The following is a 72,089-nucleotide window of genomic DNA, read 5'->3' as shown; positions in this document are numbered from 1 at the left end:
TGAAAGGCTATGACAACTGAGGACACCTGTGGCCGTTGAAAATGGCTAAAATCACCATGTTCTCACTCCCTCTTACTCCTCTCATTAGGGAGAGCATATTCTTCACTTTCTCATCTCCCAAATACTCTTTTAAAATGAACATTATTTTCCTCACAAGTATTTCTTGAGCAAATTGATCCTCTAGAATTCCTCATACTCAAATGCACCACTAAAAAATGCTCATGTATGGGCTAGGAGTTTGGCCTAGCGGTAAAGTGCTTGCCTAGCATGCAGGAAGACCCGGGTTTGATTCCTTGGTACTACATACATAGAAAAAAGCCAGAGGTGGTGTTGTGGCTCAAGTGGTAGAGCACTAGTCTTGACAAAAGTCCAAGGACAGTGCTCAGGCCCTGCGTTCAAGCCCCAAAACTAATGTCCAAAGAAACAAGTATCCCATTAAAAGATGGGCCAAAGACTTAAAGAGAGTCTTCTCTGAAGAAGAAATAAGAATGGCCTATAGATGGGGGAGGGAAATGGGTACCAAGACATGTGAAAGGGTATCAATGTATGTGAATTAATGCACCTTCTATCTGGCAAATATCATGTAACCCTTTTACTAATTACAATAAAAAAACATCATAAAAAAAAAGAATGGCCTATAGATACATGAAGAAATGCTCTACATCTCTGGCCATAAAAGAAATGCAAATAAAAATAACTCTAAGATTCCACCTCACTCCAGTTAGAATGGCCAGGATCAAGAAATCTAATAACAGCAGATGCTGGAGGGAATATGGCCAGGAGGGATCACTACTACACTGTTGGTGGGAGTGCAAACTCATTCAACCACTATGGAAAGCAGTATGGCAGTTCCTCAAAAGACTAAACACAGAGCTCCCCTATGACCCAGCAATTCCACTACTTGGCATCTACCCAGTCATCCAGAAACAAGGACATACTAAATCCACTAGCACAACGATGTTCATTGCAGCACTATTTACCATAGCAAAGATATGGAACCAGCCCCTCAGTTGATGATTGGATCAACAAGATGTGGTATTTATACACAATGGAATTCTATGCAGCCATCACAAAGAACGACATCACCCCATTTGTAAGGAAATGGAAAGACTTGGAAAAAAATCATATTAAGTGAAGTAAGCCAGACTCAAAGGAACACAGGCTCAGTGTTTTCCCACATTTGTCATAATTAGTAAAAACCTTGGACTCTCCTAGCAGAGGTCTACTATAGGGCAAAACTAGATATATAAGGCCATACAGTACAAGGCTAAATGGAAGGACCTCCAGGATATGGAAACAAGAGCTATATAATATGTGATTGTGTTCTTAATGTACTATGTTATTATCTCTTTTGTTGTCCTTTGGTTATCTCATATTGTTACAGTATCTTACCTTGTTATCCTGATATATTGTATATATGTTTATTTGTTTGAAATACGATAGGGAAGGGAAGAAAACAAGATGAGGGGAGGGGGTGAAGGGAGGGAAATGGGGACAAAAACATGAGAAAGGGTAGCAATGTCTGGGAAGTAATGCGTCTTCTATCTGGCAAATATAATGTAATCCTTTTATTAATTGCAATAAAATATATTAAAAATAAAAATAAATACAGCATATGAAAAAATTAATTTTATTGTCAGGGTAATGTACAGAGGGGTTACAGTTACATACATAAAGTTGTGAGTACATTTCTTGTTGGACATTGTTACCCCCTCCCAAGTTTTTCTCTTACTTTCTTTCCTTCCATCCCACTCCCCAAGTTGTAGAGTTCATACCCAGCATATTGCCTGGTATGTCTCACTGCTGCATTGGTTCAATCTTTGTCCTTTGTCTCACCATGTTGCTGTTTCACATAAATGTATACACGATACACCAGATAATCAGATTCAGTGAGAACACAGAATAGACCATAGGGAAAAAAAGAAATAACTTCACATAATACACTAAAAACAACAACCACGAAGAAACTCCTCTGGTTCCCATAGCCTGGAGTTAATTTCATTTAGCATCATCCTATATGGTCATATGCACATAGCTATCGAGCAGTTGTATTACTTTCTTTAACCTTTGTTTTCCTCAACCTTTGTCTATGATCTTCAGTCTGTAATATTTTGTTTTTTATTTGATCTGCTCCTCTGGAGATGCATTTTCCATTGTATTTTTCACAATCATGACTTTGCTTTGGTTCTTCTTTTTGTTCTGTATTCCTATCTCCTTATTGAGATCATTTTTTAATATTTCCCAGGGACTTCTTTATTTTATTTAGCAGTTTATATGTGTTAACTTTGGTTTTCTTTAGTTATGTACTTGTGTTTTTAAACTCATTAGCTTTTGATTTGCAGTTAACATTAACATTTGCACATTATCTGAATTATCCTATTAGATTTAAATTATCTTGAGACCATTTAATTATTTTGATTACAATGATTAGTTTATAAACTTTAATTTCATTATTTTTTGTTCTCATTCCTTTGATCTCAGTATTTAGACTTTCCTTAATTTTGCTGTTATTCTGATTCATCGTGTAATTTTTGGCTTGTTGAAAGGTTTTATTCACTTTCTTTCCCGTGTTAATGTCTACATTAAAGCTACTCATTTTAAAACAATTTGTGATTACTTGCATGACACCATGAAGTTACACACACACACACACACACACACACACACACACACACACACACACACTGAGTGTTGGTCCTGCTGACATTTCCACAGAGGGCATAGACAATGGGATAGTTCTGACAGTATTTGTCTCCTGCACTGTAACTTTAATGGGGATTAAAGGAGTCACTGCTACTGTTCAGTCAGTCTCATTTATTCACTAGAAGCTGGGTGTGTTGATCTTTTCCCTACCCACTCATCTGAGCTCCTCTGTGGATCAATGCATTTAGTCCTTCCCTCCATGTTGGGCTGGGTAGCATGGGGCTCAAAAGTGCTCCCTTGCTGTGTCTCCTGATCTGAGAAGAGGACAAAGATGCCATTGCTGGTTCTGCTTCTGCCCGGCTGGGCTAACTGAGTTCTGTGTAGTGGATTTGCTTAGCAGGTGTCTTGACTGGGTGGTTTTTTCCAGAGAGAAGGAAAGATGAAAAGAGAAGAGGGGATAAAAGGAATCACGAGCATTAGAATCAAGAGAGGAAGAAGCGCCTCCATCTCACTGAACGTGGCTTTTCCTTCTTCCTTTCAGAGATTTATGATGCAGTCTTTTTTTTTTAACTGTATTTCCTGTCTACAGATTTAGCTGATGTCCTTGCCTAATTTGATTCTTTGCCTGTCCCGCTCTTTGAGAAGCTGAGTACTTATAGTTGGCCTGACTAGACACAGGAAAGGTAGCTGTCAGAAATTTGCCATATTTCCTCCCTGGGAAAGATTTTTAGAGAATTGTGTTGACTAGAAAAAATGCCAAGGACCTTACATTTGCACATTGCATGATTCTATTTATATAATGATAAAATTATAGAAGTGGAGAGCAGAGTCATAATTTCCAGGGTTTATGAACAGATGAGGAAATGAATGCAGCTGTAAATGAGCAGTGTTAGATGGTCTTGTGCTATGGAGATATTCTTGATCTTGACTGTATAAATCCCCAAATTGTAACTGGGAAACTATACTATACTTTTGAAAATAGGTATATTTTAGGAAACTTGAAAAGGGTAAATGAGATCTCTCTATTATTACTTTAAAAGGCATAGAATCTACATGGTTATTATGAATAAAAAGTTTAATTAAAGGCACTGTTAATTCCACAATGAAAAAATTAAAGTGGCTATAAAAGGAAAAGTAGGATGCAGAACTTACAAAGCAGCACAGGAAGAATGAAACAAATGAAAAGGGAAAAATAAATACAAAAAGAAAAAGAGTGGTGCTATATAAGAAGAAAATGTCAGTATCATAAGTGGAACAATTCTCAGAATAATTTTGTGAAAAATAGACCTTTAGAATATGTAAAATATCCATTGAAAACAGAGAAAGATAACTTTTGTGGCAAACTAGATTATTTGGGTTAATATTCCCAATGATGATAAATAAAAAATCTTCTATATTGTGAAGTTAAATAGCACTAACAGTTGAACTTTATTCATGAAGGCATTTTTCAAGTCTTGATTTTAAAGAAATGTGGAATTTAATCTAGATTTGCATTTAAAAAGTAAAAACCCTGAATCCATTCAGAAGGAATAGAAATAAAATGTCGGTTGATTTTATGCTTAGAAAATGGACAATCAATACCCTAATCTTCCACCTTAGACAAACAAAGAAAAAAGGAAAATTAAACCCAAAGTAAATAATATACATAGTTAGAGCAAAATGTAAGCAATTGAAAAATAAGAAACTATGCAAATTAAAAAAGTTGACAGAGAAAATAAATGGAACCCAAAGCTGGTTCTCTTAATAAAAAAACTAATGAGGGCCGGGAGTTTGGCCTAGTGGTTAAAGTGCTTGCCAAGCATGCATGAAGACCGGGGTTCGATTCCTTGGTACCACATACATAGAAAAAAAAGCTGGAAGTGGTGCTGAGGCTCAAGTGGAAGAGCTCTAGCCTTGAGAAAGTCCAAGGACAGTGCTCAGGCCCTGAGCTCAAGCCTAGGATTGGCAAAAAAAAAAAAAAGCAAAAAACAAAACAAAACAAAAAAACTAATGAAAAGACAGTTGCATCAGGATCTTGACAGATAGGAAGCACAGACTAGTCTTGAACTCATAATCCCCTTGAGTACTGGGATTCCAGGCATGTGTCACCACTCACAGCAAGATCAGTAAATGTGATAAGCCTGTAACAAGGCTAAGAAAAAAACATGCTAATTATTAGTATCATAAATGACTGAGGGGATATTGTTACAGAGCTCATATATACAAAAATAACAAATGATCTCATTTCCAACTCTGTGCCCCAACTTGAATAATCTAAGTGAAATGGGTCAATTCGTTGAAAGCCACAGTTTGCCAAAACTTCCACACACACAAAAAATAGGTAGAACAAATAGGCTTGTATCTACTCAAGTAATTGACTCAGTACTTCCTTTCAAGTAATAAGTCTCCAAAGCAGAAAATCACAGGCTCCAGTGGGTTCACTGGTGAGTTCTATGAAACATGTAAAGAGCAATTTATACCACGTCTCTATCAATTCTTTTGGGAGATAGAAGGTCATTATCTTAATGCACAAAGAAGTCAGAGACATTATAGGAAAAGAAAAAGCAAAGATCAATTTCTCATATGATATTTTAATACAAAAAGCTCCATTAAACACTGATAAATTAAATCTGATACAGTACATAGAAATTATACACCAGGACCAAGTGTTACATATTTGAGCTATACAAGCATATTTAAATATTTATAAATCACTTCTTGCAAACTATCATTCAATAGGCAAAACAAGATAAATCACATGATAGATATAGTAAATGCATTTGAAATTATCCAGTTACTATTCAGTTTTTACAAAAAACAGTAAAGTAGGAACACAGTGGAACTTCAACTTGATAGAAGATACCTACAAAAACCTTACAAATAACATTGCACTTAATGCTAAGAAAATATAAGCTTTCCCATTAATATTGTGCCCAGCAGTGACCTTTTATCATTCTGGTATTCTTAGTTAATGCAGTAAGGCAATAAATAGAAATAAAATGCATGATCACCTTTATAATAAAAATTACGTTATAAAAGAAATAAAAAGCATGCAGATTTGGAAGGAAGAAATGAAACACAACTAACAATCTATACAGAAAAATATTTAAAAATGCGATAAAAACTTTCCTGTAAAGACTTAGAAATTTTAGCAAGGTTCACAAATATAAAGTAATATTTATAAATATATATAAATGTTCATTTTTTCTCATAGACAAGGAATAAGAAGAATTTGAAATAAAAACATGTTCCATGTATATAAGCATCTACTGAAGTGACATAGCTGTAAACATAACAAAACATTTACAAAATGTTTTGAAAACTTCAAAATTTGAACAATGGGAACCAAATAATTACATACTAAGAACAAATTCATTTTCTTGGAAAGGAAGATTCAACATTATCTCTGTCAATTATTCCCAACTTGATGTATAGATTCAACTTAATGGAAGTTAAAGCAACAAGTCATTTTGTGGAGACTGACAATGTTTCTAAGGTTTATATGCAATAGCAGACTACCTAGAATAGCTAACACAGTATAGAATAAGAATAAAATCTGAAAATTACTATCAGGCATCAAGATTCATTACGAAGATACAGTAATCAAGACAGAATGGTATTTATACAGCATTATACAAATAGATTAATGGAATGAGATAGAAAACCCTGTCGTTTATCCATATAAATAGCCACCATCTTGACCAAAGAGCAAAAGCAATACAATGGAGAAAAGATACTCTTCAACAAGTGGTATTGAACACTTGGATATGTACACGATTTAACACCTGACAACAAATATACCACACAACAAAACATTACTCAGCCAAAAAGGATAGGGGGGGAAATCTTAAATGCATAGTACTCAATGTAAGAAGCCAATCTGTTGCTCTAAAAATTGCCAGCACACTTGACTCATCATTAAAAACTACGATATATTTTTAAGAAAGAACCCAGAGAATAACTGAGTTCTGGCTATCAAATTGGCACAATGCAGACATGAAACAAAGATTGGATTCTTCTGATCTCTCCATTGCACTAACAAAGGAATGCCTTTTATGCTAAAGTCATGAAACACTAAGGAAATACCATAACACAAAATGCATGCTAATTTAATTCATATTCCTTGATTTCACCATTCAATGCTATCCTTAAATACAATCTCACACTTTCCTTGTCATGATCACCACGGCGTGATAAAAAGAAAGGGAGCAGGCCGGGAGTTTGGCCTAGTTGGCCGGGAGTTTGGCCTAATGGTTAAAGTGCTTGCCTAGCATGCATGAAGACCCGGGTTCGATTCCTCGGTACCACATACATAGAAAAAAAGCCGGAAGTGGGGCTGAGGCTCAAGTGGTAGAGCTCTAGCCTTGAGAAAGTCCAAGGACATTGCTCAGGCCCTGAGCTCAAGCCCAGGACTGGCAAAAAAAAAAAAAAAGGGAGCACATATTGAAATCAAATCCCTCTGGTTTGGGCAAGTCATTGCTTTCTCAAGATTCAGTTGCCACACGTCTTCCTCAACTAAGTGTGTCTAATAGCAAGAAAAAAATTGTAGATTGCCAACGAATGTTTTGTATTTTGATCCTTTTTAACTCATGGTGTGTCTGCCTCCCTGGGGTAGAATTCCTTCGCTCTTGACACCAACATCCTGTGCCTTGTAAAGCTGACCGTGGGCAATAGATGTTGTTTTAGAGATGAAAAGTGTGGAATAGTAATTCTGCTGGTCTTGCTGACATCAAGAAAGGAATATAATGTGTGTGTGTGTGTGTGTGTGTGTGTGTGTGTGTGTGTGTGTGTCTTGCTTCTAATGAGGAATTGCTGAAACGATGGAGGTCACAGTCCTGGTAAGAAGAAGATTCTCCCACTGCCAAAAAGTTTCCCCACAGCCTCCTTCATGTCTCTGTTCCTCAAGCTGTAGATGAAGGGATTCATCATGGGAATGATCACCATGTAGAGAACGGCAGCCCTGCTTTCCCTCTCCTCCGAGTGGGCTGACGGGGGAGCTAAGTACACACCCATCAGGGACCCATAGAAGAGCAGGACCACCGTGAGATGAGAGCCACAGGTAGAGAAAGCCTTCCATCGCCCTCTAGACGACGAGATGCTCAACACGGCCCGGGAAATGCGGGCGTAGGAAACAACGATCAGCGTGAGAGGCACAGCCAGGAACAGCATGCCCATGGCGATAATCACCAGCTCGTTGACGCGGGTGTCGGAGCAGGCCAGCTTCAGGAGAACGCTGGGGTCACAGTAGAAGTGGGGGATTGCCACCTGGGCACAGAAAGCCACCCTGGTGAGCAGCAGCGTGTGCACCAGGGCGGGACAATTGGTTAGTACCCAGCACAGGCCCAGCATGAGTGCACAGAGGTGAGGACTCATGGTTGTGCTGTAATGGAGAGGCTGGCAGATGGCCACATAACGGTCATAGGCCATCACAGCCAGAAGGCAGTTATCCAGACCCCCAAACATCAGAAGAAAATAGAGCTGTGTGAGACATCCAGGGTACGAGATGGTCTGACTCTGCCTGTGAATGTTGGCAAGCATCTTGGGAACCGAGGCTGAAATGAAACAGGCATCCGTAAAGGATAGATTAGCCAGGAAGAAGTACATAGGAGTGTGGAGATGGGGATCGGAGCTGATGGCCAGGATGATGAGCAAGTTCCCCAGCATGGTGACCAAGTACATGCCCAGAAAGACTCCAAAGAGAAGAGACTGCTCCTCCCGCTGCTCTGAAAGTCCTAGCAGGAAGAAGTCTGAAACAGCAGTGTGATTTCCTGCATTTGGTTTTCCCATCCTTCCTAGCTCTTGTTATCTGCACAGAGAAAACCTTGCCATGTCTCAATATTTAATGATTAGGTCAGTTTACAGATAGTTATCTCTAGGCCCTGAACTATATATATATCTGTATATATATAGTATTCTTATAGACACGTCATATATAAATACATATTTATATATCATAAATATATTCTCTATATTTATATGTAAATACTATATACATAACTTGTCAAGGAGAATATCTAAGTATCATCAGAGATGTAAACAATGCTTATGTAAGACTGGGAATTTCGCTCAGAGCTGGAGCATTTGTGTAGTATGAGGATCTGTGTCCAAACACCTGCACCAAACAATAACAACAACAAAACCACTTGTGAAATATTTAGGGAACTGTTAAGATACTACTCATTCTGATTGTTTTTAATGTGCTTTCAAACTCCCTAACTGGGCTCAGAGATAAGAGACCAGTTTGACTAGCAGTTGCAGAAGGCAAAACCCGAGCATGGTTCTGCTGGCAAGATTAGAAAAGTTATCTATCGTGTGCCTTAGAAAGGAGATGCGTGGTCTTCCTCACTATCCTTCTTTCTCAGACACTCATGAACGCACACACATACACAGGTATGCACACACACAGACAGCCTCTTGTGTAGGGGTTGAAAATGCTTCTTAGTTTTCACACTGTGGATCAGTTTTAAGTATCTTCAAATTCTCCAGTTCTCACCTCTAACATGGACAATTTTCAGCAAGGAAATTCAGACCTTTCTGATGCCAAGTTGATCAAGTTTGGGGTTTACGGACCGCAGTGTTTATGAGGAACATCTGAAGTGCAGCACAATTTCATCTTCTCCAGACCAGAGGAGGATAGCATAGCTCTTAGCATTATAAACATTCCTGGTACAGCATCTGTCAAAGTGCTCATTAGAACCAACCTCAGTGTCATTGTGCAACCTGCCAGTTCTGGCTGCATCCCACGGGAGCTGGGGACATCTTTTATCCAGAGGCTGGGTGTTCTGCTGATGATCTCGAGAGTGTTATTTAGATTGTCTTGCTGGAGTACAAGGTAGTACAGCCTGACTAGAAAATCTCCTAGGAACTCCCCTTCCTGAACCCTGGGTAATTTCTTTCCAACACTAGGCTTAATTTAAGACTAGATAGAAGGAGAAATCAAAGGCCCATTTTGATAGGGACAGTTCTGTTTTCTCACAGCAGGCCTCTCACAAGTTCAGATGTAATATTTTCATATGATCAAAAATACTATAGCCAGCTTAAGGGGTTGGAACAATTATCATCCCATTTTGCAGATGGGAAACACAATCAGTAAAGAAAATGACATAACCAAGGCTGCAGAGGAAAAGTAAAATTTCTGTCTGTAGATTTTAGAGATCTTTTTCTTGAATACTACATTTCATCTCAGTATCCATTTTTGGATCACTAGAGCTTAAACAATTAATTTTATAGATACAAAGTCACACTATCTTTTTAAAAAACCTTGCATTTTTATCATTAATAAGATAAAATATTCATTTCATTTTATTTGTTTTGCAATGTTGGTTATTGAACTTGAGGGGCCATTTACATGTTAGGGATTTGTTCTGTCACTGAGCTACAAGCCCAGTAAGTTTTATCTTTTTTTTTCCCGATTACTGTAATTTGAACTCAGGGCCTTCCGTTCTCACTTGGCTTTGTCACTCATGGCTGGCACTCAACCTCTTGTGCTCCATTCGATTCTGCCATTTTATTGATTAATTGGAGATAGGGTCTCATATTTTTCTATTCAGTGAATGGGCTGATTTTGATATATGGTCTTCAGACTTCAGCCTCCTGACTAGCTAGGGATATAAGTGTAATACAATGGTCCCCAACTTTATCATATTTTAAACTATAATCATCATCTAACTGTCTTTCTGTTGAATGTTTATGTCTTTTACTATGGATATTAAAGACAATAAAGAAAATAAAACATTTTATTCTAGCTACCTTTTCTATTCTAGCCATCCCATTATATATAGAATTTTTAAAATTCTTGACCAAGTCGATAGGTATTTGTAATCCCACACATACAAGCTTTTCACAATCAAAAAGTATGTTTCTGAACTGGAGCTGTGGCTCAAGTGGTAGAGCCTTGAGCAAGAAAGCTCAGAGATAGCACCCAGGGCCAAAGTTCAAGCTCCCGGACCAGCATTAAGAAAAAAAATGGAATTATGAAAAAGTCTGTTAAGTCATGATAAGTCCACTTACTTTTTTCCTCTAAATTTTAAACATCACATTCAGGTCTTTAGAACTATTTTGTTTAAGTTACTTCATAGAGTAATACTTGATTTCTATCACTGAAAGAATGAACTGAAAAAAATGAAAGGAAAAACATAAAGATTACAAGGCAAAGCAAATGGGGTGACATCGATCAAGATTTATTGTACTTTCAAACTGACATATTAAACTAAAAAATTGAAACCCTTTTACAAAATTACTTAAAGATAATAATTTTACAAACCTATCATTTATGTTATGAAATAGAGTAAAGCACCTACCTGTATGCTTAATTTTTTTACAAACAGCTAGCTGTACCAACACTATTTTATGGTGTTTTTTAGATTGCATCGGTATACATTAATTATATAAAGATATTTCATTGTGATATTTCCATATATGCATGAAATGCATGTCAATCAAATTCACCTTCTCGGATACTTCTGAACTAACCCATGGAGCTTTCACCAAAGTTACGGAAAGCACATTTACAACACTACATAAGTTTGAAATTGTAGGTAACATGATGTAAGAGACAGCTTAAATTATTTTAGTAAGAGAGAAATCAGTGTTTTTTATTTATTCGCATTAATTCTGGCTTCAATAAATTCCTTTTCTGAAGCATAATAATAGGGATAAAATTCTAATAAAAATTGAGATACAGTATATATTCCTGAGCTATCAGGTTTTCTTTCCTTCTCCATGTAGAAAATAGACACATCAGATACCACATACTACATTTCATGTTTTATGCAACTATGATAAACTTTGTGCTCTGTAAAAACTGATACCAAAGTTTTAGGGGAAAATACATCATATGTTTATCATTGGCTTATTGTTTCAACTGAGTTTTGAGAAATTTTGATGTGGCTTATAATTTTATAATTATTTTTCTGGAGAGTGAGAGAGAGAGAGACAGAGAGTCTCTGATGTCTAGAGGTATAATTTCTGTCTACCTTTTTGGGTAGCCTACCCTTGACCAAAATCTTCCTGATCCTGCCTCCAAGGTAGCTTGATTCTTTTTATTTCTTCTTCTTGACTTATTGCTCTGGCCAATATTCTAGTGCTATATAGAGAGAGTTTTTTTGATCCTGCTTTTAGAGAAAATAGACTCTGTTTTTCACTGTTTAATATAATGCGGGCTGTATGTTTGTCTTATGTAGACTTCGTTATATTGAAGTACAATTCCTTTACTCCTAGCTTATCTATAGTTTTTATTGTAAAAGGGGATGTTGAATTCTGCTACAGGATTTTTCTACACCAATTGAGGTGATTATGTGATTCTTGTTTCTGATTCTATGTACTCTATTGTTTATTGAGTTACAAATGGTGAACCAACTGCACAAACATTGAATGACACCAAATTGATCATGATACATGTTTTTGGTTGATGAATTTGACTAGCAAGTATTTTTTTGAAGTTTTCACATCTGTGCTAATCAAATAAATTGATCTATAGTTCTTATACTTGCATCCTTGTTTTTTTAAGCTTTCTATATTTTTTCCTTGTTTTCCATACTTATTATTTTAACCATAAAATGCAGTGGAAAGGTTCTTTTCTGGCCAGGTATGTTAAGTTTTCTAAAAACCCATTATACCTCAATAGTCTTCTCTTTTTCTAGGTTTTGGAAATTTTCTGTTGATATTCATTGAATATATATCCTATGGCTCTAGTTATCCCTTCTTCATAAAATGCAAATTTGTTCTTCTTAGTTGAATCCTAAAGTTTCTGCAAATTTCTTTTATATTTTTTCTATTTCCTTCTCTTTTTTATTATGTCTATTCTATCTTCAAGCCCTGAAATTCTGTTTTCCTTATCCTCTACTCTGCTAGTGAACCTTTCTGCTTTATTGTTTTTAATATAATTTTATTGTTACCATTAAGATGTTGTCCAGAAAGATTACTGTTTCATAAGTCAGATAATAAGTACATTTCTTTTGGGACAATATCATCCCTTCATTTGCTTTCTCTAGTATTCTTCACCCAGTCTTGCCCACAATTTGTATAGTTCATTTTCCATACAGAGTCTGCTGAGTATCATGACTACATTTGTTCACCCTTCCTCCCTCCATTTAAGCAACCCCCTTCTTTACCTCAAAACCCCCTTATCTCCATTTTCTGTGCTTCATTTTGATAAATACTATTTTAAATTTTCAGAGGTATTATGCCTATGAATTCCTCCCATAAAAGTATTTTCTGTTACTCTCACTGTTTCCACTTTATTTTTTATCTGTCAGCCTTGTGTTTGTTTTTCAGGTATCCTTATTTAGAACCTCTTTCATATCTTAAATGTACTTCTTTACTTTTGAAATTTGTCTGTGTCTCCTTTGATATATTTTAGCTATTGTTCTTTTTCAGTTAATTTGGGCATATAATATATATATATATTACTTTACTTGGAATTAATATAGTTCGTAATCTGTGTTTTCAGTGAATTTCTGTTCTTTGCTTCTATTCTCTTTTTGTTTATGTAGTTGCTTGTAGACATCCATGTTCATTTTATCGAACATTCTTATCACCATTCTTATCATCAGCTCAGTATATGAGGTTTCTTTTCCTTTGTTGTCATTTTGGTTTATTTGTGAAACTGTTGATTTCTTAAGGTGTTGTATTTCTCTTCTTTGTCATTTTTTGCCAATCCTGGGTCTTGGGCCTGGGTACTGTCCTTGCACATTTTTGCTCAAGGCTAGTGCTCTGCCACTTGAGCCACAGCACTACTTCTGTTTTTTTCTGAGTATATGGTGTTGGCGAATCTAACCCAGGGCTTTGTGAATGCTAAGCAAGCACTCTACCACTAGGCTATGCTCCCTGCCCCATTTTTTTAGTATTTTTATACTGATATTTTGCTCATTTGAAGACCCATTGGGATTTTGGCTTTTAGTTGTCTGAATTCTTTCTGTTGGGATCTTCTCTATATTCTCACTGGTCTGGGCATTAGCTGGGTGACTACAGTGCTTCTCACTATTGGTGTGGGGGTATATGCCTTTTCCATTTCAAAACAAGAAAGCATTTACATATGGTAAGATACTATTGATAGCTTTATCTGCATAATCGTTCATGGGTCTATGTACTGGGTGTTGGATTTTTGTGTCATACATGCTACCAAGATGAGAACTAAAGCTATTAGGTGAAGAAAGGTGAGAGAAGAGATATCTAGGAAGGAAGATGGTTAGAGGGGAAACTTGTAAGGAACTGAAGCTGACCTGTGAGATCTGTAAAAGGTTTGAGAGGTTGGAATACCACCTCAACAGCACTCAGAATGCTGAGAACTGGTGATGGCTGAAATGCCTTCTCCTTCCTTAGTGCTGGAAGGGCTGAGAGCTGGACCTTGAAAGCTATATAAAGTGGAACACGTGTTTGATTTTTGCCTAGGCTGTAGTCTTCTCTCTAAAAATTATAAGGGCGCTAGTAGTTTTTTTAGGTACACAAACTCTGTTCCAAGATAATTGTCACAGCAATTCAGCCCGATAGTTTTGTTTTCTGTGGTAATCTTCCCTGTGTGAACTCAAATAAATATACTTGTTTGTGGGAACTCAGGGTTCAAGAGCCAATGAATCTTGGGCCCCTTGGTTCCCACTGCTTCTCTCTTTCGTCATGTTTTGCCTATTTCTGTAGCTCCATTATAGTCATGCTGTCAGGTTGTGGTTAGCAATAGAAATGGGATGAGGCGGGTACAGGTACATAATATACTCATGTGTAAGTTCAGTTGTGGTAGAGAGGGGTGGTGATGTTAGAAATTGCAAATATGTAAAAGTGTTAAAAAAAAAAAAAGAAAATACAGGGTAAAGAAAGGTAGAACAGGAGGAATTTGCCAGTGACACAAAACAGGGAGAAAAAAAAGAAAAGAACAAAGCAAACAAATGAAGCAAGAAGCAATGTTCATCAGCATTTACTTTTTCTCTGGGAGTGTGAGCAGTTGCTACTGTCATTGTAAAACATTCACCCACCACAGAGACAGAAGCCAACTGCTTCATTTACTACCTCTCGTGGAGCCACATGTTCTCTTGTTCTTCCTTTTATTTTGAGCTAGAGCAATGCCTTCAGATGACTGCAGCTCCAAGGCCGCTTGGATGACCCTTGTCTGCTACTATAGACAGCTATCAATTGAGAATGAGCCTTAGGAGTCTTATGCCTAGGCTAGTCTCAAACTTTGATCATCCAGCCTCTCAAGTACCTAGGATTATAGGCGTGATCTACCAGTGCCCATCCCTGCTCTCTTTCTTGCTGGCATTACAAGGTTGTGTTTTAAATCTTATAAAAATACCCCTAGTCTATAAAATTCATGAAAGTCTGAGAGAATCTCTCTCTGTCTCTGTCTCTCTGTCTGTCTATCTCTCTCTCCCTTACACACACACACACACACACACACACACACACACACACACACACACACACACACACACTGAGTCCAATCTCAAGCTTGCTAGGCTAGCACTGGATGAACTATGCCCTTAGGCATTTTCCCTCTCAGCTTTTGGTTTATTTTATTTACCAGATAGAGTCTTGGGTGAACTTTGCTCATGCTGGCCTCAGACTTTGATCCTCCTTCCTTCATTTTCCAAGTAGCTGGTTCTACAGGAATATGTCATCATGCTGTGCTTATTTTTCAGATGCTCTTGCTTACTTTTTCTCTAGCATGTCTCTGAAATGCAATATTCTCATTTTTGCATGCAAAATTGATTTTTTCTAAAGTAAATACCAAGAAAAGGAAAATTAGGTGCCTACAGATGAGGCAAAATCCTGTTTGCAGTTATTAGCTAACACCAGGCCAACATTCAGCTATCTGGCCATTGCTCCCTAGAACATCCAGGCTTCCAATCTCCAAAATTTGTCACTACTATTTGCTCTTGTTGCTTCTTTGTCTTGTAGGCTTTAATGTCTTTGTATTAAAAATTATTTACTCACCACTCTCACTAAATGACAGGTCAACTCAACAAAAAATAAGCAAAGACACCACCAACTTAAATGACACTATATCCCAGCTGGGTTACTAGATATACACAGAATCTTCCACCAGACGGCAAAACATTTTTCTCAGCAGCACATGGAACAGACTCCAAAATAAATCATACAATAGTTCATACAGAAAACTTAAGCATATACAAGAGGACTGATGTAATCCCATGCATTCTATCTGGTTACAGTGGAATTAGACTAGTTCTGAATAATGTAATAAAGGGGAAAAACATTCAAACACTTGGAAGCTGAACAACACACTTCTAAATAACTTCTGGGTTACAGAGCAAATCAAAGAAGAAATTCAAAACTTTCTTGAATGTAAGTACAATCAAGCTACACATGACAAAGGAACTTATGGGACACAGCAAAGGCAGTTCTAAGGGGCAAATTTATCGCACTAGGAGCCCATATTAAAAAGACAGAAGAAGAGCATGTAAATAACCTAAAGAAGAAATTGAAGTACCTACAGGAGCAAGAAAAAGTTAATTCTAAAACAATTAGAAGGACAGAAAAATTGTAAAAAAAAAATAACAAAAATAAAATCGAAAATATCAGAGATTGAAATAAGATCTACTGTACATAAAATTAATAAATCAAAAAGTTGGTTCTTTGAAAGAGTCAACAAAATTGACAGACCCCTGGCAAGATTAATCAAAAAAAGGAGAGGGAAGACGCAAATAAACAACATTACAGCTCCTACGGGAACAATCATGACCGATATCCAAGAAATTCAGTCCATTATGAATAAGTACTACCAGGGCCTATATTCAAAGAAACAGGAAAATCTAGTAGAAATGGATGATTTCTTAAATAAATATAGGCTACCCACATTGAACCAAGAAGAGGTAAGCAAATTGATCAAACCAATTTCATACAATGAAATAGCAGAAGCAATCAGGGAAATGCTAACCAAAAAGAGCTCAGCTCCAGAGGGTTTCACTGTGGAATTCTACAAGACTTTTAAAGATGAAGTAATACCTATACTCTTAAAACTCTTCCTAGAAATTGAAGCAGAAGGATCAATACCAAACTCATTTTATGAAGCTAATATTACACTCATCCCCAAACCAGGGAAAGACCCAACAAAAAAGAACTATAGACCTATCTCTAATGAACACAGATGCAAAACTCCTCAATAAAACACTAGCCAACAGAATCCAGAAAAAAATTTTAAAAATTATACATTACGATCAAGTAGGCTTCATCCCACAGATGCAAGGCTGGTTTAACATTAGCAAATCAATCAATGTAATACATTATATCAAAAGAGCTAAGGATAAGAATCATATGATAATTTCTCTGGATGAGGAGAAGGCATTTGACAAAATACAACATCCATTCATGTTGAAAGCACTAGAAAAAATAGGAACAAGACTTGCATTCCTTAAAATGGGCCGGGAGTTTGGCCTAGTGGTAGAGTGCTTACCAAGCATGCACAAAAGCCTGGGTTCGATTCCTCAGTACTTAGAAAAAGCCAGAAGTGGCGCTAAAGCTCAAATGGTAGAGCTCTAACCTTGAGAAAAATCCAAAGACAGTGCTCAGGCCCTGAGCTTAAGCCCAGGACTGGCAAATAAAATTAGAGCCATATATGACAAACCTACAACTAATATACTAAATGGAGAAAGACTGGAACCATTTATCTTAAAATCAGGAACTAGACACGGATGCCCACTATCTTCACTTTTCTGCAATATAGTGCTGGAACCCTTAGCCAGAGCAATAATGCAAGAGAAGGACATCAAAGAGATCCACATAGGGAATGAAGAAATTAAACTATCCCTATTCACAGATGACATGATCTTCTACCTGAGTGACCCAATAAGCTCCACTTCCAAAGTCCTAGAATTAATAAACCACTTTAGCAAAGTGGCAAGATACAAAATTAACTTGAAAAAGTCAGTAGCCTTCTGTACACCAACAATACACAAACAGAAGGCCAAATCAAGAAAATGATCCCATTTGCAATAGCCCCCAAAAGAATAAAATACTTAGGAATTAACCAAAGATGTAAAGGAATTATTTAATAAAAACTATAAAAGCCTAAGAAAAGAAATTAAAGAGGACACTACGAAATGGAAAGACATCCCATGCTCATGCATAGGAAGAACCAATATAGTGAAAATGGCCATACTGCCAAAATTGATATACAAATTCATTGCAATCCCCATCAAAATCCCAAAGACATTCTTTACTGAAATAGAAGATATAATCCAAAGGTTCATATGGAACAAGAAAAGACCAAGAATAGCCAAAACAATTCTAGGCAAAAAGAGCAATGCAGGGGGTTTTACAATACCAGACTTCAAGCTGTACTATAGAGCCATAAAAACAAAAACTGCATGGTATTGGAGCAGAACTAGACCAGAAGATCAATGGAACAGAATAGAAGATGCAGAAATAGAACCACATACCTATAGTCAACTTGTATTTGACAAAGGAGCAAAAGATATACAGTGGAACAAACACAGCCTATTCAATTATTGGTGCTGGCAAAAGTGGGCAGCCACATGCAGAAAACTAAAAATTGACCCTAGCCTTTTGCCATGCACTAGCATTAACTCAAAATTGATCAAAGGCTTCAATATCAGACTGGAAACCTTGAAACTGCTACACAATGGAGTTGGAGAGACACTGGAACTCATAGGCACAGGCAAAAACTTCCTGGACAGAGTCCCAGGGTCACAACAGATTGGAGAGAGACTTGATAAATGGGACTACCTAAAAATAAAAAGTTTCTTCACAGATAAAAGCATAGCTACTAAAGAAGAAAGACAGCCAACCAACTGGGAAAAGATATTTACCAATAATACATCAGACAAATGTTTAATATCCAGTAACTACAGGGAACTCAAAAAACTAACTTGCTCCGCCATCCCATAAACCCAACAAACCAATCACTAAATGGGCAAGGGAACTAAAGAGAGACTTATCAAAAGAAGAGGTTAAACTGGCAGAAAAACATATGAGAAAATTCTGATCATCCATGGTCATAAAGGAAATGGAAATAAAAACAACCCTAAGATACCATCTTGCCCCAATAAGAATGGCCAAGATTTTGAACTCAGACAATGACAGATGCTGGTGGGGATGTGGAGAAAAAGGAACCCTACTTCACTGCTGGTGGGATTGTAAACTAGTTCAGCCACTCTGGAAAGCAGTGTGGAGGCTTCTTAAAGAACTGAAAATACACCTTCCCTACGATCCCGTCATACCACTCCTGGGCATCTATCCCGAGCATCATAACCCAGGATATGATATGGACACCTGCTCACCTATGTTTACCTCTGCACTATTCACAATAGCCAGGCGATGGAAACAATCCAGATGCCCTGCTGCAGATGAAAGGCATATATATATATACAATGGAATTCTACATAGCCAACACACAAGATAAAATAATGGCATTTGCAAGGAAGTGTTGGGAGCAGGAGTGTGGAGTCAGACTTGCCGGGGCCAACCGGCAGCAAACCAGGGTTCGCAGATTGGGGTTCCTGAAATAGGGGGCAAGGACTAGGAAGAAATAGAAGAGAGACAGACACACCGGGTCCGGGATGTCCGCAGTCCAGGTAAAGACTGCTGCGTTTATTTTTCACTCCAGCTTCTTCCCTCCTTGAGCCCCAGGGAACTTCCAGGTGTTACATTCATATGGTAAATCTCAGGTCATTTAAACAGAATAAGGCCAGAAAACAATAAGACAATAAAGCCATTGTCTGATGCAAATCAAGGTACAGTTTGATTCCACTCTGGCTCTCAACACAGTCTGACCCATGAATTTGCATAACTCAGTAAGATAACCACACAAAGATATGAGCTGTCATGTATGGCGCCATGCCTAGGAACTTTTGAGTTACATTGTCTGTAATTGTGAACTCCCTGACCTTACCGATTTATTGCTTTATTGTTTTATGGCCTTTTCCTCCTTGACTGATCTGAGATTTTCTGCTTTGTAAGAATGTAACCCCTGGCAGTTCCCTGGTTTCAAGAAAGTATATTAAGACTGGATTTTAAGAAATAAATGGGGCTACAGTCTTAAGCTCACAGCCTTCTTGGGCTGCTGACTTGGGCTGTAGTTCTCCTGGACCCCATCTGTTTATCTCTTGTCTATTTCTTTTCCAAGTCCCTGCCTCCTAAGTCAGGAATCCCTGTTCGCTGCTGGCTGGCTCGGGCAGGGAAGTGGATGAATCTAGAGCAAATCATGTTGAGTGAGATGTCAAGAACAAAGGAACATAGAAACAAAAGCCATATAATGAGTGATTGTTGTCCTTAATGTACTATGTTATCTCTCATCTCTTTTGCTGTCCCTTGGTTATCTCATATTGTTACAGTATCTCACTTTGTTATGTGATATATTGGATATATGCGTATTTGGTTATTTGAAATTGGATAGGGAAGGGGGGAAAACAAGATGAGGGGTGGGAGTAGGGGGAGGGAAATGGGGACCAAGACATGAGAAAGGGTATCAATGTATGTGAAGTAATGCACCTTCTATCTGGCGAATATAATGTAGCCCTTCTATTAATTACAATAAAAATATATGAAAAAAAGAACAAAGGAACATAAGGCGCATGGTATTCTTAATATATGGCTATTAGATCCAAAAGTACAAGAGCGAGGACTCAATATTTGCATACCCAATGCTATGGGCATGATATTAGAAATATAAACACAACTGCATAGACATAAAAATTTATGACTATAGATATAATGTTTTATTACATAGATTAATATGTATCTATGATACACAACCCTCAGCCTAATTTTAATTATGTTCTAAAATCTAAATGCCAGTGATTGTCTATAGAGATTCCCTTCTTGATTACTTGTTTGTTAAGTACGTCATTTGGAATATGATGTAAAAATCAATGCTAATAAATTCTTTAATAAAAAAATATTTACTGGGGCTGGGAGCATAGCCTAGTGGTAGAGTGCTTGCTCAGCATGCACGAAGCCCTGGGTTCAATTCCTTGGTACCACATACTCAGAAAAAGCCGGAAATGGTGCTGTGGCTCAAGTAGCAGGGTGCTACCCTTGAGCAAAAAGTGTCCAAGAACAGTGCCCAGGCCCTGAGCTCAAGCCCCAGGACTCACAAAAAAAAAAAAAAAAGAAATTCACTTTTGGTAGAATTTGATAGAAAGAGAGTAAAATTTTACATGTCTGAGTTTACTACAACATCTTGAAGTTGAAACTTAAAAATGCTTTAAGGAAGATATGCCCAGTACTGTTAAATGGTCTGTACAGGGGATCATTAGAATTTTTGAAATTTCTTTCTTTTTTTTTTTTTTTGCCAGTACTGGGGCTTGAAGTCAGGGCCTGCATGCTGTCCTTAGACTTTCTCAAGGTTAGAGCTCTACTACTTGAGCCACAGCACCATTTCCAGCTTTTTCTATGTTTGTGATACCGTGGAACCGAACCCAGATTTTCATGTATGCTGGGCAAGCACACTAGCACTAGACCAAACTCCCAGCCCCTGAAATTTCTCTAGCGGAAGAACTTAAGAATGTATTGTAAGGAGACAGATGATTTATTTGCATGTAAGGTGAATATTTTCCACCACAAAATGTAGTTACATATCAGTATAAATACCAGATCACTTCAATGCTACCACCTAGCATAGAGGGAGAGATAAAAGATCTAAATCATGAATGAAGCAGTGATTTGCTAATTTGGTTTGTTATAATAGTGGCATAGGTAAAAATTGGTCAATTAAGTGTGTTTGCACTAACAAGGCTCTAGGGAACTCGTTCCCCTGACTCCTTATGTCTGTAGATAATCCAAAGGGGGTTTAGTCTGATGACCTTCGACATTTCCAAAGACCTCCATTAGGTGAAATCAGAAATCTAATTCCTCTGAGTCAGCTTGAATATTAAGTACAGAAAGCCTCTGTATGGTCCTTGCTGTTCTGACTGATGAATGCAGCTCTGACTGCTCCAGGCTCCTGTTCTGACATCATCTTACATTATCCTTTTCAGTCCTGTGTTTATTAGGGCACCTCACCCAGAATCCTAATCTCTCCTTTCTTTTGTTTTCCTTACACTATATATTTTTTATTTTTGTAGTAATTTGATTTCATTTCCAGCTGCTTGCCATTTGTATTTACCCTTCTTGATTCTGAGACTTAATTTTAGTTAAGCTCATCAGAAAAATTGTCACCTCTTCCCCCGCCTCCCCAAATCCCCTAACTAATTTGTGTTGCCTAGTCTAAAGAGAAAAACTAATTCACACAGTTGCCAGCGGATTGATCCTAATTCTGGAGATTTCTTTGCGTTATGTTCAAGCAAGCTCTTATCAGTTGACTGACACAGCAGAAAATCAGGTAGGGAGGTAAGTAAAGAGTTTTTAATCCCCTTGCATGGAAAAGGGAAAGGATATACAAATTTCCAGAAGCAAGTTGTTGGTATCTCGAAGTTTGCTAGAGTTTTCTGAGGCCACCGATAGCATGAAGGATGAGAAACTTCACTGAGGAATGGAAAAGCCAGCTTACAGAGCAAGATATACAGAACACAGAGCACAGGCACAGAACACAGAGGACGAATAAAGGACAAACAAGGTAAAACTTGTGCTTACATTAGAGAGCTTTCCATTCTCTTATGAATGGAGAGATTTGGAGAATTTTCCAATTTTAACTGGTTTGGTGCCACAGAGCCACAATCTCAATAGCACTAGCCTAATGAAGGCATTATGTACTAACATAACTAATGAGAGATATTAGTCTTCCCTAAAATAGCTTACAGCCCCTTTGAGAGCTTTAACAGGAAGGAATGGACTTCTTTGCTGAAAAGTCTGGAAGTCAGAAAAGCATGCAATTCTCTGCTAATCTTCCTCTTCTTATCTTGATCAGATGCAAAATTCTGCTTTTAAGGAAGACTTAGAAAAAATCATATTAAGTGAAGTAAGCCAGATTCAAAGGAACTTAGGCTCAATGGTTTCCCTCATTTGTCATAATCAGTAGAAACCTTGGGCTCTACTAGCAGAGATCTGCAATAGAGCAAAACCTTGATACATAAGGCCATATAGTATGAAGCTAATTGAAAGGACCTCCAGAATATTGAAACAAAAGCCATATAATGAGTGACTGTTGTCCTTAATGTACTATGTTGTCTCTCATCTCCTTTGCTGTCCCTTGGGTATCTCATATTGTTACAGTATCTCACTTTGTTATCTGATATATTGGATTTATTTGTATTTGGTTATTTCAAATTGGATAGGGAAGGGGGGAAAACCAAGATGGGAGGGGGGTGGGGGGGAGGGTAATGGGGACCAAGACATGTGAAAGGGTATCAATGTATGTGAATTAATGCACCTTCTATCTGGCAAATATCATGTAACCCTTTTATTAATTACAATAAAAATATATAAAAAAAAGAAAGTAAAAAAAGAAAGCCTTTGATGGGCATTATTACTATAATATGGCAAGTTACAGGACTGTAATCTTTGTGAAGCCTCACATGTACCATCATAAAGTGGAGCGGCTCTTTGATGTCTCTCAGAAAAGTGATCTATTTCTGTGATGTATGTTATTTTATTCACTTAATCTATGTTGCAAAGATAAACCAAAGTATAATAGTTCTTGATATTCCTTTTTCTGAAGTTTGAGGAGTAGATTTTACTGTGGAACAATATTTCAGCTTGCCTATTTATCTGGAGGTGTTTTTCTTTAGGTACAAATTCTGGCAAGTTAAAAAATGCAAAGGTAATTGGTTTAATGGAGAGGACACACTGGTTTATGACCTTGACACCCTATTTTTCATACCACATCTTTTTCTAAGGTAGAGTAAAATCTTCTTTACCATTTTACCATTTTACTATTTGAATCTTGACTAATACATTTGTGAATCAAAGAGAAGTGCTGGAATAAGTAAATCTGAACCAGTGCTTCTTAATCCTAATCATGAATGAAATTAGCAGAGGAGGACTTATTTTTTTGTTTTCCCCAACAAATTCCAAGACTGTTATTCTAGAAACTTTAAGTTCAGCTGGTGAGGAATGAAATTTTGTATTTTTATAAAGATGAATAATTTTGATTAACTAACTGTTTACAGACTAATGCCCAGGAATGTCTCAGTCAGGTAATTTTGTAGGTTCCATCAAGTTATTGAACTTTATTGTTGTTCTACACAAAGGTAAGCATAGAAGTGAGAAGAACAGGTGACATTAAAGATGTTAAACTAGGAATCACAGGGAATTGACTATCATGGCGATTATTTAAAAGTTACTTTGAAATATTGATGAGAAATGTAGCCTCTTCAGGCCATTAATAAGGGTTTGAACACTATATCAAATATTTGCAAGCTATGGGTCCCTAAGAAAATTACTCAACTTGATCTCAGAGTTATTATAGGCAATAAGAATAATCTCCACTTAGTTGTGTGTTTAGGACTAAAGGAGAGGCTGTGCTTAAATGTAAAGTGTCTAAGGTATAGCCAATGGCTAATGAATGTTAGCTTAAGGATGAGTAATTCAAGTGAGTTATTATGAGAGTTTTTTCTTGAAAGAAGTAATGTGTATATGAGCTTTGGAACAATCTCCTCTCAAATGAATGACTTGGCTCAGCTCAGACTATACATAAATACACTGTATTGCAAAAATGGAATTGAAAAGGACCTGAGAGAACTACCCTATGGCTTGGTGATACCACAGGTGAATGTTCCTAGAACCTTAATGGAAGAGTATCCCCTGTACAAAAGATTCGATCGAGGGGAATAGAGAGAAAAACGTAAGGTTCCTGAAAGGGAGGAAAAGGAAGCAGGGTTAAACTGCAGGGAAACACAGGATTAGGACGCTAGCTGCTTTGAGGGAGATCTGGGAGTTGGAAATTCAGGAGGCAGTGCCTGTGGCTGGACAGTCGTCAATCCAGCTTCCCATCTTCTACACCTCCAGCTGCTCCAGAGTCATGGAGAACCGATCCAGCATCTCTGAATTTGCCCTCCGAGGAATCTCTGAGATGCCAGAGCAACAGCAATTCATCTTTGGGATTTTTCTCAGCATGTATCTTGTCACCGTGAGCGGGAACGTGCTCATCATCCTGGCTATCGGCTCTGACCCTCACCTCCAAACGCCCATGTACTTCTTCTTGGCTAACCTATCCTTTGCAGACCTGGGTTTGATTTCATCCACAGTTACCAAGATGCTCGTGAATATACAGACTCAGCATCACACCATCTCCTCCACCGGCTGCCTGGCACAAATGTATTTCTTCCTGATGTTCGGGGATCTGGACAGCTTCTTCCTGGCTGTCATGGCGTACGATCGCTATGTGGCCATTTGCAGTCCTCTCCACTACTCTACCGTCATGAGCCCCCGGGTCTGTGTCCTGTTGCTTGCGTTGTGCTGGCTCCTCACCCACACAGTTGCCCTGACTCACACTCTCCTCATGGCTCGGCTGTCCTTCTGTGTGGTGGGGGAAGTGGCTCACTTTTTCTGTGACATAGCTCCTGTCCTGAAGCTATCATGCTCTGACACTCAGATCAACGAGCTGGTGCTTTTGGTCGTGGGAGGCACAGTGCTCGTCGTCCCCTTCGCATGCATCGTCCTCTCCTACATCCTCATTGTGTCTGCCATCCAGAGGGCCCGCACCCCTGGTGGGGCGTCTAAGGCCTTCTCCACCTGCAGCTCCCACCTCTTTGTTGTCTGTGTGTTTTATGGCACGCTCTTCGGTGCCTACCTGTGCCCTCCATCGGTTGCCTCTGCTGAAAAGGACATCATCACAGCAGTCGTGTACACGGTGGTGATCCCCATGCTGAACCCATTTATCTATAGCCTGAGGAACAAGGACATGAAGAGGTCTCTAAAGAGGCTCTTCAGTCACAGCAGAATGTTTTCCTCTTAGATATAGCAACAGCAATATTGAATGGAAAGGCACTGTTCTGGAATCAATCAAATGGGACCTCTCTCTCTCTCTCTCTCTCTCTCTCTCTCTCTCTCTCTCTCTCTCTCTCTCTCTCTCTCTCTCTCTCTCTCTCTCTCTCTCCTCTCTCTCTCTCTCTCTCTCTCTCTCTCTCTCTCTCTCTCTCTCTCTCTCTCTCTCTCTCTCTCTCTCTCTCTCTCTCTCTCTCTCTCCTTGGGGCTTGAACTCAGGGCTGAGGTACTGTCCTTGAACTTCTTTTTTGCTCAAGGCTAACACTACGCAGTTGAGCCAGAGCTCTGCTTCTTCTTTCTGCGTGTTTTATTGGAGATAAGTGTTTCACAGAATTTCCTGCCTAGCTTGATTTTAGGCTGTGAACCTTAGATCTCAGGCTCCTGAGTAGGTAAGATTAGAGGCAGAGCCACTGGTGCCTGGCTTGTTTCTGTCTCTTGGTTTCTTGTTCTCCGTCTCTGTCTTTCGTCGTTTTTTTTATGTTGTTGTTTGGAGCCAGGGTCTCACTATTTATCCCAGGTTGACTTAAAACTTGCAACATTCCCACTTCAGCATCCTGAGCGATGTGATTATAGACATGTACCACCACACCCACCTCAATAGTTTCTATTTAGCATGTAGTTTTCCACGATTCAATCTGTAGTGTACATGTTTTGTTCCATTATGTTGACATTTTTTCCTCTGTTGACTATGAGCCACTAATGTCCCTGAGTCACTGGACTTTAGTTTGATTGATTGCTGTTTTGTTTTGTTTTTGGAGAACAGGCCTTGCTTTTCCAACTCAGTGGGCATTGAACTCATTTTTCCCTAGCTTCCAAATGTTGGGATTTACCACCATGTTCGGCTGACCGGTAATGGTCCTCTGCCTTTTGAACTGGAAGTGAAATTCCCTCCTCATGACCATCTTTTTCAGGAAATGGTCTAAGTAAGTCCTCTGATGACACAGTTGAGGCTAGGTGTGTGCTGACCACAGGCAGCCTCAGTCTGTATCCTCAGCCTGTATCTCCTCTGGCATCCCAGACGGTGGCTCAGGTGCCTCAGTCAGACCCACCTGCGGTGGGGAAAGCCAGCTCTTTTTTTTTAAATTTTTTTATTGTAATTAGTAAAAGGGTTACATGATATTTGCCAGATAGAAGGTGCATTCATTCACATACATTGATACCCTTTCACATGTCTTGGTACCCATTTCCCTCCCCCCCCCACACCCCCTACCCGTCTTGGTATTCCCCCCTTCCCTATCAAATTTCAAATATCCAAATACAAATAAATTCAATATATCAGATAACAAAGTGCGATACTATACCAATATGAGATAACCAAGGGACAGCAAAGGAGATGAGAGACAACATAGTACATTAAGGACAACAATCATTCATTATATGGCTTTTGTTTCAATATCCTGGAGGTCCTTTCAATTAGCTTCACATTATATGGCCTTATGTATCAAGATTTTGCTCTATTGCAAATCTCTGCTAGTAGAGCCCAAGGTTTCTATTGATTATGACGAATGAGGGAAACCATTGAGCCTAAGTTCCTTTGAGTCTGGGAAAGTCAGCTCTTGTGGCTTCTTTTCCATTGCTTTCCTCAGAGACGCTCCAACCACACATTGTGCAGTACCCATCAGAACTCTTTCAACAGTCATTTCTCACACTGTAAAAGTTCATGTGGCTGAGTACCCACTTCGGCTTTCCCTCTTTAACCTGGAGGAGTCAGCTCCAAAGGCTTATCAAGGGTCACTGTTGCCTATCATTGTTCAACATTCTAACACCCGACCAGAATAGTTATACCATAGTCAAAGCTCCATTCATAGTCCTCTCTCCATATGTTCCATTATGCTTGCCTCTGGTCTCCAATAAGATCACATAACTCAAATAAGGACAGTGGAATGTGTTATATTTATTCACTCATTTCTTAACATACTGGTCTTTACACTCAAGGACTTGAACTTGCTAGGCAAATATCCTACCACTTTAGACATACCTCCTGCCCTATTCCTATAATTATTTTTCAGCTAGAGTCTTGTAATTTCTGCTCATGCTTTCCTCAGATCAGTCAGGCAGAAGCCTGACTGATGCAAGCATTCATTCAGATTGCTTATACACCTTTGTACCTTGGTGGTCTAATGTGACTTTAACTGGGATCAGAAGTAGGTGATGAACATCTTCCTCTTTAGTATATTTGATTTCCTCTTCCTTAGAATCCTTCGTGAAGAAGTAAGTAATCTTCAACTTGTTTCTTCACCTCCTTAAAACTGTTAAATTTACAGCTGTCCAGCTGTCCATCCTGTCCATAAGTGTCTGCAGGGCCAGAAAAAAAGATGGTCCTTAGATCTTCCTCCTGTTTCCCATCAGGTATCAAAACCAGTCTAGTGTACTTTCAAAGTAATCTTCTCTCCATACTCACCATTCAGACCCACACCAGCTGGTACTCAGATGTACAACAGGCTTCCAGCTGAATTCCCTGACTCCTGTCTCTCCATTATCTCCCAATCACCTCATGCATTGAGAATCGTTACCCAAGAAATCATTCTGAAACACAAGCCTAATCTTTCCCACGTTCTCCCTACTCTAACCCACTCCCATCTATTGTAGGGCTAAGTCTAAACTTCTAACATCTTGTTCCTTACACAACATAGTCCTTGACTCCTCACCTAGATTCATTTTCTTGATGTTGCCAGTTTCTTGATGGTGCCAGTTGCTTATGCCTATAATTCCAGCAATTGGAGAAGTAGAGATTGGGAGCATCACAGTCCAAGGCCAGAATAGACCTTGTTTTAATCAGTAGCTGAACTTAGTGGCATGTGCCTATTACCCTAGCTATGAGGGAAGCATAAATAGGAGGAAGGAAGTTCAGGCATAAACATGAGACTTTATCCTTAAAATAACCAAAGCAAAAAGGGCTGGGACATCAAACTATGGTAACATCCTATGGACATCTCATGGTGTTTGTCTACAAAGGAGGAGGTGCTGAGTTCAATCTCCAGTACTATCAAAGACAGAGAGAGAAAAGGGTCAGGGGAAGTATAAACAAAGCCTCACTAAAGTATTTCCAAGATATTTATCTTATTTCTATTTAGTGAGATTAATGGTGTTACTCTTTTTTACTCCTGTCCTGAGGCTTGATCTCAAGGACTGAATATTGTCCCCCAGCTTCTTTTGCTCAAGGCTAGCTCTCTGCCACTTAAAACACAGCAATACTTCTGGCTTTTTCTGAGTAGTTTATTGGACATGAGAGTTTCGCAGAAGTCCTGCTCAAGCTGACTTCAAACCACAGTCCTCAGATCTCAGCCTCCTGAGTAGTTAGGATTATAGGCTTAAGCCACCAGTGCTCCACTGCAATGGGAAAAAACCAATTTTAATTTTTTTCCTGATCATACCATGCTATTTTAATGCTCTCTGTCCCTCCTGTCTAGATGGTCTTTTGTCCTTTTGTGCATTAATCGCAAGCATTCTCCCAAATGTGAAGCATTGCTCTACAAATCAATTTCCAGCTTACGGGAAAGCTCTATCTTCATCTGGAACATTAGCTATGTCTCATTTAGGGCCACAGTCAAATAATATATCATTTCTACCATGTCATCATCTCTTTAACTCTAGAGTAGAAATAATAATGGGGTCTACTTTATGTGGTTATTATTAGCATTAAAAGCAGTGTCTTCTAAGGCACTGCTTGACACACAGTAGCCATGCACAACTAGCACAATTGCTATTATATCACGGCTCTTTGTGCATGTGTACATGTCTTTAGTCCATCTCTCTCAACACTCCTACATGAACACTTCTTTACTAAGAAGAGGTTATGTCTTTTTTTATTCCATGTGTCATCAGGAGAGACAAACTGTCTGGCATAAAGCATATAATGTATTAGATAGCTCTTTCTTTTACTCTTTTAATGGTGGCAAATCTGCCATGACCAGGGAGACAACAGTAACAAGTAATGGGAGATCAGGCCATGGTGGTTTAGGGACACCAGGAGATCTGAAGTGATCAACCTTCAGATGCCTGAGGTCCCATGAACAAATGTTTTTACTGAGTTTAGTACAGGGGAGGAATGCAGAAATTAAGTTATAAACACCAACTTGTAACATAATTTTGTATACAAGTGATAAATTACTTCCTTATTGTAGGAAGTAGAGAAAACAACTTACAATTTGCATAGGATTTTGTCTATCCCCAAATTCCCAGACAGCACATATTTTGGGTGGAAATCTGAATCTCTGTTAAGACAGGACCCTTTGATCATTCCAGAGCAACACCCAGCATGCTGAGAAAATGATGCTCCAATTTTCTTTATACCTTTTCAAACCTCACAGCCTGGTTTCCAGATTCCCACATTTTATAATTAATGATAAATTAATTGAGATATATACATACATACATGCATATATATGAAGTTGCTTCTGATTTCATTTATAGCTTCTCTCTAACTCATATATGAATGTATTAATGCAGAAAAATATGAATGTACAACTACATATAAATATGTATACCTAAAATAAAATGCAAGTACTTGAACTCCTGCCTCTATGTTATGAATTTTCCCCTCAGAGAAAGGCTGCTTGGTTGCCACATTCTGACACAAATAATTATTTTTAAGAAAGATATAAACTAGTCACATGAAATTTGTCAATTGAAATTCCCAGAGGTAGGTGGAAAGATTCAAAGGTAACAGTCTAAAATGAACTGTTGAATAAAAGTTATTGTCACCCATCTAGGCGATCAAAGTTCTGAAAAATCAAGAAATTTCTAGTCCTTATGTGGAGCAGATGAACTCAGAGCAGTGGACAGTTCCTTAGTGACATAAAGTGCACTATATAATTTCTTCTAGTGACTCAACATCATTATCACTAACAACAAAAATGTGAGAAGAGCTATGAGTTGGAGGTGAGAACAAGAAAAGCTGTAGTTTATAAATGTCTATTTTTTTTGCCAGTCCTGGACTTGGGCTCAGGGTCTGAGCACTGTCCTTGGACTTTCTCAAGGCTAGCACTCTACCACTTGAGCCTCAGCACCACTTCTGACTTTTTTCTATGTATGTGGTACTGAGGAATCAAACCTGGGTCTTCATGCATGCTAGGCAAGCACTCTACCACTAGGCCAAACTCCTGGCCCCTAAATGTCTATTTTTACAGACTTCCTGTTTCAGGGCTAATCTGTATCCCATCCTTTACACAATGAATAAGAACAAATAAATTTCTGAGAAATTAGAAGGGAAATCAAAGCTCTGTTAATTATGCAATTTCAAAATCTAACAGACTCCTTGATCAAGCTATACTGAATCCATAAACTCCTCTGTACAACTATTTAAAGGTAATAATAAAAAGAAGTTAAAACAGTCTAATGGGCAACAAAAATGACCAATGATAGAGACACATCGTCACAATTTACACAAAAGTTTACCTTGAAAAATGGACAATAAGCAAAACAGAATCCAAGACATAAAATGCCAGCAGAGCCCTTTGCCTTTAGATATGGGTTCATATGCTCATTATCAAAAGAAGAGAAGGTCACTGGGATGTGATCTTCACCCGGTGGATGAGCTTTTCCAGGGCCCTTTTCATGTCTCTGTTCCTCAGACTATAAATGAAGGGATTGAGTAATGGGGAGACTACAGTGTACATCACAGAAGCAAGTACGTCCTTGACGTTGGCAGTACCAGATGAGGGGATAAAATAAACTCCAATAATCGTGCCATAATATAAAGACACTACGGAGAGATGGGAGCCACAGGTGGACAAGGTTTTCCAGATTCCTCTGGTGGATGGACCTTTCAGGATGGTGGCACCAATGCACCCATAAGAGATCAAGATGCACAGGAGTGGGAGAGTAATGACAGCCAATCCAACTGTGAAAATGACCAGTTTGTTGAGGGAGGTATCTGAACATGAGAGCTTGAGTAAGGCAGCAAGGTCGCAGAAGAAATGGGGGATGGTATTGTCAGCACAAAAGGAGAGCCTGGCCAAGAGGATGGTGTGAGACAAGGCACTGGCACAGGACAGGCCCCAGGACACAGCCACTAGGACTGTACACAGCTCCTCTTTCATGATGGTGGTATAGCGCAGGGGGTGACAGATGGCCACATACCGGTCATATGCCATTGAAGTGAGGAGAAAATTGTCCATATCAGTGAAAAATATGAAAAAATATGTCTGTGCTATACATCCTGAATAGGAGATGGATCGATTCTGAGTTTGCATGCTGCTGAGCATCTTTGGGATAGTGACAGAGGAGAAGGAGATGTCGGTGAAGGCCAGGTGGCTGAGGAAGAAGTACATGGGGGTGTGGAGGCGGGAGTCCAGCCTGATGAGCAGAATGATGAGCAGGTTCCCCAGCACGGTGGTCAGGTACATGGCCAGGAAGAGAGCGAAGAAGACGCCTTGCTGCTCTGGCTGGATGGGGAGTCCCAGGAGTAGAAACTCCGGTCCAGTGCTGTGGTTCTCCCCTGGCATTCTCCTCCTCTTCCTGTTAAACATTGAGAGACTTTGGAGCAGCCAAAAATAAACCAATGTAGATTTACAATGACCTTATAAAATTAAATCTCTTTCTACCAGTGAGTACTGATCACGTCTGTCTGTATTACCCTATTTCTACAAAAAAAATCATTTGAAGTGAGTTGTATATAAAATGAAAGCATTAACCAATAGAGATGAGATTTGGATGTGAAAGAGAATGTAGCGTTGTTGTATTTTTATTTTTGCCATCTAGAGAAAGGATAACAGACAAAGTTACAACATACAACCAGGAGAGAGAAAGTCTTCATGGTCTTAGTTTGCCTTAGCAGTGGTTGCTGTGGGGAGGAAAGCTTCCAGTTTCTATTCTGCTTCAGTACTTTAAACAATAAAATTACCCATCTTTTCCTCTGCTTAGCTTGCATTTCCAATGTGTCTCTGTTCATTCAAGAATTCTGATGCTTCTCGGGTTTTCCCTCAGAAAAGAACCTTGCATCTGAAGGCGGTATGGTTTACTGAGAATCACAATGCAGTTTTTTTAAACATTTGAATTCTGAAAACATTAGTTTATATTTGTGAGTTCTGGATCAACCCTCTCCTCATCCCCCTGCCTGTTTGGGCCCATGTTTTTGTTTTGTTATTGTTGTTTGCCAGTCCTGGGGCTTGAACCCAGGGCCTGAACACTGTCCTTGGACATTCTCAAGGCTAGAGCTCTACCACTTGAGCCACAGCACCACTTTCATCTTTTTTCTATGTATGTGGTACCGAAGAATCGAACCCAAGCCTTAGTGTATGCTAGGCAGGCACCATACCACTAGGCCAAAATTCCGGCCCTTTCTTTCTTCCTTTCTTTTTATAATGGCTTACATTTCTTTTTATTTATTCCTTGAAACTGCCAGTATTGTAGGTTTTTCATGGATGAAATATGGAACTGAGCAGATTCCTTTTTTCTACAAAATTATGGTATAAACTTGCTCAATTTTCTATCTTATTACTAATAAACCTTACAGGTGCACAGTTTGTAAAGTAAACCCCTTAAGCACTAAGCCCATGCTTTCTAAAGTTGAGAAAAAACTATGATTCTGAGTTATAAGAATATTCTTAATACTAACATAATAAAATTTATGGAGAGCAAATAACTACAATTGGAAACAATATTCATTTCCAACTCTCCAATTCTTCCCAACTGCTCTCTGTGGTCAATAGACAGACACTGGCTCTAATTCACAGGCCACAGATCTACTTTCTTATCAGATTAGAACTGGAGCACTATCAAAAGTCCAATCATAGCTCACGTATTACAGAATGATTACTCTGATGCTCCAGTGTTTTGAACTCCTTCTCTTTTTGTCCATCTTTGTATTTCTCCCAGAATCTAATGAGGAGTTGATTTATGCAGGATGCAGTAAGAAAGGGACCAAACTACCTACTTTGAAGTATCCTTCAAATGAACCTACAGGTTCATTTAAACAATAAAATTACCCATCTTTTCCTCTGCTTAGCTTGCATTTCCAATGTGGGAACTTCTGGAGAGAAATGTAAGAGAGGGCTGGTTTACACTACATACAGTAAACAAGCACACATTCTGATAGCTAAAAACATGGATGATGAGATAGGATGACCCACTTGGATTGGAGAAATGTCCATTACTTTTGTAGGAATTTGGTTGTATTCATCCCCTAAGTCTTTGGGTTAAAGGCCGTTATTGATGAGTGGTGGTTGCTGTATTTTTGTCTTTATGAACTGACAATTAGAAAGACTTCAGCAAAATCCCAGAGAAGGTGGGCATCCAGACACATAGGCACCCCCTACACATACCCACAGACTTTCTAGTGAAGGGCACTCAATTTTGCTTGGAAGTTTATAGGCCTATGATACAGTTCCCAGGAATATGCTCTCGTGGCTCAAGTTAACCCTAGAATAACCAGTGACCAAATTTAGCACACTTCTGTTTTCTTTGATCTTTTATTCACAGCAAAGAGAAAGGTCATGAACTTACTTGAAGCTTGTTCTTCTCAATCCACCAAACTTTACAAGCGGAGATATGACTACTCCAAAGCCTACACTTAGGTGAGGCCCCAGTGGAACAGGACACAAAGCTACTGATTGGGGGCATTCATTAAACATGCATTCATTTCTCAGCTTTACCATTATTCCCTATAGGACACACGCCCCTGGGCAGTGGTACCTAATCTTGTACGTTCAGTAGAATTACCTAGGGATCTTGTTAAAGATGCAGGTCCCAGCTCCACCTCCCGAGATCTGAGGTCAAGTGACTTTCAAGCCATTATTCCTAAGAGATCTCTGCCATTAGGGAGATTAATAGGATCCATACCTGTGGATATGAATCCAGAGGGAGAGGGAGAAAAAAAAAACCTTCCATATTCAGATTCGCTTTGGCTAGATCATCATTTGGAATGTGCACGGAGATTGTTCTCCAAAATGAAATGGAATTTTGGTTTGCTCTTTATAGGTATAAATTCTCTTTATGAATGAAAATAATACAGACATGGAAATAACAGAAAAGGTCAAAATAATTCCCTATTCATTTCTTACCTTTTAATCCTTTTAAGACTCTACAAAGACTCTAAAATCACTCACTCTGTTAATTGTCTAATGGAGGTTACTTTAAAACCATCTGTTTTAATGGGTTCTCTTTTGTGATTCCTCAGTACAGGTAGTTTGCTTGTTTGAAAGGACAAAAATGGATATGAAATACATGAACAATAGAAGTGTGTGGAAGGAGAAAAGGGAAATATCCCGATTGTTTCTACTCAGCTAAAGGCTAAGTCAAAATTATGAAATGAAATTAGGTGAGCAACACAGAAAGGTGTAACCACAAGTGTCAAACATCACATATGTCAAATACCAAACTTCAAATTATTTCAAAAATGTCTTTATTTCTGCCCTCATGCTTCAAACAGAGTAGTTTAGAGTATCATCAGAGTATTTCATGTTATACCACACACCAATTAGCCTTAGGGTTGTATATAAAATTAGTTTCACATTGCTTAAGCAAAGGTTAAGTGCATGCAATGGATGCAAAGATTGAGGTGAAAATTTTATTCATCTAATGACAATATTATGGATGGTATTGATGTATGATTTACTTATATATTGATATACTGATCAGCTTTGTTAAGAAACATGACCATTAGAAATATGGTTGATGTACTTTATATGCATGTTTGGAGAAATAACAATAAAATATGTTGAAATTGTTTCGAGGTGTGGGACGGATGAGAGGGTCACAGAAGGGATGAATTTGATCAGGGGATTTTTTGTGCAAGTATGGAAATTTCCCAATAAAACCAGCCCTTGTACAACCAATATATGCTATAATAATTTAATTATGTATAAAAATAATTTAATGATAAATAGAAGCATGGTAAGTTTACTGCCCCTCTAAGAAATAAAATCATGTAGCATAAAATTTCTGAATATCTCACCAAGAACTCAAGTGACTTTGCGACCACATAGCTTTTCTGAAATCATCTAATATATTGCAACTGACACAAGTATGATGCCACAAGAAATAATTATTACTTCAAAACATAAAGATACACTACAACTATTATAGAGCACATGAAAATGTTCTAATGCTCCAGGGAAAACAAGAGTGTAGATTGATGGTGTAGCAAAGTCACAAGTACACTGAAAATTCCTCAAAGATTAATGGGAACAATAAGTGCAGTTAAACATGGGATGTGGGTTTTTTCTCACAGATTTAGCTTTATTTGCACTAAACATAGAATGCAATTTGATAACACAGAGCATGATATATAAAATATAACATAAGGTACTTATTTTCTGCACAGAAAAAATATTTGGTTGCTCTGGAGAGAATTGTAGATCATATTCCAGATTTTTATTTTAGAATTTTCCATTTTATTGTTAGAAAAATGTGTGATTATGTGAATGTTTCAGGGGATTAGAAGGCTTGGTGGAGGAACAGAAAATGTCAGAAGACCCAGTTGCATTATATCTGTGAATGATGATAGCAGAACAAAACTCATTCAGAACTGTTGACTCATGGAAATGGGGGCTGGAGAATGGAAGTGTTGGATGGGAGGTCACTTCAATTAAAGTACAATTCATGCGTGTGTGAAATGCCACGGTGAAGCCCCTTCAACAATGAACATAAACCTTAACAGAATGATGATGATAAATGACATGGAGATGAACCATGTCCTACTACTAGTGGGAAGAGTGAGGGTAAATAGATATGATGAAGGGTGAATATGATTAAAATGTTGTGTGAGTGTGAGAGAGAAAATGAATCCATGAAGCTTGTTATAACTGGTTTAAGAATTAGAGAGGTGATAGGCTCCTTGGCACAGGTCGAAACTTTCTTATAAAGGTCTAGAAACACAACAAATTAAACAAAGTTTGGACAAATGGGAGTGCATTAAACTGCAGAGCTTCTGTAAGGCAAAGGACATGGCTACCAAGTTAAATAGAAACAGAATGGGAGAAGATTTTCAGTAGCCATACAACAGACAAGGATCTCATATCTAATATATACCTACAGCTTCCAAAACAAATCCTCAAAGAAACAACCATCCCATTAAACGGTGGGCTAACCCTCAGTTGATGAGTGGATCAACAAGATGTGGTGTTTCTACACAATGGAATTCTATGCTGCTGTCAGAAAGAACAACATTGCCCCATTTGTAAGGAAATGGAAAGACTTAGAAAAAAATCACTTTAAGTGAAGTAAGCCAGACTCAAAGGAACAAAGGCTCAATGGTTTGCCTCATTTGTCATAACCAGCAGAAACCTTGGGCTCTCCTAGCAGAGATTTACCATAGAGCAAAACCTACATACCCAAGGCCATATAATATGATGCTAATTGAAAGGACCTCCAGTATGTAGAAACAAAAGACATATAACAAGTGATTGTTGTCCTTAATGTACTATATTATCTCTCATCTCTTTTGCTGTCCCTTGGTTATCTCATATTGTTACAGTATCTCACTTTGTTATCTGATATATTGGATATATGCATATTTGGTTACTTAAAATCGGATAGGGAAGGGGGAAAACAAGATGAGGGGCGGGGGTGGGGGAAGGAAATGGGGACCATGACATGAGAAAGGGTATCAATGTATGTGAAGTAATGCACCTTCTATCTGGTGAATATAATGTAACCCTTCTATTAATTTCAATAAAAATATACGGAAAAAAGTGGGCTAAAGACTTGAAGAGAGATTTCTCTGAAAAGGAAATAAAAATGGCCTACAGACACATGAAGAAATGCTCTACATCTCTGGCCATAAAATAAATACAAATCAAAATACCTGAGATTCCACCTCACTCCAGTCAAAATGGCCATTATCAAGAAATCTAATAGCAACAGATGCTGGCCGGGATGTGGCCAGGAGGGATCACTACTACACTGATGGTGGGAGTGTAAACTCATTCAATCACTCTGAAAAACAGAATGGCAGTTCTTCAAAAGACTAAACATAGAGCTCCCCTATGACCCAGCAATCCCACATCTGGGCATTTACCCAAATGTCCAGAAACAAGGACAAACTAAAGCTACTAGCACCACTTTTTACCATAGCTATGATATGGAACCAACCCAGATACTTCTCAGTAGATGAACGGATGAAGAAGATGTGGTATTTATACACAATGGAATTCTATGCTGCTGTCAGAAAGAATGACATTGCCCCATTTGTAAGGAAATGGAAAGACTTGGAAAAAATCATATTAAGTAAAGTAAGCCAGATCCAAAGAAACATAGGCTCCATGGTTTCCCTCATTTGTAATAATTAGTACACATCTAGGATTCTCCTAGCAAAGGATCACCATAACTCAAAAGCTATGCACATATGTTCATATAGGATGAGGCTAAGCAAAATGAATTCTAGGACAGGGAAACAAGAGGCTTATCTTTCTGATTATTGCTCTTAATGCACTGTGTGAAGTTATTTCTCTTCTCTTTTTTCCCCTTTGGTTTATCTCATGTTGTTACTCTATCTGACCTTGGTACCTGCTATATGTCTGTTTATCTGTTTATTTGAAACAGGGAAGGGAAGGGGAAAATGTGTTTGGGAGTGGGTGGGAGGAGGGAGTGTGAGAAAAAGATGGGAAGGGGTATCAATGTTCAAGAAGTAATGTATCCACTACCTGATGAATGTAACTAACCCTCTATCCATTACCCCAATAGTAAATACAATAAAAATAATAAAAATATTCACATAAAAAAGAATTCGATGTTGAGTGAGACAAGTCGAGACCTAAGGAACAAAAGGCGCATGGTATCCTTAATATGTGGCTATTAAATCCAAAGAGTACAAGAGCGAGGACTCAATATCTGCATACCCAATGCTATGGACATGGTAATGGAAATACAAACATAACTATATAGACATAAAAACCTATGACTCTATAGACATAATGTTTTATTTCATAAATTAATATGTTTATATGACATACAAACCCTTAGCCTAATTTTGATTAAGTTCTAAATACTAAGTCCCAGTGATTGTAAATAGAGATTCCCTTCTTGAACACTTGTTTGTTATACTTGTCATTTAAAATATGATGTAAAAATCAATGTTAATAAATTCTTTAATAAAAAAAAAGAATTAGAGAGATGAGGGAGAGTGATGGACTGGGTGCGTATGGTCAAGGTACATTGTATACATTCATGGAGATAGAAAGAAGAAAAAAACATTTCATCTATTGTTAACCTTTAATAAGGATGTTTACATTTAAGTGGAACACAGCAAAACAAATCATTGATTCATTTCTTACTAAAATAAATCCAACTGACTATTCATTCTTCCTTGGTAGAATTTATGTAAGGTATTATAAATGTGCTCCCTACCACTTCCAAGATTAAACACCATAAAGGAAAGATGAGAGGATTGAACTTTCTAATTACTCTGATTTGATCAGTGTGTGGCATGCATCTGTATTGAAATGTTATACTATTCATTTGTTAATAAAATCAAGATAATCAAAGTCTACTTATAAGGGACATAGCAATTAATTAATGCAATACTCCTCAATAAGAAATATTTGTCAAGTACATCCAACATGCCAACATGTCTTCGGGCTTGGAGACAGAAAAGGTGTTGACAGGCTTTCAAATGGAAAATATAATAGTAGTATCATTAATAATAATGTGTGTCTTAAATAAAGGTCAGATTTTACAGTGAGGAAAGCATTTCCTAAGAGCGTCTTTCACATCCTTATTCCTCAGACTGTATATAAAGGGATTCAGCATGGGTGTCACCACTGTGTACATGATAGCTACAATGATGTCTTTGTCAATGGAATTGCTTAATGATGGGAAAAGGTATTGTCCAAAGATGGCCCCATAATACAGAGACACTACACAAAGATGGGAGCCACAGGTGGATAAGGCCTTGCAGACCCCCTTGGTTGAAGGAATCCTCAGGATAGTGGTCCCTATATAGCCATAAGATATCAGGATACATAGAAATGGCAGCGTAATAACTACCACCCCCACAGTGAACATGACCACATAATTGAGGAAGATATCCGAGCAGGACAGCTTGAGCAGGGCAGCAAGGTCACAGAAGAAATGGGGAATGGCGTTAGCAGTGCAGAAGGACAGCTGTGTCAGGAGAAGGGTGTGAGACAGGGAACTGGCACAGGACAGAAGCCATGACCCAGCCACTAGGAACACACATAGCTCTTCTCTCATGATGGTGGTGTAATGGAGAGGGTGACATATGGCAACGTATCTGTCAAAAGCCATGGATGTAATCAGGAAGCTATCCAAGTCAGTGAAAAATATGAAAAAATACATCTGGCAAATGCACTCTGCAAAGGGGATGGCCTTACGACTGGTCTGCATGGCCACCAACATTTTTGGGATAGTGACCGATGAAAAGGAGACGTCGGTGAGGGCCAGGTGGCTGAGGAAGAAGTACATGGGGGTGTGGAGGCGGGAGTCCAGCCTGATGAGCAGAAGGATGAGCAGGTTCCCCAGCACGGTGGTCAGGTACATGGCCAGGAAGAGAGTGAAGAAGACACCTTGCTGCTCTGGCCTGATAGGGAGCCCCAGGAGGATGAACTCAGACACGCTGCTCTGATTCTTCTTCCTCATATTGCTTTGCTCGGTAATGGAGATGAGAACTGGATGAATGTGAGGGATGGAACTCTGAAATGTGCATTTTTGACCATCATATTTTATAGCCTATGTCCTTCCTCAAAGTAGTTGGGAATGTCACCCATCTCTTATCGTTCTTTATATGTTAGTATAGAAGGGGGCTAGCAAAAATATTGATGAAAAATGGGGCCAGGAGTTTGGCCTAGTGCTAGAGTGCTTGCTTAACATGCACAAAGACATGGGTTCAATTCCTTGGTACCACTTATATAGAAAAAGCCAGAAGTGGGGCTGTGGCTCAAGTGGTAGGGGTCTAGCTTTGAGAAAGCCCAAGGGCAGTGCTCAAACCCTGAGTTCAAGCCCCAGGACTGGAAAAAAAAACAAAAATGGTAATGAGTCCACTACTGTTTGTGGGTGTTCTTGGGTATGACAGAACTCTTGTAGCTGTGACATGGAGGACTAGACTGTAAGAAAGGTGTTTGTCCAAGTTATCACCCCATGATGGTTCTGTAGTGAACATTACAGACTGGTGATCCTGGCACAACAAGCACTAGATTACTTGACCAGAATGCCCACTGTCAAATTTCACATGAGAGTGCCTATTTCAAAGGATGAAATAAATATTGTTATAGTAGCGGTGATATACAGCGGGATTACAGTTACATGAGTCAGGTAATAAGTATATTTCCTTTTGTATAGTGTCTTCTCCCAGTCCCTCCCCCCAGTCTCCATCCACAAGTTGTGTAGTTCACTTTCTTTAGGGTTCTGTGAGCACTGCTGCTGTGCTTTCCACCCCTTTCCCTAGAGTTCTGTACCCTCCCCCGCAGCAGATTCAATAGGTGAATCTGATGCTCAAAAAGATCAATGAAGTCAAAGAATGGTTTGCTGTTTTCTGGACATTGATTGGAGAGAAGACTCTTACAAACTTTCCTGCCTGGGCTGGCTTTGAACTGTGTTCCTCAAACCTCATCCTGTTGAGTAGCTAGGATTACAGGCATGAGCCACCAGTGCCCTGCTAGATATGTCTTAACCTTAGCAAATCTTCAAAAGATGAGAATCTTTAAGCAGAATATAATTAAATTCCAGATGGATATTGCAAAGATGAAATAAGATAATATATGCAAAACCATTTGTGCTTTGGCTCACATAATTTCCAGAAATGTTGCTACCCCTAAAATTCAAAATATATCCCAGAGAGAGATCATAGAATGTATAGTCTTCACATCCAAAAGAAAATAATTCCTAACAATATCTTTGCTACATTCAAGGAGTGATACCCTGGACCAAGGGGAAGAATCACTTGTAAAAATTATCTGCAAAAAAAATCAAGATGACAAACCGCCGGGGCCAGCCGGCAGCAAACCAGGGTTCGCAGATTGGGATTCCTGAAATAGGGGGCAAGGACTAGGAAGAAATAGAAGAGAGACAGACACACCGGGTCCGGGATGTCTGCAGTCCAGCAAAAGACTGCCGAGACTGCCCCGTTTATTTTCCACTCCAGCCTCTTCCCTCCTTGAGACCCCGGGAACTTCCAGGTGTTACATTCATATGGTAAATCTCAGGTCATTTAAACAGAATAAGGCCAGAAAACAATAAGACAATAAAGCCATTGTCTGATGCAAATCAAGGTACAGTTTGATTCCACTCTGGCTCCCAACAACAAACCAGCAGCAGCAACACACAACATATGCAGGAAGGTGATTGTCCTGCTTCTGGGACTGCCATCCAAGAGGTGAGAAACAAGGAAAGAAACCAAAGAAGAAATTCAGGAGGGGTGGGTTGTGCTCACAGAAGTAACCCCCAATTGTATTTGCAGATGAACTAGGTAATTTTTCACATGGACAAATGTCAATTCATCATATTTAGCCTACCAGAGCTAAAACCTAAGGCAAGGAGGTCACTGGCTGAGTATCACATGAAAGGTGAAATGGCATTGTCTATTCGTATCCTTGCCTCCTCCTACATCATACCATCTGATAAACCTACTTCCTCTATCTTTCTTTTCAGCATTAAGTACACTCTTGTTATTACTTCATACAGCAGGCCTTGTTTGAATTGCCCCTACACAGGAAGAAATTAGCTATTAAATAAGTCATAGGAATGAACATTTGTCTTTAGAAAGCATGCACACTTGTTCAAGATCTGGACCTTTAAGTTCTACTGTGGTAAGGCATCAGACTAGAATATTAATTGGACTGAATGGAGAGGCATTTGTAAATATGTATATATATATATATATATATCCTTATTATTGTGAACTAGACCACTTAGATACTCTCGGAGAAAAAAGTCTTTGAATATTTCTACTTCTATCTCTTATCCATGTGTGTATCTCTCTCTGCCCTTTTATTCATCCTGTTTCTCATTTCATTTCTCTCGTTCATCTTCTTTTTCCTAGCTTTCAATCCTCACTGTCTCTGTCCCCATGTCTCCATTCTTCTATCACTCCATGTATGTAAGTTCTTCTGTCTTTTCTCTCTTTCTTATTTTGTTTTTCATGCATCCTCTCACCCATCCCCAAATTTGTCTTCTAATCTAAATCCATATGTAAGTCCAGCAGTTGCAGAAAGCAACTTTACCCTTTACATCTGCCATGAATAACCTTACCTGCTGTTACGATGAGGAGTTGAGTAGGTGTGTGGATCCTGAGGTTCTCTTTATATAACCTAAAAATCAAGCCTCAAGATCTTAGCCCTTCCTCCAGCACCAAGAAGGAAAAGCTACAGGTTCAAAACCTCACTGCTGTATACAGTCCCAAATCTATGATTCTGGGTTTATCATTAGCAGAGGAAAAAACCCCTCAAGAGTATAAATTGTCATTTTCAGCTGAAGATTTCAGTCATACTTCAAGTAATTGTCCAATTTCCCTCCTTGATTCCTGTAAGAGTTGTGTTGCTATGGGAGGAATATCTGTCCTGGGAACCTTGGAGGATGAATCTACAGAGAAAGGATCTCCAGACACCATTAACCGCCACCCCCCTCCCTGCCATTCCCAGCTTTAATTGCAATTGGCATCAACTAAACCCTGAGAGGTGGAAAAACTACTATAGCAGACAAGGTTCAAATAGAAAGCTACAGGATTAGCTGACTTCTGGGAATTTAAGTAAAGCCATATCCTTTCTAAGGAGGATCTTTTTTAAATTTAAAAAAAGATTAAGAAGCTGTAAAATGGGGTTTCAATTCAACAAAGCAATTTATGATCACAATGCACCTTGAGCGATGTCACTTATCCCTTTCATGATTTTCCCTCATCTCTCTCAACCTCACCCATCTTCTCAATTCATCTGACTCCACTTTCATGTATATACATTGAATATACACATTGTATTTGCCCACTCTTTCTCTCTCCATTCATCCCCTTCCCCTTGACCTTCTCCCCACCTGACAATATGTTTTTCAGCTTCCTTGTATTCATTTTGTTAAACTGTGAGCTAATTGTTGAAAGGAGTTACACCATTGCAAACTTTCCCTGCATATGCTATATTTTCGACAGCATGTTTATGTGTATATGCGTATGACCTTGAATATATTTTTGTGTATGTTTAACCTTCAAATTTAACTTCCACATACAAAAGTAAACCCATACCCTGTGTGTCTCTAAGCCTGACTTAATTAACATAATTTTTCCAGGTTCATCTATTTCTCTGCAAAGAACATTATATTAGTCTTTAAAATGGATGAGTAAAATTTCACTGTGAATATGTATGTGAATATACATAAATACCTACACATATGTACATATATCTATAAATTATATATAATTTTCTTGATCCATTTGTCTGTTATAGGGAGTGTTCATTTTTATTGTTGCCATATTCACTTTCTTCCCCTTCTGTAATCATTCTCAATAAGCTTCATTGCCCCATTTTCACACACATGCATGAAATATGGATTTTTAAAATTTAAACATTCAATTGCTCATTTTCTCATTCTACTATATAAATTATACAGAATAGTCTGCACATTATTTTGTGTAGTATCTGTTATACAGGATATTTTGCTTTGTAAATCTATTTAGTCTCTATTTCCCCTCAAATTTGTCTTGCCTTAAATGAATTACCTCTTCAGAATCTATGGTTTACCCTTTACACTAATCGGCCAGTGTCTTTTCCACAAAAACCTTCTATTTCACTCATGGAGCAAAGCTTCATTGTTGGTTAATCCAACTAATTATCTTTGATACTTCCCTGTTTCCTGCTTATTCCTCACTGTACAATAATGTAGATTCCATTTCCAGCACTTGTGACATCAAAATCTTCCTTTTATTAAGCTCGACAGGTGTTTTCAGCTCCTCATCTTCTCTTCCCTTAGCTCTCATGATGCAGCATTTTAATATTTTGCATCTACATCTATTGCTGTCTCCTTTGGGACACTCTCAGCTATTTCTTCAAATGTCAGTAATCCCTATATCATAACATCAGTGATTGTTCTTTGTCCTCCTCTCACTTTTCTTCCCCTTCCCCCTCCTCTTCTTCTCTTTCTTGCTATAATCTTGTCTCTTCTCCTTTCTTTCTTTTTTCCCACAACTTACTGATTCATACCATTTCCTTTTAGGCATACTTCCCCCTTCTTTGTTGTAAAACATAAGTTGGATACTCCCAAGAAGGAGGGTAAGGCCAATGGGAAATGGGTAGAATGCAGTCAACAATTGATTGTAGAGGCCAGGAGCATAGCCTAGTGGTATAGTGCTTGCCTAACATGCACAAAGCCCTGGGTTTGATTCCTCGGTGTGGCTCAGGTGGCAGAACATTAGCCTGTAGCAAGAAGTGTCCAAGGACACCCAGGCCCCAAGTTCAATCCCCTGGACTGGACAAAACAAATTCATTGTACATATGACAAAATTAAGGGAAAAAAGGGGAACAGATAGGTTGAAAGGGGAGTGAGTATACTGAACAGGGGCGATACACATCATGATGCATTGTATTCATAAATCACTTTGGTAAATGTTTAAAAAATCAGTATGTACCCTACAAAGTTAAGAAAAGTGAAGGAATTGGTGGGTTGGGAAGGAAGGATGAGAGTGTTGAAAGGGGTGACGATGATCAAGAGGCACTTTAGTTAAAAACTGCTTTGCTGAATGGCAACTCCTCTGTACAGCTCCTTAAGGATAATAAAAAGTATCTATCTATGAATTATTATTTGGTATCATAATCAACCCCACCAAAAGCCTTGCGCATATTCACATTTCTGTGGCTGGGTATGAAAAAGCTCTGTTCCTTGGCAGTTGTTTATATTCCCAAAAGACTAATAGCAAGTTTCCTTCCAAGTGTAAATTGAATGTAGGAAAGACTGGATCCATATGCTACAGAGCAGGCATTGGTAGAGGAACTCAGCTCAGAGAACCAGATAGCTGTATTTGGAAGCCAATTTGAATGTTTTCTTTTGAGCCACTCCCAAGCTCACAAACTAGGTAGACCTCATCTACCTCCAAAGGTCGTTATTGTTAAACTCATAGAAACGCAAACTCCTTATAATGAACAAATTTGTAAACTGTAAGAAACCCTCATTTATATACTCAAGAGAGGGAATTATCTTTAGCATTGTGCAAAGGTACATGCCCACTGAGAATATTAAGAGAAAAACATTAATTATTCTGTACTTGTTTCTTACCAGAAACTTGTGGCACTGGTCCCCTGAGTTTCCAATCTTACTGGTAAAAAGGGTACTCTATTGTCATTGCCTTGGAGCTGGTGAAAAGAAAGCATGCCTCTTACCCACTAGAGCTGAGCTCAGGTCCTAGCTCCATGCCCCTCCTCTAAGTCATTTGGAGAGAAAAATGAATGATTGGTTCATATCATGAAGCTCACAGTATTTGAAATTATCCTTTACTGAGTTAGGTAAGGGGAGTGTTTATAAAATCCATTTAGAATTGTGTGTGTATATGTATGTATATTTGTGTGAATGGTGCACAGATGAGTATACTTGTGCCAGGTATACCTTGTATAATTTTTGTACCTTCTCAAATAGCTTAGACACACATAATAACTGTAATTCTTTTGGACTTGTACCTTCCTTTCTAGGAAAATGTTATCTGAATATTCTGTTAAAACACTGTTGCTAAATATCTGTTCTTTATCCTGGCTGTGAGCTGATTATTACAGGTTTAAAATAATAACAATAACAGTCTGCATTTTGGCTGATGATTATAAACATACATACAAGTTTCTAGAAAGTTCTTATTTTTATTATTTCATTTTATTGACTGTATTACTTCCTATGAATGTATATGATAATCATCTTAACATTTCCCTTAGAGAAAGTAACTTATCAATCAAAAAAAATCAGGAAACATTGTCCATAACTGGCATTATTATGGATTCCAGAAAATTCCAGTTTATGGTCATCTGTCTTCATAAATCCAGTAGCTGGTTTTATAGTCTCTCTGTTTACCTCCAATTATCTATTTGAAAATCTGGGCAATCCTCCTATGGAAAGACTTTCAATCAAAGTGCTATAGGTCTCTTTTCCATTACTGCGTGCCCTGCATGTCCATCAGAAGCATGGGACTGGAATCAGAAAAATTCAAGACTAAATGATGTCTCCATGGTGTACAATTTTAGACAAATTACTCAATGGTCTAACTGCCCCAATTTCCAATTAGCTTAATGATAATCAGGCTTTTTGTGTGTAGTTAGGCTAATATGGTATAAATTATATGTCACAGAAACTTGTCTATATTATTATTAATATATAATTAATAAACAATTGCTATCCGAAATTTGTTCATCTGTGTAATTGATATTTCCATCCAGGAATCACAGATGTTGAATCAGCCTTAAAATTTTTAATTTCCTTCCTGAATTTTTTCACAAGTATGGTTTATAAGTATTTAGGAAATGTTTAATGAGGGCTTTTAATATAGAAGTTACATAGTCTTTGAAGCCAGATGAACTTGTGAACAAATGCACAGGTCACTATTGACTAGTGCTAGAACATTGCCAGTAAATGATGCAGCTCAGAGGTCAGGATTAAATCCATAGCTCTTCTCTCCAAAGTGAGGACGCAAATGCCTATACTGGAAGTTTATAGTAAAGGTGTCCTGTGTCCCCAAAACTCTGATCTAACAAATATGGATCTGTTACCATTCTTGTTTCTGCTCTCTAAAACAATCCAAAACTTCCTCCTCCTCCTCCTCCTCTCCTTCCTTCTTCTTCTTCTTCTTCTTCTTCTTCTTCTTCTTCTTCTTCTTCTTCTTCTTCTTCTTCTTCTTCTTCCTAAATTTACTTACTATCATAAATGTTTAAAATAACCATTAATACATGATTTCATAATTAATAAATATATTTGTACCAATTAGTAACATATATTGTTTAGTGTTTTAATAGATGATATATTGTAAGCATAATTCTTCATCTGTTTTAACTCAAGGTTAATTTTTAAAGAACTATCCATGTAGACACACACAATAGAAGTTCATTTATTTTTATCAATGGATAGAAATTTATGATAAACTAATATCTGTTCTCGCATTTCTTGAAAACTAGGCAATTCATTGTTTCATCTTTATATTTGCAAATAGCACTGAAAATACGAACACAGTCTACTTCAAAGTGAAGAGAAATGAGCACTCTCCCAGAGAATGCCGGGGGAAAATCACTACCTCAGAGAGAATATAAACCTTCAAATTCCTGAACCACGTTCAAAGTGGATGAATAAATTTTAATATTTAGTAGCAATTTATAAGATACTCTCTCCCCATGCTTTGTTACAAATTCACAGTTAAAACTGTTATCAAGAGTATGCATGGTAAAAAAAAAAGAGTATGCATGGTTTATTTTCAATTTCCCTTATTTTATATCAAACTACTTGAGATACTTTTTTACCCATTTGAGTTTTATTTTTTGTCAATTTTTGGATTATCTTCTCTATTTTGATTGAGCATTTTCACTTTGTTGACTTACAGAAATTTGTACATTTCTGAATACTAATCTTGTGCTGTTAGGGATGTTATGCATTCTCCCATTTGTAGCTTATCTCTTAATTTTACGACTTTCTTTTTTAATTTAAATTTTATTAGCAGGGCAATGTATGGGGGTTACAGTTGCATTCATAAGGTAGTGAGTACATTACTTCTTGAACATTGTTGTGGTTGTTGCAGTCACATAACTAAGAAATTTTATCTTGACATTGTCCAGTTTGCTAGAACTTTTATTTTTGCTGTCAGTATTTGGGGACTTTATTAAGAAATGTATTGTCTTACTACCTTTAGATCATGAATAGAAGCTGTGATAAGTTCCAATGATTCTGAAAATTTGTTTTTCGTAATTAACTTCAATTCACTTGGAATTTTTTTCACTTTATATATTCTTTTTTTGATATTTTTTATTTTAATTAATAAAAGGGTTACATGATATTTGCCAGATAGAAGGTGCATTAATTCACATACACTGATACCCTTTCACATGTCTTGGTCCCCATTACCCTACCCCCTAGCCCCCCATCTTGTTTTCCCCCCTTCCTTATTCAATTTCAAATAACCAAATACAAATATATCCAATATATCAGATAACAAAGTGAGATACTGTAACAATATGAGATACCCAAGGGACAGCAAAAGAGATGAGAGATAACATAGTACCTTAAGGACAACAATCATTCATTATATGGCTTTTGTTTCAATTAGCTTCATACTATATGGCCTTATGTATCAAAATTTTGGTTTCCCTCATTTGTCATAATCAGTAGAAACCTTGGGCTCTACTAGCAGAGATTGCAATAGAGCAAAACCTCACCTGGAATTTTTATACATGGTGTGAGTTAGGGATTTAGTGTGTGTGTGTGTGTGTGTGTGTGTGTGTGTGTGTGTGTGCCACAGGACTCGGGAGCTGCACAGCTCTACTTCTGGCATTTTTGAATGATTAATTGGAAATAACAGTCTCATAGACTCTCCTTCCCAGGCTGGCTTTAAACTGTGATCCTTAGATCTCAGTCTTCTGAATTGCTAGGATTGTAGGTGTGAGCCACCAGCACCTTGCCAGATATGTTTGTTTGTTTGATTTAGTATATGAATAGACAGTTGCTCAGAAGTGTTAATTATGCCACTTCTGTCCACTGCCTGGTCTTCATTATAAACCTATATATTTCTAGGGTCTATCTTTTCCTTCATCTGTAACTGGGTGTCATATGCATTACTTATCATAGTCACTATAGCTTTATAATATGCTTTGATACATTATAGCATTAAAGATTCTTCAAAAATGCATAAATGTATTTTCATGTTTGTTTGGATTCAGAAATTAATCTTTTAGGCTATGCTATAGACACCAAAAAGTTCAAATTACTTTTGGCTTTTAAATTGTAGTCCTTTGAAACATGGTGACAGTGACCATATAAAAAATGAATACAAACCTTGGGCTCTACTAGCAGAGATCTGCAATAGGGCAAAACCTTGATACATAAGGCCATATAGTATGAAGCTAATTGAAAGGACCTCCAGGATATTGAAACAAAAGCCATATAATGAATGACTGTTGTCCTTAATGTACTATGTTATCTCTCATCTCTTTTGCTGTCCCTTGGGTATCTCATATTGTTACAGTATCTCACTTTGTTATCTGATATATTGAATTTATTTGTATTTGGTTATTTGAAATTTGATAGGGAAGGGGGGAAAACCAAGACGGGGGGGAGGGTAATGGGTACCAAGTGATGTGAAAGGGTATCAATGTATGTGAATTAATGCACCTTCTATCTGGCAAATATCATGTAACCCTTTTATTAATTACAATAAAAAATATTTAAAAAATGAATACAGTGGGGAGCTGTGGCTCAAACCTATAATCTTAGCTACTCAGAAAGCTGAGATCTGAGGATCACAGTTCAAAGCCAGCCCAGTCACAAAAGGACCTGAGACTCTTATCTCCAGTTAACCTCTAGAAAACGGGAAGCGGGGCTTGGCTCAAGGGTAGAGAAGTAGCCTTGAGCTGAAGAGCTTAGGGACAGCAGTCAGGCCAAGCTCAAGCCCCATGACCCACAAAAAAAAATGAATACCACTTTTGTTAAGCCTGGTTCTAGACTGTCCTTAACTGAAGCTTATTGCTGAAACTGGCAGAATGAGTTTAACTGAATGTGACATCTCCTATTTGGTCTAAAATTGATGTTGCATTTTCACTAATTATCATGGATAAATTTTTACCTCCAGGTAATGAACAAATTAGAAACAATCATGGAATGTATAGACAGGTAAGGTACATAGAATTTAAAAATCTGCGGCCGGGAGTTTGGCCTAGTGGTAGAGTGCTTGCCTAGCATGCACAAAGGCCTGGGTTCGATTCCTTGGTACCACATACATAGAAAAAAGCCGGAATGGTGCTGAGGCTCAAGTGGTAGAGCTCTAGCCTTGAGAAAGTCCAAGGACAATGCTCAGGCCCTGAGCTCAAGCCCAGGACTGGCAAAAAAAAAATAAAAAATCCATCCCCCACAAAAGTTATGAGACACAGTGATATTTCTGATGCCAAATAAGTTATTTGCTTCTGGGGCACAAAATTAGGAGCCAAAATGCTTGAAATATCCTGTCTTTTTCCCTTCCTACTTCTGTGACTGTAAGACCATCTACTGCAACGATCTTGTCTGAAGAGCAGGAATAACAGTGTCTATTTAGTTCACGTAAGAGTATTGAATTATTACGCATAAGCTATTAGAATATTTAGTAAATTTTAACTATTAGTGTTATTATTTACAAAGACTGGTATCGGACTGAGAAAGAAAGTAATAGTATATCCTAAACCTACATTATTTTTCTACCATATTTGCAGCAGACTATGTGGAAAGTGTAAGAAAATATGAAGGAAGACATTCCATAAGTCAAAAAGGCATCTCTGTCTGACATAATCAACTTTTGTGGGGAGGCTAGAACCTGGATTTGAACTCGGGCTCTTGTGCTTGGCGGGCTTGTTCATCTGGTGCTCTGTTACTTTAGTTACTTCTCTTGCTTGGCTTTTTGTGGAGTTATTTTGGAAATAGAGTCTTGTGAAGTATTTTTGGCCTGGGCTGACCTCCAACCATGATCCTCTGGATCTCATCCTCCTTATAGTTAAGATTACAGGTGTGAGTCCCTGGCTCATCATTTCTTACTCTAAGTATGAGGCCTGAGAATCACAGTAGTGTATCCGAGTTTCTACTCTTGGGACTCCCCATCTGGCCAGAACAGCAGGGTGTTTTCTTTGCCCTGTTCCTGGCCATGTACCTGACCACCGTGCTGGGGAACCTGCTCATCATTCTGCTCATCAGGCTGGACTCCCGCCTCCACACCCCCATGTACTTCTTCCTCAGCCACCTGGCCTTCACCGATGTCTCTTTCTCATCAGTGACTGTCCCAAAGATGTTGATAAATATGAAGAGCCAGCACCAATCCATCACCTATGAGGGGTGCATTTCGCAGACATATTTTTTTATATTCTTTGCTGACTTGGACAGTTTCCTTATCACTTCAATGGCTTATGACAGATATGTGGCCATCTGCTCTCCTCTCCATTACTCCAGCATCATGAGTCAGAGCCTTTGTGGTATGCTGGTAGCTGTGTCCTGGGTCATTGCTAGTGCATGTGCTCTTCTGCATACCCTCCTCTTAGCTCGTCTTTTCTTCTGTGCAGAATACACTGTGCCCCACTTCTTCTGTGACCTAGGTGCCATGCTCAAATTGTCCTGCTCAGATACATCCCTGAACCAGTTGGCAATCTTTACAGCAGGACTGACCGCCATTATGCTTCCATTTCTGTGCATCCTGGTTTCTTATAGTCGCATTGGGTTCACTATCCTCCAGGTTCCCTCTACCAAAGGCATCTGCAAAGCATTGTCCACTTGTGGCTCTCACCTATCAGTGGTGACTCTTTATTATGGGGCAATTATTGGTCTTTACTTTCTTCCCCCACCCAACAACACTAGTGGCAATAACATCATTGCTTCGGTGATGTATTCAGTGGTCACCCCCATGCTGAACCCCTTTATCTACAGCCTGAGGAATAAAGACATGAAAGGAGCCCTAAGAAAATTTGTCAGTAAGAAAACTCATTCTTCCAACTAATACTCGTCTTTTTCTTTTAAGTACACTCACATAATCTTACTTCCTCAAAAATGTAAATATAAACAATTGGAAATACACCCCATTTGTCTTCCTCCCACAACTGTCACGCAAAAGGCCTTGCTGGCATTGTGTTTGCACCTGTTGAGCAAACAGCAAAATAAAGTGTCTTTATGACTTTATGACTTTATTTGGTCAGTTATTGAGACTGGATATTAACTTGGTATGTATCATTAAATAATGCCATCAAGCCTATACCTTTTATTTTTATATGATACTATATAAATTATATATACATTTTGTTATATATTTGTGTGTATAAATACATGTTTATATATAAACTATATAAACCTTATCATATAAATATATCTGACAATCCACATTTCCATTTCTAAGACTCTATGTATAGCTCCTTTTTTACCCAGGCACCTAGGCATCCTTGAAACCTTCTAGAACTTTTGAAGATAAAATATTATTTTATTTATACATTGTTTTCTGGCTCTCTGTAGTTATAGCTCATTCTTCCTTGCTCCCAAGCACAATTTTTTAGTGGCATAGTGACTGTCACTTCAGTTCCCTCATGTTTCATTCTAGGAGAATGGAATGGTCATAAAATGTTGGATAATAAATGATAACAAAAAACTCAGGGTCAGTCATCAAGAGCATTTCCAGTACTCATGAATCTGGAGGATGTTTGGAGATTTGTGGCTAATCTGGAATGACAGTCTTGGCTGTCTCACTTGTAATTCTGCAACCAGTTGAGGTTAGATGATCTGAGGTTAGATGACCTTATCTTATGTGACTCTGATGTTTGGCTCTGATATACATTCCCCCATCCTATTCCTGGAATCTGTTTATATGCACTTTCAGCCCCTGAACTAAGCCTTCCCTTAGTTCTCTCTGTGTTCCCAATGGTAGACTCTAGTTTCAGCTTTCCTTCATTATCATCTACTTCTAAATGATTGGAATGAGATGGAATCTTAACGATAGTTTGTCTTAATGGTTATGAATCGTGAACATTTTCTCATGTATCTATTAGCGATTTGTGTTTTGACTTCTATGGGAATAAACACATAACACCAGATGAGTATATAAGTAAATAAAGAGAAGAAAAGAATTGAACAATAAAAAATCAAGATAGCAGGAATTACTACATATATCTGAATATCAGTGGATTCAATGCTCCAATATAAAGGCATAGACTAGTTAGGTGGATGAAAAAATAAACCTAACTCTCTTTTGCTTACAAGAAACACATCCCACTGACACAAACATTGGCTTAGAGTGAAAGACTAAAGATCTTCCAACAATCAGACCCTCAGCAAAGGAGGCAGGAGTAGCTATTCATATTTGTTAAAGTAGATTTCAACCAGAATCCATCAGAAGATACAAAGAAGAATTATCAAAATAATAAAGGAAACAATCTCACAAGTGGAGAAAACAATTTTTAACATAAATACACCAAATGTTGGTGCACTCAACATCATTAAACAAACACTAATGGACTGAGACGCATAGATAATATAATACAGTGATTGTGGGACACTTCAACATTCTACTGTCACCAATACATAGATATCTAGAAACAGACAAACAAACAAACAAAAAGCAACAAAGAAACCTCATAATGACCCTATAGACTAAGTGGACTTGACAAACATATGGAGTATTCCATCCATAAGTTGTACAATAGTACATTTCCTCAGTAACTCATGGAGCTTTCTCCAAACAAGATTACATCTTGGGACACAGAATAAGCCTTAGCAAATGTAGGAAAACTGAATAATTCCTGTAAGTCTCCATTTGTAGCTTTCCAAATAAATGTTTTGTTTTGTTTCTATTTCATTATAAACTGGCTTTGTACATGTAGCGTATCCTAAATTTCATTTAAATTTTTATATGTATGTCCTTGTAGTTCATGAGATATATTTGAAGGAATTATTTTTGCTTTTTTCTTATTTTATAAATCTGTTTCTTTGGTCTACTGTCAGAACTATATTGATTTTCTGAAGTCCAATAATTATCTGAGTCTTTGTAATTCATACACCTATATGTTTGTGTTTTAAAGAGAAAGCTATATCCAATATTGGCATTCTATTATTCTAACTCCTGGTGACAAATAGCTCAGTTTGGTATTACAAAATCTGAATTAGCTCAGTTGGAGAAGTTTCACTCTTGAGATTCAACTGATATATATATTTCAAAACAGAGGCTACTCTGAACATGAACAACAGGGGATAAACTATAAGGGGGAAAAGGAAATAATAAATAACTCACATAGTACATTAAGAACAACAATCACAAAGATAAACCTCTTATTTCCCTATCTTACACTTCATCTTGTTTAGTCTCATCCTATATACCATATATGTGCATAGCTTTTGAGCTATGGCCATCCTCTGTTAGGAGAATCCTAGACATACATTAATTATTACAAATGAGAGAAACCATGGAGCCTATGTTTCTTTGGGTCTGGCTTACTTTACTTAATTTTTTTTTTGCCAGTCCTGGGCTTGAGCTCAGGGCCTGAGCACTGTCCTTGGACAGTGCTCTACCCCTTGAGCCTCAGCACCACTTCTGGCTTTTTTCTATGTATGTGGTACCGAGGAATCGAACCCGGGTCTTCATGCATGCTAGGCAAGCACTTTAACCACTAGGCCAAACTCCCAGCCCCTACTTAATTTTTTTTTACATAATTATTTTTCCAAGTCTTTCCATTTCCTTGCGATTAGAGCAATGTCATTCCTTCTGACAGTAGCATAGAATTTCATTGTGTATAAATACCATATTTCCTTGATTCATTCATCTACTGAGGGACATCTGCGTTGGTTCCATATCTTAACTATGGTAAATAATGCTGAAATGAACATAGTTGTGCTGGTAAGTTTAGTATGTTCTTATTTATGGACATCTGGGTTAATGAATTTTCTTATGCCATCTACACATGTCGATGCAATGTATTTCAATAATATTCAACCATCATCTTCTCTTTCCCCATCAAGTCTCTCCCAGCCTCCCCAAACGATCCCACACATATTTTTATATGTGTATGCATATATGTATATATGTATGTATGTATTTTATATCTAGATTCTGTATACTTTGTATATGAAAAACATGACTTTTTCTGTATACTTAATCCAGTTCACTCATTATGAAGATCTTCTGTTCCCATTTCTAATTAGGATAACTCAAATAATTTCCATGTAAAATATAAAGTAAAATACAAAACTGAAATAATGAACCTATTAGAGGTTATTTTGTTATCTTCTGAAATAAAAAAAATGACCTTCAAAGGAATTAAAGCTAGGACTTTAAGAAAATGTAAATATTGTAAGGTAAAATTGGCATGCAAAAGGTAAAAATGTGTATAAGTCAAGATGCATTGTATTCATAAACTGACATGTTGTACTAAGACCACATTGTACAACTTCTTAAAAATAATATAAAATGAAATATAAGGGGATATTTTTCAGGATACATTTCTAAAAATCACAAGACTCTCAAAATCAACAAAGGGGAAAATTTCATGCAAGGAGAAATACTGTCTGACAAGAGTACCAAATCAGGAAATAATAAAAATAATAATTCAGAGGGTAATGTGAGGGTTTAGGGTCTCATTCTCTATTAATAGGAAGACGACACCCATCACATTCAAAGATTCTCCTACTGAATAGGTTTCCTAGAGATCCTTTTATATCCCGATTCCTCAAACTGTAGATAAAGGGATTTAACATGGGAGTGACCAAGCAGAATAATATAGTCACAACAACATTGTTAGCATTGGTGTTATTAGATGAAGGGATAAGGTAGAGCCCAATAATGGCTCCATAATAGAGAGAAACCACAGAGAGGTGAGAGCCACATGTGGACAGGGCTTTGCAGATTCCCTTCACAGAGGGAGCTCTCAGGATGGTGGCCCCAATGCGGCCATAGGAAACCAGAATGCACGTGAATGGCACAGTAATGATCACAGTTCCTACAGTGAGGATAACCAGCTGATTGACTGTGGTGTCTGAGCTGGACAGCTTAAGTAAGTCAGAGAGGTCACAGAAGAAGTTGGCTAGAGTATTGTCCCCATAGAAAGAGAGCCGGGCTAGGAGGAGGGTGTGCACAAGGGCACTGGAAACAGATAAGACCCAGGACACAATCACCAGCAGGAAACACAGCCTCTGACTCATGATAGTGGTGTAGTGCAGGGGGTGGCAGATGGCCACATATCTGTCATAAGCCATTGAGGTGAGCAGGAAGCTGTCCAGATCCACATAGAATATAGAAAAATACACCTGAGAAATGCATCCAGCATACGGGATGGATCAGCTCTTGGTCAGCATGTTCATGAGCAGCTTTGGTGCTGTGACAGAGGAGAAGGAGATGTCGGTGAAGGCCAGGTGGCTGAGGAAGAAGTACATGGGGGTGTGGAGGCGGGAGTCCAGCCTGATGAGCAGAATGATGAGCAGGTTCCCCAGCACGGTGGTCAGGTACATGGCCAGGAAGAGGGCACAGAACAGGCCTTGTTCTTCTTGCTGGATGGGGAGACCCAGGAGGATGAACTCAGACACACTGCTGTGATTATCATCTTTCTGCGTGTTCTTCTTCATCTTTGGGAAGGTGAAAAATGAAAGGAAATGTAAGAGAAAGAGAAAGCATTTTTACTACGACATGATAAAAAAATACTCTTTCAAGCTAGTCAATATGTGCATTTTCGCCGGTGGAGTGGTCCAATCAAAGATATAATGTGCCCACTTAGAGTCAAACTCAACATTTTTGGCAGAAATCATAAAATGATGAAATTACTACAAGGCTATACCAGCTTCAAGCAGGTAGAGGCCGAGTTCACTATAGAAATTTAAACTGAGGAGTGTAAGGCCAGGTAAATATCCAGTTATTCAAACAAACTGGTAGAATCTTCTATCTGCTGACTTCTCTCTGTACCTCATTATCTGTGAAACTCTAGCATTCATCTCTCCTTCTCTTTCATAGCTGAAGAATCCACTGTCTAACTAACTTTGGATGCTAACAAAAGTTCATTCATATATAAATTCTCCCGATTTGATTGCAACTATTTTTAAAATTCCCACATTCTCCAACCCACTATCTGAAAATCTTATTAATTTATCAGAGATGAATTAGGCATTCATTATATTCCTCAGTACTGTTTAACAAGAATCATTTAGCTGTGTATATTAAACATGAATGGTCTATCTAATATTTTGCTATTTCAAGCAATATTGCAATACATAAAATTATTCATGCATCATTCTGTGCATTTACTTATAACAAAAAGTTTTGGTTGTGTCTTTACAGCCTCAGTAAATACAAATTTTAAATAGTTTTCTGCTTGTTGTAGAAGTCAGATTATTGCTGTACAAGATTCTCAGCAGAAATCCGAGTTGAAGTTACCTATAGTAGGTAAGATACAAAATAAAATATGTTTATATCTGTATTTCAGTACCAAACATTAATAAACATATAGAGATTTGATATAAAATTTGGACGACCTGCTAAGAATACTTAATGGGATTTAGAGATCAACAAAATAGGGTGTATTTTTATTTCAACCTTTCATCCAATAAAGATTAAGATTAGTTTGAGGTAAGTTGTTGTATAGGGAGGACTTGATTTACCCTATCCTCCCAAATATGGGGTAGTTTCTTAATGGAGGATAAATTAGCATACATGGAGCTGTCACTCATAACCAAAGTATAATTTAAATATCAGTGACACTTGTTAGGAAGCTATCCAGATTAACTTGGAGAAACACACAAATCCTACTGTTGAACATGAACAGTAATCCTTGTCCCTTAGATGCTGCGCACAAATACCTTCCATTGTAAGATATTGAAAGATTCTTCCATTTCTCTCTACAGATCACAGAAAACAACAAAGCAGGTCAAGTCTGTACTGGGGTCAGTGATCCATTCCTAACACCCTGCACAATATATAGATCTATGGATGAATGTTCAAGCCTCCTGAGAAATCAGTGTGAGTTTTAAATTGGAAAATTACATAGGTAATCTAGGGAGTAATTCCACATCCCCAGCTCTAAATTAGCATCAAACTGTCTATAATTACCTTTAGGTCTCTCTGGAGAAAGAACTACTTACTGGAGCAAACATAGAAGACTGCACCCATGAAAGAAATAAGATAATAACCCAAAGGCAGCCATTAGGAATTTAGTGAGTCATAAAACTTTTGGCCTTCTCAATTTACCTTGCAGAAACAGGATTCATAATTAATAAAAGAGGTTGAATATGATTCCCAGAGTCTCTTGCTTTTGAACCCTGTGCCAATCTCAACAAACTTTATTGTTCAATTTTCACACATGTACATAAGATACTTTGACACATTCCCCTTCCCTCAGTCTCTCATTTAAGCACTCCTACAAGTGCCTGAATGCTGTACAGCACTGTACCTATTTTACATTCCTGCTATTCATTCATAGTGAAAGAGAATATGTGGTATTTTGCTTTTTCAGCTTGGGAAATCTTGCTTAACTCGATCACCACTTGTTTAATCTATTTGCCAGCCAATGGTATATTACATTTTATGGCTGAATAATGCTCTATGATATATATGTAGCATGTATTCTTTATCGATTCAGTTTGACTATTATGAACAGAGATGCAATAAACATGGGTATGTACCTTTCTCATTTGCATATTAATTAACACACAAAGTTTATGCACAAATGATGGTATGATGGGATCTTACCCTAATTTTTTAATGAGCCTCCATACTACTTTCCATAGTGGTTGCATTAGTTTAGCCACCAAAATATCCATTCCAGTATTTGTCGTTGTTGTTTCATTGCCAATCCAACTGAAATGAGATGGAATCTCAGTGTAGTTCTGATTTGCCTTTCCTTTATAACTAAGTTGGACATCTCTTTACTTGCTTGTGAGCCTTTGTATTCCCTTTTCTGACATCTGTTTGTGCATCTGCCCGTGGATTGATTGCATCATTTGTTCTTTTGCTGCTTAATATTTTTGAGCTTTTTGTTTATTCTAGATATTAGTCATTTATTCACTAAAACCAATATAAGCTATTTCTCCATATTCTTTGTGGTGTTTCTGGTAATTGCCCCTTTGTTAATTATAGCCTTTACTAACTATGTTTATATCTTTAAACTTTTCCCTGTGTTTCCTGTAATAGTTTCAAGTCTTAGATCTTACATCAAGATTTTGATCCCTGCGGTGTTGGTTTTAGTAGAGTGAGGTACACACGTATAAACACACTATATTACCCAGCATATCTATCTACATAGGTTGTAAAAAATGTTTTATTTGTACTTTCTTTCGATGTATTTGTAGAGATGGAAGCAAATTTCCCAGTAAAATGAATTACATAGATTGCTGATATTTGGAAAATGCCCAAGTGGTTCACAGGAGTTAGGATTTAACTTCACATGTACATGAAGTCATTTGAGTTCCACATCTAAATTTTGCTAGCTTACTAGAACAGGACTAGTGACTAAACCTCTCTTTATTTAACGTAATGGTAATGGAAATGTCAATCACTGTAGTCAGGTTATAGCAATGAAGTTATATAGCTTTTTCTTGAGAAGAGATAGTTGTCCATAGACTAAAGTCCAAACTACAATTTCAAATGCAAGGGAAAAAACCTTTAATGCCTGTTGTTTGGTACTGAATTATTTTTATTCCATCTAAAAATAAAGTAGAGTTGGGTTAAGCTACACTGGAGACCTGCTTGAACTCAATTCAGTGACTAGACGACTGGATCTCTTGTCAAGACATCTTTTGTCCATGCTCAGAGAGACTGAGGATTCTTTATCAGATTGAATTTATTACCCAAAATCAAAACACTATTTGGTAACCCTTTAAAAATATCTCTAATCTCACTGTCCTGTCTCCCACTGCTTGACCATTCTAAGACCTGAGGGCTGCAATCATATTTCTCTTCACACTTCAGGCCTATGTCTGTCTGGAACAATATCCTGACCTGTTACAGAATGTTCAGCCCCTCTCCTCATTAGAGAAAAAAAATTTTTAATTACCCATTTTTCATGATACTAACACAATTAATGTGGATTATGAATAAAAATTGAATGCTTCTGGGCAGCATATGAATAATAGGAAATATTTGGTCAATGGTTACCAACTCCAGTTGAGTAAGACAATGTTCAGATGTTCTAGTGCACAACAGAGTGCCAACACATTATAATACTATGCAGTTAAAAAGTAAATGAGAAAAAAAACTTGGAGTATTTTCACTATGAAGAAGTGCTGAATGCTAGCAGAAATAGATATTGTTTCCCTATATTAAATATTTTGCATTTGTACACATACACAGAAATATTAGATGATACCATATAAATCGATGTGACATTGTCAAAGAAGTAAAAATGGGACCGGGACTTTGATCTAGTGGTAGAGTGCTTGCCTAGTATGCACAAAGACCCAGGTGCGATTCCTCAGTACCACATGCATAGAAAAAGCTGGAAGTGGTGCTGTGGCTCATGTAGTACAGCTCTAGTCTTGAGAAAGCCCAAGGACAGTCCTCAGGCCCCGAGTTCAAGACCCAGGCCTGGCAAAAAATAAAAATAAACTTGAATATATATACAGGACTAGAAGCAGAAGTTTTTTTATTTTAAAATGATGACTCTTTATTATTAATTAGTACAAGTTATTGTTATCAATTATTGACAATTCATTTAGCTGGCCATATTTACAGACTTATTTCACCTGATTTGACCAAGTACTCAAAAAATGAGAAAAAAAGAACAAAAGAAATTTAAGAAAAAAATGTAACTCCCCACACATAAAATTATGCAGCTTAGACAACGGGAAGAAAGTCTTAGTCAGTCTCATGTTATTGTCAGTTGTTCTTAAATCTGTGTGTTGTCTGATGTGGATTTTCCTGCCATTAATTTTGTGAAAACATGCCTATAAAAAGGCAAATGGAGCTCAGAAAACAAGGTAAAAGTTAATGAGCTAAAGTGACCAAGTCATGAATTTGTTGAAAGGCAGCCTATCTTCATCTAATAAAAGGTGGGCAGTGTTTGGAAAACATAGAATGATGCATCAAAAGCACAGTTGTTTGGTCTTCTCTCCTTCAATCATGAAGATACCAAGGGTCTTTGGCGCTGTGGGTTTCATTCGGGGTCTTTTTCTTCCTAGTCATGTACTCTACATGTGAGCCTGAGCCATACTTTCAACCTTTAGTGCATTATTTCATTATTTAGCCAATCAGAGGTCTCTCCCCCCCCCACGCCACGGAGGTAATCCTTAGACTCTGATCTTCATATTTCAGCCTCATACCTAGTTGAGATTTTAGGTGCCAGCCACCACATTCAGTGTGATTCTTGAGACAGTTCCCCTCTAACTCTTGCCCGGAATGAGCTTGACCATTATATTATTGTCTCTGGTTCCCATGTAGCTGGGATTACAATTGTGTACCACCTTGGCTGGCCTAAAAAGTAAACTTATAAAGTTTTCAGAGTGTCTGCTTTTACCTCAAGGTCTTTGATACATTTAGAATTAATTCTGGTACAGAGTGACATATAAAGATTCAACTTTAGTTTTCTACAGATGCTTAACCGGTTCTGCCAGCACCATCCGTGGAAGAGGCTGTCTTTCTTCCATCCTATTTTTGTGGCTCCCTTATCAAAGCTTAAGTGGCCATAGGTCTGTGGGTTGATTTCTGGGGCTTCAGTTTTATTCCATTAGTCCTCAGGCCTGTTCTTGTGCCAGTACCAAGCTGTTTTGATTGCTATAGCTCTGCAGTAGAGTTTGAACTTTGGTATTGAATTTTTTTAAAACAAATCCTCAAAGGAACAACCATCCCATTAAAAAGTGGGCTAAAAACTTGGAGAGACTTCTCTGAAGAGGAAATAAGAATGGGCAATAGAACCATGAAGTAATGCAAATCAAAATGACTTTGAGATGCCCCCTGACTCCAGATGGAATGGCCATGATTAAGAAATCTAATAACAACAGATGCTGGCAGGGATATGGCCAGGAGGAAATGCTGTGGTGGGAGTGTAAACTTGTTCAACCACTCTGGAAAGCAGAACAATTCCTCAAAAGACTAAACATAGATGTCTCCGATGACCCAGCAATTCTACTCCTGGGCATTTTCCCAAATATCAGAAACAAGGACAAACTAGAGGTATTAGCACAAGGATGTACACTGCAGCATTATTTACTATAGCTAAGATATGGAACGAACCCAAATGTCTCTCAGTAGATGAAAGCATCAAGGAGATGTGGTAATTTGCTGTCAGAAAGAATGACATCACACCATTTGTAAGGCAATGGAAAGACTTGGAAAAATCATATTAAGTCCAGAGCCAGACCCAAAGAAACATGGGCTCCATGGTTTCCCTCATCTGTAATAATTAGGATTTTCCTAGCAGAAGATCACCATAGCTCAAAAGCTATGTGCATATGGTCATAAAGGATGAGACTAAGTGAAATGAACTCCAGGATATGGATACAAGAGAAAAGAAGAATTTGTTCACTAAATGTTAGAGTCTGTAAACTATACAGAATTTGAACAAGTTAAATGTTTTTGTCTTTGAGATCTAGAAAGTATTTCAAATTAACTAAATCCACTAGCACAATGATGTTCATTGCAGCACTATTTACCATAGCAAAGAAATGGAATCAACCCAGATGCCCCTCAGTAGATGATTGGATCAACAAGATGTGGTATTTATACACAATGGAATTCTATGCTGCTGTCAGAAAGAACAACATCGCCCCATTTGTAAGGAAATGGAAAGACTTAGAAAAAATCATATTAAGTGAAGTAAGCCAAACTCAAAGGAACATAGGCTCAATGGTTTGCATCATTTGTCATAACCAGCAGAAACCTTGGTCTCTCCTAGCAGAGATTTACAATAGAGCAAAACCTAGATACCTAAGGCCATATAGTATGACGCTAAATGAAAGGACCTCCATGATATAGAAACAAAAGCCATATAATGAGTGATTGTTGTTCTGAATGTACTATGTAAAGTTATTTCTTTTCTCATTGTTTTCCTTATGGTTTAGCTCATGTTGTTACTGTATCTAGTATATTGTATATACATTAATCTGTTTACCCAAAATAGGGAAAGGAAGGGGACAAATAAAATGATTGGAAGAGGGTGGGGGAGAAAGAGTTGGAGAAAAACATGGGAATGGATATCAGTGTTCAAGAAGTAATTTGCCGGGGAGGGTAATGGGTACCAAGACATGTGAAAGGGTATCAATGTATGTGAATTAATGCACCTTCTATCCGGCAAATATCATGTAACCCTTTTATTAATTACAATAAAAAATATATTAAAAAAACCAGCATGAGAGCCACTCGGGGTCACAGTTTCAGCTCCTGAGTCTATACTATGTCCCTCGGCAGTCAGTTCACCATCTATTTCCCCAATAAATTCCCCTTTTTAAATGAAAAAAAGAAGTAATTTGCCTACTATCTGATGACTGGAACTGTAATCCCTCTATATATCACCCTGACAATAGAATATAAAAAGTGTACTGCAAACTTAAATACAAAACAAAACAGTGAAAATTCCAAAAGATATATTTCTGTAATGATGACAAAAATTTTAAGAAAGTTATGAGAGATTGTATTTATACCCTCTTCACAGAGATTAAATTTGGGGTCCCTATGACAATGAATATCATGTGAAAAGAATAATATACAAACTGGAAAAACATCGACGCTCTAAAGCCAAACAGATAACTGGGTAGATTTTGTGTTAGTGCATCAAGGGGAAATGAATGCAAGAAAATGATGCTACATTAAGACTTCCTAAAATCAGCAACTTAGCCAGAGAAATATGGGTACACAATTTAGGGAAAGATGGGGCCTATGACTAATGCTTTACAAGTGTTCTGAATACATTTCCCAGAGCCCCTTTCATATCCTTATTTCTCAGACTGTAGATAAAAGGATTTAACATGGGTGTCACTAATGTGTACATCACAGCCACAATGACATCCTTCTCATTAGTGTCATTGGATGAGGGGTAAAAGTAGAGCCCAATAATGGCTCCATAATACAAAGAAACCACAGAGAGGTGAGAGCCACATGTGGACAGGGCTTTGCAGATTCCCTTCATGGAGGGAGCTCTCAAGATGGTGGCCCCAATGTGGCCATAGGAGACCAGAATGCATAGGAATGGCACAGTAATGACCACCACTCCTACAGTGAGGATAACCAGCTGGTTGACTGTGGTGTCTGAGCTGGACAGCTTAAGTAAAGCAGAGAGGTCACAGAAGAAATGAGGCAGAGTGTTGTCCCCATAGAAAGAGAGCCGGGCTAGGAGGAGGGTGTGCACAAGGGCACTGGAAACAGATAAGACCCAGGACACAATCACCAGCAGGAAACACAGCCTCTGACTCATGATGGTGGTGTAGTGCAGGGGGTGGCAGATGGCCACATATCTGTCATAGGCCATCGAGGTGAGCAGGAAGCTGTCCAGATCCCCCAACAATAAGAAAAAATACACCTGAGAAATGCAGCCAGCATACGGGATGGATTGGCTCTGGGTCAGCATGTTCATGAGCAGCTTTGGCGCTGTGACGGAGGAGAAGGAGACGTCGGTGAAGGCCAGGTGGCTGAGGAAGAAGTACATGGGGGTGTGGAGGCGGGAGTCCAGCCTGATGAGCAGAATGATGAGCAGGTTCCCCAGCACGGTGGTCAGGTACATGGCCAGGAAGAGGGCACAGTACAGGCCTTGCTCCTTGGGCCTGATGGGGAGACCCAGGAGGATGAACTCAGACACACTGCTGTGATTATCTCTCCTCATGGCTTTCTTCCTCTTCATGACTGCAAATAAAAAAGATTGAAATGTGAAAGACAAATGAATCTCTTATTATTGTAAGGTAACTCAGTCACACAAAACAGAGAAGCCACCACTTAAAAGGCCAAATTGTGAGTCTTTATTGGAGAGCCATAAGACGACTGGTAGACTCTTCTCTCAAAGACCAGCAGCCTACATAGGCCAAAACCACACAAGCTGTGGCCAAACCCAGTATTTGCATTAACGAAGCAAACCAAATGAGGACATTTCAACCTACTAGGAAAGCAAACCATCTAGGGAAACAATCAAGGGCCAATTATCTAGGGGAAGACTTCGTCTCCTTACGTCCTGATGAGATGAACACTGGGTTTTCTGTGTGTGTGTGTGTGTGTGTGTGTGTGTGTGTGTGTGTGTGTGTGTGTGTGTGTGTGTGTTACTGGGGCTTAAACTCAAGGCCTTTCAGTCTTCCTAGGCATTGTCACTCATGGCTAGGACTCTACAATTTGAAATACACTTCCAGTCTTGGCTTATTGCTGGTTAATTGAGAGTAATGGTTACTATGAGTCAAATTTCAAAATTCAGATCCCAACCTTTTTTTTAAGAATTTATTAACATTGATTTTTACATCATATTTCAAATGACGTATTTAACAAACAAGTATTCAAGAACGGAATCTCTATATACAATCACTGGCACTTAAATTTTTTAACATAATTAAAATTAGGCTGAGGAAAAAAAATTAGGCTGAGGGTTTGTATGTCATAGATATGTATTAATCTATGTAATAAAACATCATGTCTATAGAGTCATAAATTTTTATGTGTATGTAGTTGTGTTTATATTTCCAATACCATGTCCATAGCATTGGGTATGCAAATAATGAGTCCTTGTAGATCCCCAACTTTTAAAATGCTAGGATTATAGGTGTGTGCCACTAGCACCCTCTAAACACATTATTTTAAACTAGTCAGTCTGTTCATTTTACTCATTAAATCTCAAACATTTTACCACTAATGGCTATGTGTATTCTGATTAAAGGACATATTTGTCCACTTAGAATTTACTGCAACATCCTTTGGAGAAACTGTGAGAGATTAGAATGATTATCAATTCAGGATTATACAGAAGTATTTGTGGTAGAAATCTGATAGTTAGGTTTGTGTCAAAAGGGTTACCATGTTTTGTATTTATCAGTTGCCCTCCATTCCCATGCCTTTGAAATACATGTTCTCTAGTGTTTCTTCCCCAAGGATTGATAATCAAGTGGCTTGCTGTGGAGCTTCAGCCTGTTATGAGCTAAAGACATTGTGGGAAACAACTATGATGGTCAAGACAAAGGAATTAAGGCCATGAATCTAATCCAAAAGCATAAAATATCAAGTGATAGAATGTGGATTACATTGATCAGTTATTTTGAGAAATAGAATATAGATAAAACACCTATTTCTCTTTCAAATTATTCTAGTGCATATTCTTCCTATATCTAACTTTGTTACCTGGTATATTGCATATAAGTTTATTTGTTTATTTGAACTAGGCAAAGGAAGGGAGAAAACATGATTAGGAGGGGTGGGGTTGGGAAATGGGGACATAAACAGTAGAAGGGGATCAATGTGAGATAAGTAATTCACCTAATACCTGACAAATGTAACTGTAACCCATCTAGACATTAACCTGACAATAAAAAAACAATAATAAATGTTACCCCTTTAGAGTTAAGGAAGTCGCAATTTAAATATATCAAACAAATACATACAATATCTATTCCTCAATAGTTTGGGCTTATTAAACTAATTAAGGGTTAATTCAATTATAGGAATATCTAAATGAGCTCCCTTTCTGCAATTAATTTGCTCAAATATTATTTTCAAATATTTTCAGAGCTCTCCATTTTCTAAGAAATGGCTAAGAATATGTTTACAATACATCTACACACACAATAGAAAATTTGCTCATTTGTTGGAAAGAATGACACTGTACTATTTGTAAAGAAATGGAAAATTCTTAAATACCTTACTGTAACAGATCAGAGACAATGTAATCTGAACATATAGCTATAAAAATAGATGAGATATACAAAACACATGTGGGTTGTACCAGTAATAAAGAACAAAATTTTAAATGTTTAGAGCAAATTCAGATGAAAACCATCAAAACAAAGGGAGATGTTTTCCCATTAAGCATCTCATAAAGCAGATATAAAATCACTTTGAGATAAAGTAGTTTATTCTATACATAGGTTTGCTTGTGCTCTATCTCAACAATTGGAAAGATACACGATGGGGTTTCACTATGGTGATTCCCCAAGCACACATTTGTATACTCCATTGTATTCCAGTGCTCCTAAATGAAGACATTAAGGTAAATTTCATGAAAGATGGAAAAATTGGTATGGTAACAGCAAGCTTAATTTTCCAACTGAGTCTTGAGTGCCAAGCTGGAAACATCTCCTCAGACCTCAAATTGCCCCTCATGGAGTTGACTGAATCAGGCAGATAACTGTGCAAAGCAGGAAGGTAGAGTGAAGGAATAAATAATACTTCACACACACACACACACACACACACACACACACACACACGAGCACATAATGTGGCACGACTGAATGTAAGTTTTATCTCTGCTCTCACCTGGTCTCTGAGATGAGAAGCACAGATCACAGCAGATCCAAGGATGCTTCTTTGTCACTGGAACATTACATAGAACGCTTCTTCCCTTTATCTAGAGGAGGTATGAGATAAAGTGAAACTGATGGAATCTCTAAGAAACTCGGTATTGCACTGAGACAGGCAGAAGAGTTGTCTGTTCACAAATGAGAGAAAGATCAATACAGTTTTGCCATCGTTCCAAAGGAATCAGTGTCATTCTAATTTAAAAAAACCACACAACACTAAAAGAGCCCTGGGGGGAGGGGCAATCAACTCATCTCTTGCTCTAAATTAGAGAAAACAAGATAAAGCACGTTATTGCCTTTGGCTCCCTTGAGGGAAGAACTGCTTGTGCATATGAGAATTCATCCAATGGAGAAATAATGGAAATAATCACAAAAGATTCACTGGGAGGTGATGGATCAAAAAAATTCTGCTTTCTTGGTTTACATTTGAGAAAATGTAACTCAGAGACAAGAAGGCATGAACTCCATGGTATTTCAAGAACACTAGAAATATTCTGATTCCTTCCTTCTCTAACCAAGAAAAGAAGCAACCTTTTATTACACTATCACAAGTGGATAGTGGAATTTGAAAGATAATGCCTAAAACCATCATTCTTCTGCCCAAAAGAAATGAGTTTGTCATTCCACTGATACAAGTTTCTCATAATAGTATAAAACAAAATGATGAGTGAAAGAACAAAGGATGAATCAGTGTAACAGCAATAGTCACAAGACTATATGTTGGAAATGTACTCTACAACTTGGGAGGGGTAGGGGGATGGAAAGTTTGAGAAAAACATGGGAAGGAATAACAACATTCAAGGAGTAATAGACCCATTACCTTACAAGTGTAATGAAACCCCCCTCTCTATACATCACTATGACAATAAATAAATCAATAAGTGCTCATTCAATACTTCTCTTCAACTCCTTCCAAAATTAATCCCACATCTTTCCATACCTCTCCAGAAACACCTGAAGATGAATATGATAAGTTTGTTATTTAAGCAGATGGGTAATATTTTTTTAAAAAACTATCCAAGGGTTTTGTTCATGTTCAAAACAAAGCTTTACTTGTTTATTTCAAGGAGGAAATCCTGAGGATATTTGGAAATCAAGGATATTTTCTGATTTTCTGTAGGACATAATTATCATTTGTACCTTTGATAATAATGTGAAAAGGATCATTCCTATGTCCTGGGAATCTAGGGTAATAATATTTTTCAAATAGAGACTATATCATTGGAAATTCCCTCCGTTCATGTATGTATGAAGATTTAAAAGGCGAATGAATGCATGATTTCTGCCCAGTTAACCCTTGGGAGGATTTCTTTGAATTAATAAATGACAATACTACTTCTTCAGGTGTCTGATACTATTGTCTTAGAAAGCTTTCCCATAAGACTTTCATCCTAGGGGTGGGGGTGGGGGATGGCAAATGGGGACCAAGACATGTGAAAGGGTATCAATGTATGGGAATTAATGCACCATCTATCTGGCAAATATCATGCAACCCTTCTATTAATTACAATAAAAATATATGAAAAAAACACATTCATCTTTGTCCTATTCCACACCAAGTTCTTTCACTGTCTCTAATCCTTTCAAAATCTTTCTAGATTAGATTTATTTGTTTGTTTGTTTGTTTTTGCAGGTCCTGGGCTTGAGATCAGGGCCTGAGCATTGTCCTGGGCTTTCTCAAGGCTAGAGCTCTACCATTTGAGCCTCAACACCACCTTCTACTTTTTTCTATGTATGTGGTACTGAGGAATCGAACCCGGGTCTTCGTGAAAGCTAGGCAAGCACTTTATCACTAGGTCAAACTCCCAGCCCTCTAGTTTAGTTTTAATTTGAAAAATAACATACTTAAATCTGAAGACACAAGAAATTAGAATTTAAGCAAGTTGACTTAACAAGAGTTTCAAAGATAGGAAACTTGTAACCACAAGAACCATAAGAAAAGATGGCCAAACTCCAAAACAGCTAGAGAAAAAAAAATTTAAAACCTCAATAAAGTTCCACTATATTCAAAGTCATTGAAAGTATTACATCCAAGGATATTCTTTGTGGAAAATGAATGAATGTTGTATGAGACCGGAGAGTCTTAGTCATAGCAGAGAATTATTGTAACTTATTGTACACTTGGAAATTTTCACTGCCACGGACCATTAAAATCCAGTGTCAGATTTATATCTAAAGAATGTCTTGCATGTTTCAAGATATCCATATATGTATATGTGTGTGTGTGTCTGTGAACATTTACAGCAAAAAGCCCCAAGTTAAAGCCCTATGACCTATACAACCATTACCACCACCACCACCACCACCACCACCACCACCTCACAACAACAACAACCAATGGCATAAGCTATCCCATAGATCAAAGAATAGGACTGATGGAAGACAAACACTAAAAGAACAAATAATTCAAATAATAAGTGGGCAAATGAATTGAGTAGGTAATTTTCAAGAGAAACATACAAAGGCAGAATGTGTTTAGTATCTTTGGACATAAAACAAATGCAAACAAAATCATATTGAGATTCCACCTTAACCCATCTATAATGAAAAACCCATCTATAATGATGATGCCGGGGGTAAAGACTGGAAATTAATTTATTTATTGTGGAAATCAGTATGGAAGCTCCACAAAAATTAAAAATATTCTGCTGTTCTACTCTTGGTCCTCTAAGAAATACAAATAAGCACACAATTGGGATATCTCTACACTCATGTTACTGCATCACTATTTGCCATATTTTCCCTCAAAGTAAAACCCATACATAAAACTAATAAGAACATGAAAGACATTAATGTAAAAGGAGGATTTCTGAGTGGGGGTGAACCAGAGGGAGTGATGGATCAAAAAGTAATGAGGTGAAGGTGATCAAGTAAGGAATAAGTACATAGAAAAATTTACTGAAATCAGTTGTTTTGTACAATATGCTGTTCATATGTTATGATGGTGTGGTTATTACAGTCAGTCTACAGCTTGGGTCATTATGGAGGCTGAATCACGTAGTCTCCAATGTAAACTGAGAAGGCAAAAAGTTTTGTGAACCAAAGTTCCTAATGTCTTCCTTGTGATGATTATTCCTCCAGGTGTGACCTCTCATTTGCCTGTTTCCATAAGGAATTCTATCCCCACAGGACTCAAAGGAAGTGAATCAATTACGTCAGTTAGGCAACAACGAGACCTCCAGGAGCCAACCTATAGCTTTTAAAATGAGAACTCATATTACATTTGCAGGAGCCATGAGCTATTTGGGGACATACATTGTTTTGTTCTGATCTAGTTAAGTCTTGAACCTTCCACAATGAAACCTAGTGCCTTGTAGAGGTTCTTCCTGGTTCAATGCATTCCCTGCATTGAAGAAGAAGAGCCTTCCTATACTTTGTAGCTGAAGGCACCAGTGTTCACCTGAGCAGCTCTGTCAGAGCAGGTGTAGAAATTACAAGTTCAGTAGTTAAGATGATGTGTGTTGAGTGTGTGTCCACTGTATGTGACCCCCAGATTCTACCTCTCTTCATACCACAGGGTAATTTACATTTCTCTGGACAGTAGCTTACTGTGGACTATCTAAATTTGGAAAGGTTAGGACAAAGACAACTTTCCAGGGAGAATAATTTATCTCAAAATGATTCTGCATCTTATTTATTAGAAGATAATAAGATCACATAGTTCCTGTTTCCCATATTTATCCCCCATGAAGTCTTGTTAGGTTTCTTCCACATTTTATGCCAGTCTCTACAATTGCACTCACCTCTGTTGTCACAGTCCAGGGGTAAGTATTGATTAATTGTGTCTAATCTGTTGTAACAACCTGTACTCAGACTCTTTATATAATCAGAAATCTATCTGCTTAAAAGAAAGATGCTCAAAATTTTTAGCCATTTATTTACTTAACTTCCAGTATAGTATACCTTTTGTATAGTAGATAAAAGATTTTATACATCTAGCTAGACCATTCTCTTAAAATTTCCCTTTATTGCAAATTTCCTGCTCTTGTAGAGGTTCCAAACTTTTAAGTAAAACTTCCAATTTCCATGATCTTCCTATGACAAGATCTTATGTTTCTGGAACTTTCTTCATAACTAATATGAATAGCTTTCCTTGTCACCTATTTGACCATCAAAACTATGAATATACACACACTAACCCCAATTCTTGGTATTTATCATATACACATGCATACTAATGCATAAAATGATATGAATGATGAGAGTTATAATATTGCTAGAAATAGCAAAATATTGAAACTAACCAATGAATCCACAAGTCAACTAATTTGCATTTTCATTGTAATATATAAATTGTTTAGTGATATGGCAAAGAATTAGCATAAAGGGGGGTATAATACATTAGGAATATCAGGCTAACAAAATATTTAACATAGCTTGCTGGGGAATGTGGTAATTTTAGTGATAATGTCAGTATGGTTGGACAAATTGAGTGATGAGCAGTAATTTGAGGCAGCTCCTAAGCTCTTAAGGATTGGTGGTGCTGAGATTGGGGGAATCTTGGATATGGCACAGGGATTATTTGTTAGGAGACAGGTCATCATATTCTGCTTCTCTTTCCTTTTGCTTGTTCACATTGACAGATCTCATTCCAACGTGTCCTATTATCTCCATCAATAAAGAAATAGAAAGAACAT

General features: G+C 37.9%; 7 protein-coding genes and 1 pseudogene across 7 annotated transcripts in view; 3 read left to right on the top strand and 5 right to left on the bottom strand.

The window, feature by feature from the left end:
* Window positions 1-7,449: 7,449 nt before the first annotated feature.
* LOC150065910 (olfactory receptor 1N2-like) lies at window positions 7,450-8,409 on the bottom strand. The gene has a single exon (XM_090329386.1). It carries the CDS (start codon window positions 8,407-8,409, stop codon window positions 7,450-7,452), a length of 960 nt encoding a protein of 319 aa, XP_090185512.1.
* Window positions 8,410-24,487: 16,078 nt separating this feature from the next.
* On the top strand, window positions 24,488-25,426 carry Or1n1 (olfactory receptor family 1 subfamily N member 1). The gene has a single exon (XM_090329197.1). The coding sequence runs from the start codon at window positions 24,491-24,493 to the stop codon at window positions 25,424-25,426; it is 936 nt and encodes a 311-aa protein (XP_090185323.1). The 5' UTR covers window positions 24,488-24,490.
* Window positions 25,427-30,959: 5,533 nt separating this feature from the next.
* Window positions 30,960-31,913, bottom strand: LOC150065908 (olfactory receptor 1J4-like). Its single transcript, XM_090330586.1, has one exon. The coding sequence runs from the start codon at window positions 31,899-31,901 to the stop codon at window positions 30,960-30,962; it is 942 nt and encodes a 313-aa protein (XP_090186712.1). The 5' UTR covers window positions 31,902-31,913.
* Window positions 31,914-35,643: 3,730 nt separating this feature from the next.
* Window positions 35,644-39,993, bottom strand: LOC150065907 (olfactory receptor 1J2-like). The gene is made up of 2 exons (XM_090329385.1): window positions 39,086-39,993; window positions 35,644-35,749 (listed from the first exon to the last, which is right to left on the bottom strand). The coding sequence occupies exons 1-2, from the start codon at window positions 39,991-39,993 to the stop codon at window positions 35,644-35,646; spliced, it is 1,014 nt and encodes a 337-aa protein (XP_090185511.1).
* An 8,402-nt stretch (window positions 39,994-48,395) lies between these two features.
* LOC150065906 (olfactory receptor 1J1-like) lies at window positions 48,396-52,015 on the top strand. Its single transcript, XM_090329196.1, has 2 exons — window positions 48,396-48,403; window positions 51,073-52,015. Exons 1-2 carry the CDS (start codon window positions 48,396-48,398, stop codon window positions 52,013-52,015), a joined length of 951 nt encoding a protein of 316 aa, XP_090185322.1.
* A 3,614-nt stretch (window positions 52,016-55,629) lies between these two features.
* LOC150065905 (olfactory receptor 1J21-like) lies at window positions 55,630-56,613 on the bottom strand (annotated as a pseudogene).
* Window positions 56,614-63,848: 7,235 nt separating this feature from the next.
* Window positions 63,849-64,784, bottom strand: LOC150065904 (olfactory receptor 1J21-like). The gene has a single exon (XM_090329383.1). It carries the CDS (start codon window positions 64,782-64,784, stop codon window positions 63,849-63,851), a length of 936 nt encoding a protein of 311 aa, XP_090185509.1.
* Window positions 64,785-72,087: 7,303 nt separating this feature from the next.
* The window catches only part of LOC150065903 (olfactory receptor 1J21-like), a 939-nt gene continuing 937 nt past the window's right edge, over window positions 72,088-72,089 (top strand). The window contains exon 1 of the mRNA XM_090329195.1: window positions 72,088-72,089. This exon is cut by the window's right edge and continues 937 nt beyond it. Within this exon, the coding sequence (XP_090185321.1) occupies window positions 72,088-72,089 (2 nt within the window).

Source organism: Megascapheus bottae, chromosome 3 (genome assembly GCF_031878675.1).
Source record: "Megascapheus bottae isolate mThoBot1 chromosome 3, mThoBot2.hap1, whole genome shotgun sequence".
Classification (NCBI taxonomy): Eukaryota; Metazoa; Chordata; class Mammalia; order Rodentia; family Geomyidae; genus Megascapheus; species Megascapheus bottae.
The sequence above is the reverse complement of the archived record's forward strand: the minus strand, read 5'-3'. Positions and strand labels throughout refer to the sequence as shown.

Coding starts and splice junctions, on each gene's coding strand:
- LOC150065910 (XM_090329386.1), bottom strand. CDS start 8,409: ATGGGAAAACCAAATGCAGGAAATCACACTGCTGTTTCAGACTTCTTC.
- Or1n1 (XM_090329197.1), top strand. CDS start 24,491: ATGGAGAACCGATCCAGCATCTCTGAATTTGCCCTCCGAGGAATCTCT.
- LOC150065908 (XM_090330586.1), bottom strand. CDS start 31,901: ATGCCAGGGGAGAACCACAGCACTGGACCGGAGTTTCTACTCCTGGGA.
- LOC150065907 (XM_090329385.1), bottom strand. CDS start 39,993: ATGAGGAAGAAGAATCAGAGCAGCGTGTCTGAGTTCATCCTCCTGGGG. Junction 35,750..39,085: donor GTGAAAGACGCTCTTAGGAA/ATGCTTTCCTCA, acceptor AATATGATCTAC/AATTCTCTCCAGAGCAACCA.
- LOC150065904 (XM_090329383.1), bottom strand. CDS start 64,784: ATGAGGAGAGATAATCACAGCAGTGTGTCTGAGTTCATCCTCCTGGGT.